Genomic DNA, 72,089 nt, shown 5'->3' on the forward strand with positions numbered 1-72,089 from the left:
GGCCTTAGTCATGCTAACCTTAGCTTGGTAGAGCACGCACTAACAGAAATTTCCATAAGAATTCTTCTATTCTAATAAATTATGTGAAATGTATAAGAAAGGCACATTTATAATTGAATGTATAGATATTAACTATTTTGTCTCTCCCTTCTTATATCAAAAATAAATAACGTGTACATCACATAGACTTTCTAATAAGTAGTATAAATAGTTAAATTATAATATTATACACGACGAATTACTCCGTACATTCATTTCTAAATTTCCTATTCTTTTCTCTTTTGCGTAGTTTAAAAAAAAAAAACTGAATAAAAATTTAAAATTTAGAAATTTAGAACATAGAAGATCGAGCATGCTTAGCTGGAGGAAGACAAGTAGGGAAGTATGGACATGAAAATATTAATTGCTTTCCTATTCTTTTCTCTTTTACGTAGTTGCGCTTCACATGTTATACTTTGAAATTTCTTACCTTTCTCCTCGATGAAAGAGGAGACTTTTATTATTATTATTATTATTATTATTATTATTATTATTATTATTATTATTATTACTATTACTATTATTATTATTATTATTATTATTATTATATTTATTTATTTATTTTTGTTATTTATTTATTTATTTATTTTTTTTTTGTTATTGTTGGAGGAAAATGGTAATTGGTAATCAGTGTGGATTATAGGATTATCTAATACTTCCTCTATTTTTTAGTTGAAACATTTCTATTATATATCATGCTTGTCAACGCATATTTTTAACGATTAATATCTCTAACTATCCACATTATAAAATTATAAAAAGTGGATATTAATAATAAAATATACATTGAAACAATTCAAACAAAATCACACATGAATATGTTTTATTGTATTTATAAACCACAAAAGCAAGTCAAAGCGTCTTGTGTGAATAGGTAAAAGTCAAACAGTGCCAACTAAAAAAAACGGAGAAAGTACTTCATATATTTATCTTAACTGTTGAATTGTTGGGGTGGACTCGAGATATGAGATCGCATCAAATGTTATTTATTTGTTTTTTGTGACTCTTTCATTTAGTAATTATAAGCCATTAACTCAATAATCGAATGTAAAATATCATTTCCTAACAAAAAAATTCTTGAGAAAAAATTTCTCCAAAAAATTGTATGATCAATTGAACAAACCTTATAAAAGTTATGGATTATGAACTAGCTAATCTTAATAATGGTCAAAATGATTTTAGTTTATTTATTTAAACAAATGATTTTTTTTTTTTTTTTTTTTCCTGAAAGAACAAGTGAAGTGGTTGAGTATGTGATATTACTGGTATACTGTGATAAAATGTGCCCTACATTTTCTCTCAAATATGCCCTACATTTTCTCTCAAATATGTCCTACATTTTTTTAATTATTTTTCTTTTTTCATTCCCTAAAAAAAGAACAATTTGGTCCAAAAACAAAATATCTGAAGATTATATTTTTACTTTTCTTACCTCAGTTTATGTGCAGTCTACTTTCTTTTACACAAAAGACGGCAGTAAAATTAAAAATGTACAAAATCAAATTAAATTTCTCATAATTTGCAACCGGAGGACGGAGTATAATTTTTTGTTAAACTCCTATTTTGTTCAATGCTTTTTGAATATGGAAAGATAAAGAAGTTGATGATAAAGTAAATATATTTATTTACCTTCAAAAGCTACATATTTTCCTCATATAAACCTCCATGCATTTTACTAGTAGTTTATGTAAATATAGTTTGTTAAATTGAGAGAAAACATTCTTAATTGTTTGTATACCTTTCTTTTCTTATATGGAAAGATAGAATACAATTTCAATTATAGCTTAGAGATATAGGTACATGGAGCCTTGCTTGTTGTAGTTATACCTCCTACTCAACTAAACTATTTGTCGACATTTGTTAGAGGTATTACTTACTCCATAATTGGTTACACTCAAATCCTATAATCCTATTACCTATTTATATTCGTGACAACCTCGCTCTATTCAAAATTTAAATAAACTACATATTTGATTTAGAGAATACATAGTGCAATATTCCATTAGTATACTTAATTTGATTATCCAAGTATAGTATGTGATTCACACATTTTGAAGTCATTATATAAAATTAATTTATAGCTCATCAAATCCATTTATTTCAATATAATAAACTTTTAAAAGTTTAATCCGGATCCACACCTGACTAGCACGAATCTAAGATCCAATCAAAAGCTTAGCCATAAGCTGATAAGCTTAGTATAATGCATTGATACATACAAGTTTAATAGAGTTTAACATGAATACATGATTTAGATTTCCGATTCAGGAACACATGACATCCTATTGAAATACATTAACGTTCCAATAAAATCTTCCACAATATTCCCAAATTATCTCCTCAATATATACAAGTACAAAAAATGATATGCATGTACTCCATGTATGTTTATAACTGTTATGAACTAGGGATCTGTTCTCTTCAAATTCAGCTTAATTTCAGTTCAACTCAGCTCCGATGAGTTCAGCTCAGTTCCTAATTTACTTCTCTCATAAACAATTTATTTCAGCTCTATTGAGTTCAATTCTGTTCAGCTCAAATTAGTTCAGTTCAGTAAATCAGAACAGACCCTATTTAGGCTAAGCTAGTCTTGTTTCCAAAACGCATATCCTATAATCAATCGCTTTATGGACGATGGTTTATCCAGCCGCAATATTAGTGTATTACACCGTGATGAATAATTTGCGTGTATCATAATCATTGTAAGGTAATTTACCCGTAATACTAGTAGTTAGGTGTCGGACAGGCGCAACAAAAGGAGTAAGCAACAACGCATGTATAATAAATTGGGTCTGAGATGCTAACCCGAATCCGATTGGAGATGAAAGCGGGCAGGAAACTCGACTAGCCTGCTTTCTCCCGACAACTCCAGCTTACTCGGACTACTATTATTCTCATTTTTCCAAACTTTTTTTCTTTTCTATCTTCCACATTTATTTTTTATTTCTAATTCTAATTCTTCCTCTAATTTTGATTAAGTGTATTTTTTAAACCAAGAAAAAACAAGGAGGGCGTTAAGATTTTTTGTAAAGACGTTTTGCATTTAAATTATACACATTAAAAGTAATACTCTTTGTATATATATAGCACAAAATGTTTAGCTTGGTGTAATATGACATTAAACAATGCTAGCTAGCTTAGCTCATTGGCCAAGCAAAAATCCTAAGTTTCTTACTTGACACGATACAATGACATAATGCAATTATGAATCCCCGGCAGTATACCATATTTTGTAATCTTGTCTCGTGTCTAGGTTTAATTATAATAATAATTCGTTATATTGATTATGCACTCCGATTCCTAACCCAGGCCAATACACACAGTGGCCTGGGTGTCAAGTTTTGGATCACGTGTCCATTGCTTTTCCGGTGTCATGCTTTTTTAGGCAGGCCTGACTCGGTCCATGTATTTCTAGGTGTATACAAGCAACAAAGTATTTTTACATCACATGTAAGAGTATCTACAAAAGAACCATTCATCATGATAAAGGACACAAGAAGTACTACTTGATGACTTAGCTTCTAATATACTTGGTATTCGTTTTTCAAGAAGGGAAAAAAAAAATAGTCTTAAGTATCTTCCCATCTTTCACACTAGGAGCTCCGTAGGTAGCATTGTAGTACATGCATAATTAAGTGTTGTACGAATTAGCTTAATATGAACTAATCTTAGCCTTTTGAACAAGAAAGAGGTCGAGTTTAATTTAATTAAGAAAAAGACTAATATATAAGAACTATAAGTATAATACTCCAAAATTAGGACAGTAATTAATTAGTTAAATTCCACTTTAATTAGTTGGATGATCCTTTGTGTGCGCATGTGCATGTTAAAAAGAGAGTAAGAATTTTTTTGTGTATGTTTTGGTGGGCTACTCTTAATATGCATAATAATGATTGCACTCGTGGCTATTCCACCTTTATTAGAGAGAAAAAGAAAAAAGATAGGATCCCTTGTATGTTTAATTTAGGTACAAGAATATTTAATTATTTTTTAATTAAAAGTAAGATTTGATTTTTCATGTTGATTGATTGATTTAATTAAGCAAAGGATTAGAACAAATCAATAAAGTGGACCAATATGTATAATTGATAATTATTTTATTGTACTATATTACTTTAAAAAATTATTATGTAATATAGTTTTCATGCTTCTTCTATTCTTTTCCCCTCTTCCTTCAATTCGTCCCTTCAAATTCACGTTATATATAATGATAACAACTTTCCATAAATTAATTTAAATATATATATATATATATATATATATATATATTTATATGTAAATATATTGTTTAGTATGTTCTTAGACTAAATAATCGTCTTTAGCTTGTTTGAGGAATTGTACGAAGAGACCTCTTTGCTTCCTTTTCTAGTTATTCTTGTTTCATAGCTAATTTTATCAGCATGCTAGTGTTTATAAGATATTTAACAAACTTATTATATATGCCTCTTGAATTTCAATATCCCTATCTATATCTTTTGTAGGTTTAGTGATTACGATACTAATAATCAAACGTCATTTTTGTGTATAGTTTACATTGAGGAGAATTCTATGAACTTAATATATGTATCGGAAATATAAAATTATCAAAATTAACCAAGAATTAGGTTTTCAATTTTAATTGGGTGTTAGAAATTGGTAGATCCGCTCTTGCCTCTTAAATCCATGCACTTGTAAGTAGCTTTGATTGCCTATGAATGATGATTTATAACTGTTTTTAGGACCTAGCTAGTAACATACACAAATTTGGGTCAAAGAAAGTTACATGATGTAGCACTAACATCAACAAAATTAATCATGATTAGACTTTAATTAGCAAAAAAAAAGTTGGCATTCTATAAAGATTTATAAATCTACTATTGCATTTCTAAAGATTAAATAGCTAGTGAAGCTAAAGGTATTTTTAGGTTACTATATATTCTAGTAAGCTACTAGCCTTAGGGCACCAACTAAATCATAGCTAGCTTGGTACCCTTGTTTAAAGCATAATGCATGCTAGGTCATTCATAAATAGTCTAGTACAAGCATGAAGTATTTACATGATCGTTGTTGACATGTGTCCTTATTGTTTTAGAACTTTAATTTGCATGATCATATTATAAAACTATGATTTAGCTTGTAAAATTAAGCTAATTTAAGCATGTAATTAAATTTTAAGATTCCCTTGAGATCGTGATTTTGTGTGGTGACTTGAAAAATGACTAGATTCCATTCAAATCATGGAAATGTAATGGCCACTTTGGAAGGAAACCCACTAAGCTAAGCTAGCGAAAGTAGTCTTTCAAGGTTTTTTTTGCAAATTCAAAAGTTCTTGATTATCAATTCGAAATTGGTTGTCATTAAAAATCTAATTCAAACAAGATATATATCATCATCAAAATTAGGCAAAAGTATAAGTTTGCAGTAGTTTTTAATCTTTTAACTATAATAATTAAAGGCTGTAAATGTAAAATATTTTGATGGTGAACAACTTCGTTGTACATCCAAAACTACGAAATATGTAATTCCTTTATTTCATTTTTGTGTATTATATATATATTAAAAAAAAGAGTTCTAGCTCTAGCATATGTAATTACTTAAATTATTTTTCAACAGAATTTCTTTATTAATTAATCATGTGATTGAGTGTTCCTTAAAGAAGAAAAATGCACCCCGCTCATCATCTCATACCTCCTTATACATACACGTATAAATGTAATACGTACATATTAATTCGGATATCATTTATTAAAGCTCTTGCGTTCACAACTGTACATAATCTTAAACTCACCGATTAAAATTCAAAAGTAGAAATACTAAACATAATTGCACGAAAAAAGCAATCTTTTTTATTAAACTAGATAAGTAGCACGTCCGTTCAAAAAAAAAAAAAAAAAAAAAAAAAAAAAAAAAAAAGAGATAAGTAGCACGTAAAAAGTAAGTCTAACTCGAAAATCACCTAGCTTGATTCATACAAATCAACACGTAAGTTAATTCGTTAATCGATCCATTATTATTATGCAAATGAATGCGTTTCAACTATCTCCTATATATGATGCGACGTAACTACATGCAAGGTACTCATGCATTAAGCTACCTCGCAACCTAAGCTACGATATCATATTAGTGGCTGCCAATTAAGTATGCGTAATAAGGTGCAAATATAAATTCTCTAATTTAATTTGATTGGTTAAATTAAGGATCTAATTTAAATTTGTTACCCACTTGATGTTATACCACACCCACCTAAATAATTAAAGACTTAATGTCCATGTCTTTCATCATTTCTTCCTTAGAATAATGCATGTTCATCATCTTATCAATTATAAGTTTATAACTATATTAATCCTTTTTTAGTTGGAGAATTGAATCTTGGAAGGTGGATTGATTACTCAACCTCTTGTTAATAGTTCTTAGATTTATTGAAATGATTATTAGTTTGTGATCCTTTTTTGATTAATTACTGTGTAATAAATCTATAAGATGGTTGGATTTTTTGTGGTAGTAGGGACTAGGGGCAATATGGGAAATTTGTCATACATAAAATTGATGAATTAAAATGGTTTACTCTTATAACAATTACATTTAGTATTTCCTAAATAAAAACTTCAAATATTTTCTTTGTATATTTAAATGTTGTCAACTACGTAAATGAAAGCGAAATTATGTAATAATAAATTTTATTTACATATCATGTAAAAGTGTATTCTTCACTTTTTTTTTTTTTTCAAATATTTGATAACGAGTATTAAACTTTGAATAGTAGATTTTAATCCCTCGACCTTAATTAAACTCGAAGTAATTAGTGAAACAAATTAAACCTATAACTAAATTTAACACTCCTTATAGTAAGACAAAAAAAAAGGTATGACATTTTATGTAATAATAAACCTTCAAATTAGTGTTATTTTCCTCTAAGTTAACTGTCAATGTCGTTGTTATTCACATGTCAAAAGAGAGATTTCGAAAAGAAAAAAGTAGCTCCCAAAGGTTCACCCACCCGATTCACATGAGCCCAAAAAATAAAGAAGAGCTTAATTAAGAGGTTATTAATGAAAAAAACTCAATAGGGTCACCCACCCACCCGATTTCACTTTCTTAAGATTGGCCCATATTCTCGTGTGGCACGTGAACCACTAATCCTTTTGTTATAACTCACACGTGGAGATGCTCTTGAAGTTGAGCCTTTAAGAGATTTTGACTCGTATACTTGTTCATGTATACCAATATGATCATCCCACAACATCACCTTATTAATTATACACTAATGTCATGAATATGACTTTACATCTTTTGTAGGATTAAGATTGATTTTTGTTTTTTCACTTCTTTGATTATAACTGCATCGATAACAATATCAGCGTCATTTTCTAATACAAAATGATCAGTAAACTTAGTTATTTCGATCTCTTTTTGAGAGCTTGCTAAAGACATGTACAAACAAATCAACTTACACAAGGCCTTTGATTATTTTTATCCATTCTTCGGATTGTAGAAACTTTACCTTCTAATAATTTGTCTAAATCATCACATTTACCTTTATGATTTCGCCTTATATTGTCACTTCAATCATAGAAACACACACATTTGCCTCAACAAATGCATCTCCCACTCTTGCTCTAAAGCATATTTATTATTGTTATAAGAATCAACTTGGAAATAATTTTACAACTCTCATCTAAAAAAAAAATCTTGTTTTAATTTCTACTCTCAAATTTTGTCACATTCATTGTATAAACACAAGAACCCTAAAATGTGTGCAACAATATATTACCTATGGCTATCAAATCTCAGACTCAATAATAGGTAATTATTAAATTTAATATTGATAATTACTATTTCAGAAAATTACTATTCAAAAGAGTATTAATGAAGTTGAATGTGCTTTAGCCAACATAACGACAACAGTGTTCGCATAAGAAACGGACCACACACAATTAAGCAAATGTTAAGGTGGCAACACTGTTCCTTGCCTGTATTTGTTTGCAACAATATCTTTGATTTGTTCCTCTCATTGTCTCTAACCTCTTCATATTATTAATATTAATACATTGCTTCAAATGACAATTTATTGCTCCATATTTAGGAAAATAACAATTCATGATATTATGGTCCATATTTGAAGGTATACCATACTAACCAAGTAACCAGCATCTTTGAATAATTGAATACAGGCATCAGGATTTGTACAATGTACATTCAATTTACAAACGTGCACCATTGGTACAAGAAAATTGAACAGTTGACAAAATAGACACTATTCGTCTATCGCATTAATCTCCCAATCAATAACTTGTAATCCCGAACTAATAACATTAGTTCAAACAATACAAACTCTGCACACGTAGGGTTTTACTTGTACCAACTCAATTGAACATAATACGAGCAAGCACGAGTTTGTCCGTTCGATAGGGGTGAATACAACAATCTCGAAAAACAGTGGTACGAAACATACGACGAAGTACTCTATAGTCTATGGTCCATACGGGTAAAATGTGAATATGAGAGAATAAAGGAATAAAGAGAGTTAAAGCGAAGTACCCTAGTGAAATTGAGGGAACATATAATTTTGGATCAAAAAGCCAAAAAAAAAAAAAAAAAAGCAAAAAAGTTTTAAGTGACAAAAACTGTTCCTCGGGATCAACAAAGAACTGCCGCATCTTTTGCCGGTTATTTACCTCTTTACATCTTCACGGTTTCCCTATGATAAAGCCGAGACAACCCAGCTTTATTCCCCATCAACATTAAAAGACAGCTACAAATTAAAGGACCAGATAAACTGCTTTTTCCTCTCTTAACTATTCACTTTCATATTACACCTCAAAAGATTTCTCTCCTCATTCAAATCAATCTAGTTATACAGGATATACAAGATATCTTCAAGCTGACAGAGCAAAGTTCTGTTAGAGCAATATAATAACAAGCAGTACACTTGGGATGCAAGCCGTAGTAGTCTGAGAACTCTAATCTGTTCAAGAGGTCAGGGGTTTGCAAACAGAAACATAATATAATAAGCGAGAAGATGAAATCGTTAATATGAACTTGTACTATAATGTTGAGCACGCTAAGGATCTAAAAGAAGATCGATGCATAGTGTTCAAAAAGGGCTATGTTAGATTATATTAGGTTTATGAGAGCCAACAGCATTAGAGAGGAGAGGAGAGGACAAGACAGCTGAACACCACATATTCTATTTAATAAAATTGATAAGAGTTGGGGTCATAATAACAAGAAAATTTGGAACCTGTACCTAAATAATCCATCCCTGACATAAACAATCATGGAATGGATTAGCTTCTTAGAAATTTGTTGTCCAGTTGTGATGACTGATTTGAGGCTGCTGATAACCCCCAACCTGTGCACCAGGAGCTGTTGGAGCAACTCCAACCCCAATATTGCCACCGCCCAAATGATGGGCATTGGGCATTGCAGTCGGCTGAGGAGGATACATCCCAGGAAATTGCATTTGAGAAGATTGTGCTACACCTGCTCCATTGAAAGAAGCATGACCTGTGTGGGACTGTAAGTAAGCAGCAGGGTGAGTTGCCTGCCCCTGCATGTTATAATATGGAGTTGATTGCATCCCAGGATGATCCCTGTGATTCTGAATCCAAACTTCAGAAGTTTCAGCCTGAAATGATAAAATAATGAAAGATAAGGTACCAGATTTTTTTACTAACCATCTGTTAGATGACTCTGAGCATAGAATGGTCACAATTTTTGTCCAAGTAATAATGAAAAAGCACACTTAAATGCATCACAATGATAATCCACAGATAGCATACAAGGTAATGTAAGATACTTTGACCTAACCTCCGCACAAGACCCACAACGAGAGCAATATGTCCTTGTGCAGAAGAAATATTCCAAGTTCATACTTCATGTTAGAGGATACAAATCACAATACCTGTGGATTTGGCACGTAAAGGTTGTTATCTTTATATTTCATGCGGGATGAATCATCAAGACCTGTAGGTCCACCAACAACTCCTGGAGCATTGATGGCATATCCAGAGGGGTTAGCCAAATTGCCAAAGCCTGTAGGACTGACTGCAGGAAAAGGTTTGAATTGTTGAACCCCATACTTAAGGCTGTTTGCAGGAATATGGGAACTGCCACCAGGCATCAAGACATAACTGCTTCCGTTTGATAGGTGGGGATAGCCAGGGTTGCCAGAAAACCCAGGAACCATTGGTGGAACATAGAGTGGAGGAAGATACTGCCGATATGGCATGACATTAGCATAATGCGAAAGATGAACTTGCGGATACATCTGAGCCATAGGCGCCTGCTGCTGCATCATTCCAACAGAAGATGACGGAACACTGTTGGCAGTGTGTGATGGTAAAGCCTGTTGATACACAAGCAGATAAAATTAGGTACTGACTGAACAAAATCGAACTCAAAAATACAAATTTCAAGCAGAAAATCTTATAAAAATGACACGTTCTTAGCAGTCGGCGAAACATCAAAAAGAACTGCAAAGATTTAGCAAAGAGAAAGCATTTCCTTTTACTGTTGTTTTAAAGTATTCAATTTCTTCAATATGGCCCTGTTATAGTATTTGATAAATTATTAAATCATGAGGAGAGAATAATGCTTTCTCATCTTCGCAGAGAAAAACAAGAATCCAACTCCTCACCTCAAGAGCCCAATCCATACAGCAGTCAGCCCCCACAACCCAAAAACATAAATCAACCATATGCCAAATATGCCCATGACATTCGTACAAGACAGTTAACAAATCCATTTCACAATAACAAATTAAAAGACAGACTACTACTTTTTTGTAAATGAATTGCAAACAAAAACTACCTCCTGAGGAGAGGGTAGACCAGAACCCCGTACAGCATCATCAATAGAAGGTCTAAAATATGACATGTCATAAACTGGTTGCTGATCATATGCCTGCAGACAAACACACAGCACACTGAGTAAACCCATTAAATGAAAACACATCTTTCCATATGAAACTCAACGCTTGTAAGTCTAACCATGAACATCAAATTTAGACAGATGACTATCAATCATACTCAGGTCCTTAAATTAGAAGTTTATTACAAAATTGAAGGACTATTCTACATGGTTTGTTAATCATCTAGTAAAGCCTCTCACATTGTACTGATCCACATATTGCATCCACTGAAGTTGACTTTTGACAAAGCAACATTCAGCTTAAAAGAGCTCTATTCAAACCCAAAACCTGAGTTTCGTGGTTACCCTAAGTAGATGAGTTATCTAAACTTAAGCCCAAGTGCAGAGCTCAAAACCCAAATAGATCACTTTAACAGACCTTCAAACATTACACTACAGATGAAAATAAATAAAGGGGAGAAAGGAAACAAGTAGCCTTGACTCAGAACAGAGAAACCCATTGATGTACTACACCAGAGAAGATAACACAAGCTCCAACCATCACACAAAAAAAAAAAAAAAAAAAAAAAAAAAAAAACCACATATGTAAAGATACTGAGAATAAGCCACAAATTCTTGGACCTTAATATGGCAAATTTCATGACCAATTGATTGATCTAGGGATTTTTCCTAAAGCCCCAGCTCTGAGAATTATCAATTTTACAGTCATTTATAATTCAGAGTGCATTGTTTAGAGACAATTTTGAGGTATACAACATAAACTCTTTGTCAATGACCTAAGACATGATGACAGATAGCAGAAGTAATCTCTAGAATGAGAATAATAATTTATTACAATTCATCCTTGTAAACTGGTCAGAGGTCTATGTTTTATCTGATATTCTAATTTACACTCTCATTGTCGAGTCATTGATAAGGTATATTATAAATATTCCACCAGCACGGCTACTATAAACTAGCATTTGTCCAAAAGCATGTGAACAAGTTTGTCTTGTTAAAGAAAATCAGATAAAGAAAAATCAAGGTAACAGCCACTTAGTTATAATAGAATAAATAAACTTACGGAAAAATTAGGCAATTCTGTAGATTCCTGGTGTTGGTGGGACTTTGAAGCCGTCAAAGATGAGCTGTTGTGGACCAAACCCATATTACTAAAATCTTCTGCATTGGAAATACCTGATGAATCCTTTTTGTCAGGCGACAGGTTTTCTGATGATGCCCTTGAAGGACTACTAGAACCAGAATTCCGAATTTGACCATCAGTAGAACTTATCTGCTGGTTGCTGCATTGCAGATAAGAAAAGACATGCTACTAAGTTCATATATCACAGGTAAAGTAGAAATGAGCAACAATTCAAAAACAATTTACTTTTACAGGTTATGAGAAGCAGGAACTCAGGAAGTACTGCAAAATTATAGTTCAGGGAGCTCAATACAAAACAGTACCTCAGATTCAGGGTCTAATTTTGAGTGTCAAAGCATAAAAAAATCAACAAACCTAGAAGATCTAAATAAAAAAATAATAATAATAAACAAAATAATTCAACAAACCTAGAAGACGCCTCGGGTGTCTCCTCAACTCCATCGACTGCTTGAGTTGTAGAAACAGAGTTCTCTGCAACATCTGATTCCAGACCAAAAGTTCCAAAAGTCAGCCTGCATCGGTCATTCTCGGGAACCCGAATGTGTTGAGCAATGATGACATTTTGACTCTCCTGAATGTTTACTTGAGACAGCTTATCTTGCAACAGCTCCACTTTGTTCTCAACATTCTTGGAATTATCAGCCAGATGCAAGACAGATTTCACAGGTGATCCAATCACACCCGGACTCGGCACACTAGACTTCTGGGTTGACTTGGGCTTCCATTCTTTACCAGGCAAAGCACCTAAAAAACAATTCAATATCAAATTTCTAAATAACATATATTCAACTCAGTCGGAAACACAGCCCCGTATCTAATAACTTGAAAGGGAAATAATACACTACTAATAAGATAGACTGAAATCATCTAGTGGGACTAGAAACAGTATACAACATAAAACTATATATATGCATAATGTCTCCGTAAACATGACATCTGATTTTTGGGTCTACTTCTCCACAAACCTTTGAGTTGTCTCACCAATTGGCAGTCTTTAACAATTTCATGTACTAGATTCAGGTACAAAAATCCTTAAGTTGAAAGCCAAGTTTGAGTGTTCTAATAATAAGGCAAGTATTGCTTCAGCATTGTAGTGGCTAGAGCTTGAATATTGGCTCAAAAGTAATTTCAAACTTTCTTTGTATAAAAACAAACAGGATAATCCTGTGTTCTTGAATCGACAATAGTCTTTCAGCTTACCTAGCATCCTCTGTCATTTGTCAGTTTGTGAGTTTGTGACAAATAAGGGGCACTTAAGGCTTGACTTCACTAATAATTACTGAATCGAGATTAGGTTCTATTCAAAAACAACTGACACAAAGTTCAATTTCCTCAGATAAATGATATAATTTCCAAATCCTGATTCATTAGATTTGGATGTTGTAATAAAAGCATTACTACGTTATCCTACTCCTCAAGAACTCATTTTCATACTCAGTTGAAAGTATCAACATATATCTCCTATTCTATTAGCCACCAATATCATAATATCCAAAACTCCAATGAAAAGTTAAATATTTGTGCATGCCCAGCACTAATTCCCAGCATCAGGCAGTGACATGGCAAAGCAGAATCGACTATTTTAGCTTCCTAGCAAGAATGCCATATCAAAACGAAATATTAAGCTAAAGAACTCCATAGGAAAATAGGATTCACATTGTTCTAAAGAGCTGAACTGCTGAACACAAGTGAGAGATGCCAAATAGGGTATATCTGTCAGCTCTCCGCTTGTGAATTCTAAGACAGGACGTGCAGCTAGGTTTCACCAGAATAGGCTACATTAGTTTGTCAATGTTCAATGGGATTACTTATTATCCCTCCGTTTTCAAATTCCCTAACAATTACAGCAGTATCAGGTCAACTAGATCATTTTAGGAATTAGTTCTTATGGTGATTATTTAAAATTATGGTTTGCAATGAATGATAAAAAGTACAAGAAAAAGACAACGGGTTGCAAGGAAGATGAGATGATAATTTATCTGTTAGCTAGATAAGGCTTGAGATATCATGCCACAACATTGAAATTTCGAAGCTAAGCACAAAGTGGAAGACCTACCTTTCTGATGAGAAACAGATTGTTGATGCAATCTATTACTAAAGTGACTGTTTGATCTGCTTCCAGTGGAGCTAACAACTGCAGATTCCGCAGCAGTAGCATGAGTTTGGTCATGTCCAGAAACAGCATTGATCGGCTGGAATGGTTCGGCTGTGGATGAACTTCCCAGAACTGAATTAGTATTAGAGATACTTTGCTGAGAAGGCAACTTCGAGCTATTATCTGAAGAATGTCGACGACTTCCAACAACTCCAACTTCACGCCTAATAGCGCCAATAGCCGTAGATGATCTAGAATCGGCTGATGGAACATGCACAGGATCTGAAGCAGAAGCATAAACACCTACAGTATTTGAAGAAACAGTACTACCGGCTTGGGAGTGTGAATCGATTGGCCTCGTCACTGTAACTTGTGACTCAGAATGTTTAACAGCTGATTTCTTCTCAAAAGGCCCAATTCGAGAGTCAGAATTTAAGTCTCGGGCTATTTTAGGCCGAAAATCACGCACCCTGTTGGAAGTCTGAAAAGAGCGCCCACTTGAGTTTCTTTGATAGTTAGGCACTGAGGATGAACTGCCATACCATGAAAAGTGATGCAACTCAGGAAATAGAAAAGCAAAGAAGACGGGATAAAGAGAGGAACATCTTTAAAAAAATTACATAGGCATGCGTTCAACAATCACCTTGTGAATATAATTGAATACTACTTCATCCGTTTCTCAATTGATGCATCCCTATGTATATGGCACACAAACCAATAAAAGGTAGAGAGAGTGGAGTGATGGACAAAAATACCCATGCACTAACCATCAAGGGCTTAAGTACTAAAGGTAGAGTTTGGTCCCCACCTAAAGTTGAGGGCAATATAGTAATTTTGCACATAAAATTTTACTAAAAGGAGAATAGATGCATCTATTGTGAAATATCCCATAAAGGAATAAGACATCTGTTGTGAAATACTTCCTCTGTTTTTTTTAGTTGACACCGTTTGACTTTTACACTATTCATACAACACACTTTGACTCGCTTATGTGGTTTATAGATATGATAAAACATATTCATGTGAAATTTTGTTTGAATCGTTTCAATGTATCTTTTATTAATATCCACTTTTTATAATTTTACAATGTTGATATTAGAGATATTAATTGTTAAAAACATGCGTTAGCAAATGTGATAATAGAAAGGTGTCAACTAAAAAAGGAATAAGATGCATCAATTCAAAGACGGAGGTAGTATAAAAAATTAATGCTGAACATCATCTAACATGTTTCATGACTTCAAAATAACAGCTTATATCTTTTGAAAAACAACATAATGGTGTCATTAATAAACTTCGTATAGATAAAAATTAAATTATATTTATATAGGGAGGCACATAGGTAGATTGTAATTGAAATTCAAACCTAAGTTGTGAAATAATACTCTTAGCCGCTAGAGAATCTATTCATTCATATACATGAAACACCGATGATAGAAAGTCCAACCCATAAGGAAGAGATGTGATTAAGGTCATAAAATTCTAATATAGGTACAGATCATATAGCAATTATAGCATGCACCAGATTTCAATATGTATCTAGCCAAAGTATAGAAAATATTATGATGGCACTGATAATGGGTCTTCAGAGTAAAAATCACACAACAATTGCAATACTGCATAATAATACCACCTAACAGAAGTAGAAAAGCAGAGAAAAATAAGACAGTGAAAGATACCTTTTCTCAGAAACACTGTTACTCCGCTGATTATTAGGCAATGATGAAACTTGAGTTGAAGCCTTGGCATCTCTATCAGAATTCTGATTTACCCTGTTGTCTCTCACAACACGAAACTCCCGACTTACTCCAGCATCTAGAATAGAAAATTTGTCAATAACATTAAATTACAAGAAGGTAACTCTTGCCATAGATATACTCTCCAATCCTAAAGAGAATTGTTCTGTTTAAAATTTTTATAAAATATGAAGTACAGTTAATAAGCAGAATGTAATCAATGGTGTGCCAACATAGTGGAAGCCTGGTAAGATGTTTAGGTGTTTAACAATTTTTCAATGACAAAAAATGGTGGATAAATAGTTTAAACAAAAATTAGTAATTATTGCGGGATGGAGTATTAGGTTCATGTCAGCTTTGTCAAACCAATCAGATGGTTTCAAAAAAAAAAAAAAAAATGTTTCTGCTGCGTAATTAATTTTTAATAATATTCTAATATTTATTACCACTGTCAGGAATCAATCCTAATAACACCAAAAAATCATAAAGCACAATCTATGTAGCAATTAGGGCATAAAATAAATCAAACTCTAAACTTTTCACTTCTTGTAGATTGTGATTACTCATCAAATAACTACCACAATTGTTGGAAAGATGGGCAAATATGTGGGCCACACATCTATTCTCCTGTACTTTCCCGGAAGCACACTAAAACAATTTATAAAAAATAAAAATAAAAAACATAAAACTATTTGGAGGACGACAATCACAATTTTAAAACAATTCCAAATTTTGAATCAAATCAGAGTCATCTTTAACTGAAAAATTCAATCTGCTCGAATCAACATTCATACCTACCAAATAAAAGATGCATAATCAATTCAAGAATAATATTTTACAGCACTGAGATCATTATTACTAGCACCCAAATGTCTATAATGGTTTCCATTAGTACTAAACAGGACAGAGACTGAAAAATATACAATATAAAGCAGAAGAACAAACTGGCTTGCCAAAATTCCAATTACCATTTACAGGATTCCTTCTGTAGCCCCCTCTATGAACAATACGATTAGAACTATAAAATTTCAACCCTTGACCTGTATGTTCAGTCCGCTTCCTGGGCTCAACATGACCATTGTAAACTGCATTCTGGGAAATAATACCACATATTTAGTATCACATTCTAAGTACTACATAGTACTCCGTATGTATTAATTTAAACCCAATAAACAGCACGCAAAGAGACTTTGACGATAAATCCTAGACAATAACATAAATTTATATAATTAAAAATAAAAATAAATACACGAGTATCAGGGCTACAAAGTGGCATTCTAAAAACATTAAGTCAAAATACAATTGAAATTTAATATCATATTGTGTATTATTGACACAAATTGAACAGATAGAGATGTATACATCCCTTTTACTCTAGTGATCAGTATTTCCAGTTAAAAATGACAATCTATAGGCCTATAGCATACATAGCCACATCCACAGGGCAACACATATCAATATATACTTGAATAAGTCACAAGCTCAACCTAAAATACTCAAAACAGCAGAAGCTATAGTCAAAGCCAGGTAAAAGGTGCATAGTCCTGAATTGTTACATGCCCTGCTCGGAGACAAGATAACAGTTTGCATACCAGGAATTTACAAAGAAGCCCCAGCAAAGAGTATACATATATCAAAAAGCAATTTAGGGTAACAACTTGCAGCAGCAATAATTTGAACAAATAATTTATTGGCTCATCCACAAAATAAACAATAATGATAGGTATCACAAAAAAAAATTACCTCTTTCTTCTTCTCTCGTCTCCTTCTCACTTCATGAAAGGGATCTGCCACATGAAAATCAATAGATTAAGACTGAGTAAGAGTGTAAATTTGATCATTATGAACATGTTATATCGGCATTCAGCATACTATCTACTAACACACTAAAGCTTACCTACAACAAAATTAGATGGCTTATACAGTCCAGTTAATCGTTTACCCCAATCAACCTACATTTTGAAGCAAAATCCTCCCAGCTAAATGTTGCATAGACATGCATATTATTAAACCAATACTCTCCTCAAAACTAACACTAGTCTTGCAATAACGAGAAATCGATACAAAAAATCAGAAACACTGTAGTCTAAACCCTCACAAGACTCACAACAATACTTGAATTATTCGAACTAATTCAGGGCATCTTGTGAAATCCAAAGATTATGTCACTAGTCTTGCAATATCTTCACACACAAAGAGTCCCATTTTGAAACTAGAGTGTAACATAATAATGCCTTATATCAACTCAAAAATCTAGCCTTAAGAGTAAGAAAATTACGAAGTCACATTCGACAAAATTTGCCTCAATCCTCATAAATCTCAGTCTACTCCCCTTTGAGTAGAGAAGGGGCATTATTTTTCTACCTTCTCGTTCCAATCTTCGAAAAGCACAGAGTAAAAACAAAAAAAAGACAGACACAATAAGCACACACAGTAAATACAGTACAACAATCATCAAAAACTTAAAAGATTTCATAAAATATAAGCTTAAAACTACAAAAACTTCATGATTACACCCACTAATTAAGCACCTTTTTAACATGCACTTCAAATTAGCAACTAAAACAGTAAAACCCCAGTTTCTAAACCCTTAAATTTCAAAACAATCAACAAAACAAAAACACCAGAAAACCCAGAAATGGGCAACAAAATCAACATCCAAAAACCCAAAAACATCAAAGAAAATATACCTTGGTTCAATAATTTTTGAGCAGTTTCATTAGGGTCCATATTACTTTCTTTGAGAGTGTTGTAAATTTCAGAATCAGAGTGATTACCCACAATTTCTTTGATCGATTGGATGGTTTTCTCCACATTAGCAGAAACAATTGCAGTTCCGCCTTCAGTCTTCAACATAGTAACCATATTTTTTCTGATTAAAACAGAAGAAACAAAAACCAAAAAAAACACGCAGAAAAACAGAAAAATCCCCAAATTTTAAAAATTAAGCCCTAAATTTACGTACAACGAAGAAGAAGAGTGAAAACCCTAAGAAAAGAAAGAGGTAAAAAAGGGTTTTAGGGTTTGCATTAGATGAAAGAGAAGGCGGAAGAAGAAGAAGGGGAATGAAGAGAGAGAAAAAAAGAGGGAGAGGGAAGTTTTTCTGGGGTAGAGTAAGAGGAGAGAGAAACTGTTTTTTAAGGGTTTTGAAATTATTTTTGGCTTTATTTTAGGATGTCATTTTTTTCAAAAACTTTTTTTCTATTTTTTATTTTTTTTAAAAAAAAATTATTAATTTGGATTTTTTTTCCCAAGTTTTTACTTTGGGTTGCTGGGTTGGATTTGGAAGTGTTTGGGGTTTAAAATAAGGTTTTTTTTTATTTATTATTGATTTTTATTTTATGCTATTTTGAGTCAACTATTAATTTTTTTTTTTTTTGGTGTTTAGAGAGCCATAATGACGGGGGTGAGAATCGATCCCAGAATTTCCTGAAACTGGGAGGGAAGCTCGAACCACTTGAGCTATCCTTCACTCTTTGAGTCAACTACTAATTAAATCATAATTTTGTGGGTGGAAGCCTGCTACTATGTTTAGCTGTTTTTTCTTATGGTCATTTCCCACATTAAAAGTATGATTTGAGTATTTTGAGAGGCATTTAAAGTAATAATGAATGGATTGGTTTATGATAAATTGGTGATGCTTTTGGTCATATTATTAATGACTTAATTCGTTTACACATTGCGAATATGGTAATAGTAAGTGGATAATATAGATATAAAGGGGGGTGGGGGGGGGGGGGGGGGGGGGGGGTTAGCAAGAATTTTAATACAAAGTAAATAATATGAAGTACTCCGTATACTACGTATATTTTGATTGTTGACCTTGTAACATTATAAGATACATGGTAAAACAAAAGGGTATGTCAATATGGGGTTAAAGAAACAAGTTCATTATTGGTTGATCATATAACCTAAGCTTGAAGTGAATATGTTGTTTTGGTCAAATGGAAACAAAGTACTTCATGTATAAATTACTATAAAGATGAAACTTGCCCTTTAAGAAATTTGGAGCAAGTGTTTGGTGAAAGCAATGTTAATTGATATGACTATATGAGTTAATCTTGGAATGGTATAAATTGGAGTACTCAATATGAATTGAACTTCTCTTCTTGACAGTCTTAACAAGTATGCTAAACTACTTTTAACAGTTTAACCAAGCAAAACTTGATTTGGTGAAAAGATTTGCAACTTTCAATCATGAGGTTGTAGGATTAAATCCTACCGAAGGCACTTTAGAGTGGAGGTTCTCTTAACATGTTACACCAAATACAAGCCTTAACTATTTAGTTACACAATACCAGTCTTTATGAGTCAACCTAAAATCCAAAGAAAATTATCAAAGTCTTGCTTTGTCACTCATTAAGCATTTGCCAAATTGTGTTTGTTGACAAGTTGTGCTTTTACATAAAGGAGACAGACATTCCTATCAATCAGAGATGTTCATATGTCCCTTACATTTCGTGTAATGGGGGGCGTTCAAAATTTCCACAGTCAATTTCAACGAAGACTTGAACATGGACGACTTATACACATTATGATGAATGTCAACCATTAGATTTTAATAAACGTAAACTATACTCAGATAATATATCGGCAGGAAAAAGAAAATAAAATTAAAAAAAAAATCATACTTATAATTGTCAATAGTCTCTTAATAGCATTATTTAATCCATATAATAGGATGATCAATTGTCATTTTGATCCGAAGTACTTATAATAATTTATTTATATCACACACTTTCTTCAAGTTAAGATGAACATCAAAGCTTGTTTAAAGTTTAGAAACAAGCTAGTAGTTCGGAACGAATTTTTAAGCCGAAACAAGGAGAATAATTACAGGATGATGACTAAGGAACGACGTACACTAAGTATTGGAAGACTATTCAGCCAATTTTTCTTAGTACAAGTAGTAGTAGTTTCTGTGAATCTACTTCAGGTTTTTACAAGTCACTTCATACCAAAATATTTTTTTGTAAGTATCACCGAGCTCAGTTCATGAACATCTTCCTACCTAATGCTCCAACCAAACTTTAACTACATGGAAAATTCTATATTTAGAAATCTATATATAAACTGAAGGTAAAACTGAAAACTTTTGTTGTATGTGTGTTCAATATTCGCCATCATGGTCATTCTGCTTTGTTAGCTAAACCCTTGTACAGCTACTGGAAGATACGGAAAAATAAGTCTCTTACAGGGACTCAGCAAGTTAGGTGTCAGCCGAGATCACAAGTATTGTTCCTGGATCCTGGCCTTGTTCTCTTCCCACCACACTCTGGCATGCATTTCACCAAATCTCTCGCGACTGCATTAGGAATCAAAATGCTTCAAATCAGTGCATCATACAAATGGTATTATGGTGTAGACCCTAAATAAATCCAATGCCAATAGTCATGGAAATTAAGTTAATTAATGGTCAAGATGCAAAGGGAAGGAGGAGGGTTATATCAGTTCTCCTTTACATCAGTAAACCTCTCAAGTAAAAACTTGATTCTTTATTCCAGGCTCTTTGCCCTTGTATAATTTTTTAACTTTAAGAGACCGGGATCCATGAGAATGTTGGTAGGTAGTTTCGTACTTGGTAATGATAAATCAAATATGGTAGTTCAGAATTTTAAATGAGATTCATGGTCCTTGGAATAAAATAAAACTTAAGAAAATTAATACCACTTTACTAATTAAGCTCACCTGAATCTAACACGTCGAAGCTCCCGAGAGCCATTAGGCAATGCTCTGATAGTGATGTAGACACCAGGTTCATCCTGCTCAACCCATTCAGTCTCAACATCACTGGCATTGCTGACAGAAAGTTCACCCGAGTGATCTACCTCTCTTGATAAGCTACTCCTAGCAGAAGCATCAACTGATGATGTCTCTGTTTTTGAAGCACTAATGTTAGATAGTTTAGGAGTTGAAGCAAGTCCATATGACTCATAGTATTGGCGAGCTCCATGCTGATCAAGTGAATCTGTAGAAGAATATGCCAGTCCTGTTGGACGGTGGAAGTTCCGAGGCAAACGTTCTTTGCTCAAAGGTGGTGTTGCCGGACTGCCCTGTGCAGATCCAATCTTGGAGCTCTGCAATAATGTCAAAATATCAAAGAAATCAAAATGATGATCATCATTATGTAGCTCAAACTCAAACAGGATCCTAGCTACGTCATAAAAGACAGCATGAAACCAGTTACATACAGTGAGCCAAAACAAACAAGCCTTTTCTACTGTGTCTCAATCCTTTTTCCGAACAATAAAGTTATCTGTGGCAAAGATACAAGTAACAAGAGCTCACCTCATCTTCAGACCTGGAGGGGGTTGCTGAGGGTACAGCTTGTTGATTGAATTTTTGAACATTATATAGTTCCATCACCTTGTCATAGTTCTCTGCCCACCATCTTTGAGCTTGCCACTTGTTAAAAAGCTCACGGCTGAAAAGGCATTATAAAAAATGGCATGAAGAAAGAAAGACAATGATTTTAACAAGCATAAGACAACAGCACTCTTAGTAAGTGTGTCAAGAAGCAAAAGAAAAAATAGCTTATTGTTGAGTTTTAATTTGTTGAAAAGCTTAAGGCAAAAGGACAAATAGGCAGAGCAGCGAGAATAGAAACATCACATTAAGTACTGTAATCAGGGAGTGTTATGTGGCAACTAATCAAAAGGTCATTGAGTAGTATTTCTCCTCTAACACAACAGGCTCAACCAGTACATTCATAGGGAGCACTCATAAACTCAAGTGGACAACCACATCTGCAAGCAATACATCTTAAACACCTTCCATTGCTGGTTGAACAACCAGTACAGATTTCATCTTAGAAGAAAATACATCTTGTCTATGTTCCAACTCTTCTAAGGGTCCATTGAGCCAAATGATCATGGATATACCATATTCTCAGATATCTGTGTGCACTTTAGTAAATTCTTGTAATTGATAAGATATTATTTGGCTTCTTAACTATAATTCGCCTTCATACTCAGCTGAACAAACAGAACCAGTTCAAAACTTATGTATACTGGAAAATTAGAAAAGCACAGCTTTGCCATCAATTAAAATAGATAATGTACTTCCTTCAAAAGACAAAAGTCAAACAATTTTTCTTTTTAAACTCTTAGTTCCATACAGTACTGTTTAGCTTATGATAACAATTGGTGTATAACTATCTGCCACAAATTTATCAAGCAAAACAAAATGAGGTTAAATTTGTCAATTCCAGGGAAATTATCATCACAAATCATGAAAGACATACAACAACAAACTAATTAGCCAAAAAAAAAAAAAAAAAAAAAAAATTGCTTAAGATACTTAAATGTTTATTTACAACTTTGGGATCTATTTGCTTCACGTATGTTGCTACTTGGATCTGTAGGGAATACTAGTTCCTCACAATCATGTTATATATCTAGTGGCTAACTGGATTCCAAAAAAAAATCAAAAACAAAAAAAAAAAAGAAGCAAGTTTTAAATCTAAACCAACGGGAAATGTTCACCTGCACATTTTGAATCTCTAAAGAATGTTTTCAGAAAAATTGTTAGTAACATATGAGGTACTATACAAAAGCAATATACTATAACAATCTAATCATTTCCAGTAGGGGGGAAAAAAAAAAAAAAAAAAAAAAACAATTCAATTCAATCATCTGATTGACCTAGTGATACTTCTAGTTGGCATGGATGATTAAGCAAAGCATATTGTAACATATAAGCCTCTATAGCACTAGCTGTAGGTCATTATACTCTTTAATATGCTTTGAGCATTAGCAATTCGTTTCACAAGCACATTTTTGCTGGAGACACGCAATGTTTAATCCCTCCAGTCAACAATAATAACATTAAATCTAGGAAATAGTCACATATTGTGATATGCAGAGAAGCTAAAAAATTACCATTGTACAAAGCACTGTAATTACCATTGTACAAAAATCCACAGCTGAAATGAGTAACCGAAATTAAGAGACAAAAAAGATGTGCATAAGAGTGATGAGGGAAACTAAGGGGAAAAAAAGTTTAGAATGAAAAGTGCATGGTCCATAATTAATAAAATGCAATCATTCTAGGTAGCACTTTAACAACATGTTAAAATCCACTTATGGCTTAATAAAAAGGCCCACAAACGCCCTGGTTTTGTGGTTAAAATTAAGCACCATCTCCCACATCCAATAACATAACTATTGCAGCACCCACTGCCTGATGGATATTATTAACCAAAAGAATGCAAACAACATATGATGAGGCCACATGTTTCCTAATCAATATATTAGACACTGGATTCCAGTGTCTCAGCCACTTCTATTGTACCAGTGACATGTAGGAGCAAGGAGCAAAATCTGTTGATCAACCAAGGTCATGAAACCCGATCACAAATTGCACCTATTAAGAAACTCAAGAATCAAATGAAGGGGCAAAAGTTCTGCATCAAAAACAGTAACAACTCTCGAATAATCCACCAAACCCAATTAGTTACATCACTGTCAATGACCTTTAATTGAAACAATCATTATCTTTATCTTGAAGAGTCAATGATTCAACAAGTAGCCAATACTAAACCTGACTATTGGTTCCGAAATTGACTCCCAAATCTAGCAATTCCATGATCCACAAGTGTATTGACAGCTTAAAGTTGGGAAATAAAAGATTTATTGCATAGTCGAAACCCATCATATAACATTATAACCGTCGAAACCCATCTAACTACAAAGTGACAGGTCAAATCACAGTATAACCCACATTCATATGAACTACAGTACTCAATAATAAATTAGACAAAACATAGTTTAGCACATAATGCAAGTTAATATAAAGATAATAGTATAAAACTCCAACTTAAATCACTATCATAAAAACAGACAAAACCCATTTCACTTCAATTATCCAGTTACTAACCCACCAAATAACAAATCAAAATCAAACAAACATCAACGACAACAACAAAGCCTTAGTCCTAAAATGATTTAAAGTCGGCTAACATGAAATCGAAACAACCACAATAACAAGATTAAAACATTTTATACCTAAACCGAATTCGCTTGAGATCATTACCACCTTGAGGCATAGAAACAAAAGTAATAAGAACACCAGGCTCCACTTGAGCAACCCACTCCTTAGGCTCATCCTCCTCCATAAACACCACTGATTCCGACCTCCCACTAATCGAAACCGGCGTCGCCTCGCCACTCGAAAGCCCCATTCCCATCCCTACTCCCTTAACCCTCCCTCCCAATTCCTTCCCCCAATTCTTCACCGTTGATTCCCCCCTTTGATACCCACAATGAAATCTCCCTGAAGAAACAGACCCACCAATTGATTCCTCATAACTCTTCCTATTATTCTCTCTCCTACTTCCTGCACACGGCTTACAGTTCTTGTACGCCCCTGATGCCTTCAATGCCATCCCCTTAATCTGCCATTTTTATCAAATTCAATTTTATCAACATCAAATTAAAACTAACCAATTAAAATTGCTAAATAAATGGGTACATTAAATTGAAAATAAAAAAAAAATGTATTTATGAATTCATCACTTACTTGAGTAGTGAGGGTTTTAATGGGTTGCTTTTTACTGGGTGTTGCGACAACATCATCGTCTTCGTCTTGTTGTTGAGGAGCAAGAGATCCGCCATTTAAATGCTTTGTGCACGCTATACAAGTCAACATCTGGGTAATTTTTTTTAAATGAAACTCACAACAATGGCGGACAGAAAAAATTAATCCAACCCTTTTCGAATTAAAATGCAACTGTACTAAGAAGGAAAGAAAAAAGTTGGATAAGATTTTAAATTTTTTTTTTTTTTTTACAAAGGATTAGTCACATCGAAGTTGTTGGGATTTTGAAGAGACAGAAAAATAAAAAATAAAAAAAAGTTGGGAAAATTTGCAGAAACGTGGTTTACGCTTTCATTCACACCTTCCCGCCGCCATTAATGGCGTGAATCAGATCGGAAGAAACTCCATTAATGGCGTAAATTGAAAATGAATGAGAAATCTGGTAAATTTGTTGTAAAGTGAAAGAGAAGGAGAGTGTGGGAAGGGAGTTGAGTTGAGATTCCCCAGAAAAATAAAATGGACACTTTTTTCTCTCTCTTCCGGGAGAAGAGGAGAGAGAAAGAGGGATGAAATGTGGAGATTTGAGAGGAATTGGTTGTTGCCAAAGTGCTGAGTTGAAGGAGTATGATACTACTACTCCAAGTCTACAACTAGTACTGCTGTAATATCTTGGTCTTTGTGGCACTATTGGTTTGATTGTACAAGTAATTTAGAATTTATGCTTTTTTCACGGGATTTTTAATTAGTTTTACTTGAGATTAGTGGTGATTAGCGGCAACTTGCAATTTTGCAAGCCAGGGAGGGATCGAATTCTATATTTGTTATCTGCCCTTAAGACGGTATATAAGCATTAAATATACTATTTAAAATGAAATTAAGTTAGGAATTTATGACAAAATTACACGTAAATCGGTGTAATTAATGTTAATTTATCCCTAATATTTACTCCATACTTTTTTTAACTTCTTCCGCCCCTAGGGCTATGCTTATCATTTTCTTTTAAAAAAAAATATCTTCGTGTTACTATATGGTAACAAAATCAAGATGAACATTGACAAGAATTAGTACGTGGGTTCTACTTAGCTGATTTGGCTATTTTTCGACTATTTCAAAATCTGAGTATAAACTCCTAAGTCACGAAAACTGAAAATTATATTGACGCCAATGTTATTAAAATCGATATTTGAATCGTATAATCGTACAAATCTACGATCCTAATCCACCCAAATGATGTGAATTGTCGGTACAATCGCTGTGTGGTAGAATCGGTGGAAACGGACTTATTCCATGATTCTATGCCAATCCTAATGATTTCACTCATGCAAAAAGTCTGATTTTCCGAAACCCATAACTTTTTATTGTGAAGTTGTAATTTGGTTTATAATATATCCTTGGAAAGTTCTTCAAGTCTACTTCCCAATAGAATTAGGGCATGTTCTCATTAACTGAACTCAGCTGAACTGAACTGAAATGAATATTTTATAAGAGAAGGAAATTAGGAGCTGAACTGAACTGAATTGAGCTGAATTGAACAGAGCAGAACTGAACTGAACTGAACTGAATTTCAACGTAAGAGAACAGGCCCTTAGTCTCGTACCCGTATCATTTATATCTTCTATGTTATAGCCTAAAGAGTGTAAGGATGTCATAGCTGAGCCTAACTTTAGTTAGTGACTTATATATTATTCAGTATAAATCATAATTAAGTTTATGAAACATCAATTTAAAGAAATTATAAAATTTAATTTAACCATTTAAATTTTTTGGGCAAAAGAATATATACATGAGTCCTACGCACTTAACTTTGGGCATATAATAAACACTTTTATAACATAAAGTTTATTGTAATTGTCATTCTTTAGCTATGTGTTTGAAATGAATTAATTAACTTGACAGTTAGTATTCTATTATCATCAGATCTTTGATTAGGGGAAACAATTTTAGGAGACAACAACACTGTTTTTTTCATATATATAATTTAATAACAATTGTCTCGTACTCTTGTGATTAAGAATATGTACCAATATTCTGACTTTGTAGTGTACTGTTTGAGTTATGCAAAATTACTTCTAAAACTATTTTATGTTTGTATATTCAATATTATATTATCAACTCTCTCTCTCTCTCTCTCTCTCTCTCTCTCTCTCTCTCTCTCTCTATATATATATATATATATATATATATATATATATATATATATATATATATATATATATATATAACTTTGAAAGCATTTACTTCCAAATATTAAACATAGATGCATCCCTACCTTATAAAAAGCATTGTATAAGATTACTCTCATGAATAGTGTGATGCCAATTATACCCTTCAAAATGTGTATTTATATTTATACTCTCATTGATATGTACAAGTTATTTTCAATGAATAGTGTTTGGAGAATAGACCCTCGACAAATTTTATATACTTTATTTCTCTCATTAATGTATATGCCTTTGTCATATTTTATACCTCTAAACAAAGTTATTTGCATATCAACAACTAAATTTGTGATTTACCCCAACCGAAATAATTTCCACATATGATTATGGCGCGCGCATCGCCCTCGTATATATTATAAGTTCTAAATGCACCTTAAAGTAGGCAATGCCACACCTAATCTCACGCAGTCACGCGTGGTGTATCATAGCGTCATTTAGAACATATTCATCAATCCATTCTTTAGAACGCAAATAGCAATCCTTAGATTCTCATATGTAGACTTGTCATGTCTATACATACCCGTAGTTGTCAAGATACTCATGAGGGTCACATGGAAGAGGGGTGCATATGTTGTGAAGCTAATTAATCCTCCTAATTATATTTTGGACCCACAAAAAAAAAAGGACCCAAATTCCTTAAAACCATATAAATAACGGTATATTTGTTAAAAATATATATTTATATAGATAGATAATGGTATATATGTATATTATAGTATATATATAAGTGTATAGGATAAGTGGAAAACCCTAAGATGATGATTGAACATAGAAAAAGTGTTGTGGATCAATATTTGACCCTTTTTAATTTGTGAAGGCCGACAAGTTCGCTTCCTATGTCCAACTATGTACTTGATCTTCTTTTATATTCGATGGTATGCATAAATTTTTGCCTCAATTTCTGGTCTCTTGTAATTCTTCTCTCAACCTAATCAACCACTCGTGTTTGTGGTCCTTAAAAGATTGTTGTAATAGTACATTAATTAATTTTAAACAGTCATAGAGAAAGCTATATGAATAAGTAATTATATGAATTCTTTTAGAGTTTTAGGACAAGCTTTAAAATCAATGTAAATATGTAGATTTATATTAATGTCTTTTATCCTTTATTATATATTACACGTATTATTTAGGTCTAATATATACTTATAAAGTTTTTATTGCTGAATGATACATGGATATTGAACATAATGAAATTTAACATTGAATAATGAATGTTCGAGTTTCTTGTCATGCCGCTATATATACATAGGATTGTTTGCAAAATAGATTTTTCAAAATCAAAAGTATTTATCTTACTAGCTTAGCCTTAAAATATACTTATATTATGGTGGATTAAACATGTTAAAATATGTACAAAAATCGTTTTTTAGTAATTTAATTATAGGAGATTACGTCAAAAAAAATATTATAGGAGATTAGGAGACATACAAAAAATTACTAAATGTTCCAGAAAAGTTGTCACTAACTTACTGTTAAATAGTAAAACAATGGCATATAATTTAAAATATACCGATGAAAGGCCTTTGATGGCAGGTTTTTTTTTTTTTTTTTTTTTTTTTTCCTCCAAAACTTTAATGCTATTATATGCATCTACATACAAAAGTTGGGGGAGCAGAGACAAATTCGAAGGAGATGATGTTAAGTTTAGAGTTAGGACAATTCACAAAAAAAGTGTGATAAATCCATGCTTTATATTAGATGATTCGGGGTCCCCTCTATTCTTTTTAAGTAACTAAGTGAAGTATAAGAAAAAGATGTACCCAAAGTTTTAGCATGCAACTCAACTCGATCTTGCAACTTGCATTTGGGACTTGTCAGCTTTTGATGGAAGATTAGCATGTGCTAATCTCAACTTTTATACGTCTTTATTACCATTATTTTTTAGGGGCAATTAACCGATAGTAATATACGAGGTATTTGAAAGTCATTTAGCTTAGTTCATAATTGAGTTTTTTTTTATTTTTTTATTTTTTTATTTTTTATTTTTTTTTTTTTTTTTTTGTTGTTGTTGTTGTTGTTGTTGTTGGTGGTGGTGGTGGTGTTGTTGTTTAGAGAACCACAAGGATGGATGATGATAAATAATCTCGATATCTCTTCGAATCGGGAGAAAAGTTCTAACCAATTGAGCTATCTCTCACTCTCTAATTGAGTTCATGGTTTTATAGTGTTTCTATACATCAGTTGACTATTTACACTATTTTCCATGTTTGCAACTGAATAAGTAGATAAGTTATATACTTCACAATAGAGAGGTATTTGAGATACATTAATACGTCACACTAATAATTGGTTAAAATGATCCTTCATTCCATTCTTGGTCAAACAATTTTAAAATCAAGATCTGTAGTTTTCTTAGTTCGGGTCCTTTCATTTAAAATTTCATAAATCCCTTTTTAAAATCTATATTAATACTGATAGAGAATATCCATAGAATATTCTCATCCTAAGTTTAGGATATATTTTGTATAAGATTATCTTTGATATCTGTACATATCTTATAGTTACCTAATATGATTAGGTTTCTCATGGTAACCCTGTAAATATTGATCAATGGAAATCACTCTGATCGAGAAGTTTAATATTATCTGACAAATACCATTTCTTTTTATTTGCTACAATATAGATGAGCTAGCATAGAGTCATAGACTCATAAGCAAAACTTGTTTTCAAGTGTTGAATGCAGAGAGAAGAGTACGTAGATATGGATGTCATTAAATGACCTCGTCTTCAAACGAAAAATAACATTTGTTACACCTAATAATATGTATATATATTTTTTTTTTCATTACAAATATTGTAAATAAATAGAAACGAGATTTATTTAAGACCCTAATATTCAAAGTAAAACCGATAGTGTTAATTCACATAATACCAAATATATAATATAAAGTCCGCCAAAAAACATCCAAATCAAAAAGAAAGAAAGTAAGAAAGAAAAAAGAGAAAGTGTAGAAGTTTGGAAGCTTTATAATATTGTTGAATAGAAGAACAAAAGGTAAGAGTTTAGGTTGCACGATGGGCAAATGATTAGTGTTGCAGTTGATAGAAGCATAAGCAGCACTTCCTTGCTTGGATCCCGGTGTAAAAACTAGTCGTATAAAGTTTGCTCCAATTTTTTTTTTTTTGTTTTTGTTTTGGTTCTTCTTTTTTCCGGAGCCCATGGTTAAGGAATTTTGGACCCACTAAAATGGGCCCAACTTATATTATACGAGTACTTTCTTTTGTTTATGCTATCACATTACAAAAACAAAATTCATTTCTTTTTTCTCACTTTATTTATGTCTTTTTCTTACAAATATATTTCTACTTTAGATGATCTTTATTTATTGTATTACAAATGTGGTACCTCGTATAAGGATACTAATAAACTAATACTTTGTAGTTTGTATTATACGAAATATTTGATTTGAACAAACTTAAAGAGCATTATGGAGTAGTCCCTTATTTTTTTTGGGAAATAAGTGTTGCACTTTGATCAACATAGAGTTTTATGCGATTGATTTCAATTTGTTAAATTATTGTATTGGTAGGATTTGTTGGATAATTATAAAAAAGAGTATAATAGCTAAATAATTTATACTTATTACAAAGAGGTACTTAAATATGATTCGAGATTTTAATCGTTGTTTCACCTAATTTTTATTTTACAAAAATCGAATACACTTCAATTACATATATATATATATATATATATATATATATATATATATATATATATATATATATATATATATATATATATATATATATATATATATATATATATTTTAAAAAAAAACCATATTAATTATTATTATTATTATTATTATTAACTCCTATAGATAGCCAAATAAAAGATTCGTTGATTTATACTTGTACTTGTTTTGTCTCCTTAGAAGTTCAGAACAGAATTACGAGTACCAAATTTCACAATAAAAAAAAAAAAATTCACAATTAAAGCAGCTACTTTATTCGGAATGGAAGCATCATTTTGTACTTTCTATTTATAAACTTTAAGCTTTTGCATTGTTTAAAATTATTTTTTTTTGGAGGAGAAGCTTATATGCTCTAAATTTGATCAAATTAATTAAAGTGCAAAATCGTAAAAGTTATCCATGTTTTATGCCATTTGGGGTCCTTAAGGACGAAGGATTAACTGTTTGCTGGTACCATCTTTTAGCTTTTGGATAATCAAAATAAGTAGCTTTTAAAATTTTAATACTTTTATTAAAGTTCTAAATAAGATTGCTTGTTCTTGTTTAATTAGTTAACTTGGAGTTGTTCGTTGGCCAATCATTACTCTTGCCTTATTACGACAGACACGTTGAAATTTGAAATTCGAAGAACACTTTCGACATTTGGTTTAAGTTACTCCCTCCGTGTTTTTTTAAGTGATACATATTGACCGGCACATAGTTTTAGGCAATTTAATTGACTTAAATAAAATAAGAGGTAAGTGGGGTAGTGGAGTATTAAAAAATTGTTAAAGAAAGATAGTGGGGTTAATAGTTTATTGGAAAGTAATGAATGTGAGAGGAAAGATATAATAAAAAAGTAGTAGTAGGTTTGGGTGAGGGTCATGAGAGGAGAGAGATATAATATTTTAATGTATTGTTTTGCCAAAAAAGGAAATGTATCATTTAAAAAAACACGGCCGAAAATGAAAAATGTATCACTTAAAAAAACACGGAGGGAGTATTGTTTAAAATTTTGTTGTACCGCTATGATATTTTAATTTAAAATGTAACTAATGATATTTATACCACTATTTATCAATAATAATATAGAGTGAGGAATAGCTCAAGTGGTTAGAGCTTTCCTCCCGCTTCCAGGAGATCTTAGGATCAACTCTCACCACCGTCCTTGTGGCTCTCTAAACACCAAATTAAAAAAAAAAATAGGATTTATCGTTTTACGGTTCATATAATAACCTGAGGCATCACCTAAATCTAAAAACTAATACTTTATATATAATTTGATTTTAAGAAAGGAATATATAAAGCTCAACGATTAGCTACATATTCTACAGATTATATGATAGCACACTAGCAATTTATGTGATCTCCAATAATAATGTATACATGAGACTGTTAACATATGTAGTATTATATTGTATGATCGATTGCGAATACATATTAATTAACTGAGATGAATAAGATCTCACATTGATTACATGACAAATTTCTTTATTTCATTTTATATACCTCACAAGTATAGTCAAAAGCTGTAGGATCAACATTTTCACATATTTCCCAAAAAGATCGAATTGCCTTGGTTGTTTGATTGTAACTGACTTTTTTTGGGGCTTGTCCTAGTTTATCAAATGATAAAAGACCTGGTATTTTCGTAAATAAACCATTAACCATCAACAATTTTAGGTAGTTAGTTTATATCAAGTAGGTCCTCATTTAATAAAAATGTTGTTAATTTATATAAGAAAATGATAATCTTGTATTTTCTAGACTTTTTGCATGAGTACGAATGTATAATATGATAATAACATTGCCTTGCAATGAAATTAAATAATCAATACCATATTAAGTTGAAGAAAATTCTTTAACAGTTAACATGAAACAGATGATTGGACTTAATTAAGGAATAACTTGGAGTAATTAACCTAATCAAAATTTGTGCTTGTACTTATGTCGCAAAAACAAAGCAATATGATATTCCAAGTGTGAGGAATACAAAACCTAATACGTCTATAAAAATTGATGTTGTCATTTGTTCATACCACAAACGAAAACAAAACAACTTACCAAATTACCAATCTATACCTAATATTTAAAAACACAAACCATCATGCCCATTATGCCACATGTACACTTTATTTTTCACCAATGCAATGCCATATGTCACCTCATTAACATTTTATTTAATTAATCCCCTTTCTCATATTTTTTTTTTTTAAAAAAACTAGCTTTAATTCAATACATGTATGAATGTTGTTTGGTTCACTTTCCCTCAACTTAATATCTTCTACAATTACATTTAATTTTCACCCCTTTAATTTGTCTCCTTTATAAACTATTTATTTTCCAATAAAAATATGTTATAAAATAAAAATTAATATTGTATACATATAAATAACCCGTGCATTGCACAGGATAGAAGGCTAGTTATATTATAAATAACTATTACCTAAGGTTCCATGCAAGTTTCAAATAGCTTGAAGAAATGAGCTAAGCTGTTCAAGCCAAATAGGTTTGCATCTCAACCCCTTTCTTTCATCATAAGTGTTAGTTAATGAGTCTGACATGCGATTGATCTTGCTATAATTGTTATAACGAATGGGTATTTCATAATATGCAAAAGCTAACGCGCGCTTTAGAAAACTAAAATTGGAATATTAAAGTAAAATCAATATTTATTACTCCAATAGACGCATAAGTTTCTCATGCATTTTTAATTTAATATTATTTTGAGCAATATATTAATTAGTCATCTAATGCCCTGAAACGTTCGTTAGCAAGATTTTTCATTATTAAATTTTTAGGAAAATTTTCAACATAAGTACTATATGATTTTTTTTTGTTAGTTATCACTTTTGTGAACAAATACCTTATTTTAAAGTTCGTGAAACCTTTTATTGGTTTTTTGTTTGGCACCATCACTATTTGATGGATTCCATCCAATTTTTAAGATATGATAATTGATAAGCTTAATTTTTTTTTTGAGAGAATAAGCTTAATTAATATACTCAATTTTCATTCGATTAAATTATGTACGTAACCGGCCAATCTTTTATCACTTAATTAAATCATAATTTTATTCTATTTTAATTGCATACTTTGTGTTTTATTCACTAGTGGTTAAATTCTTTTTTCCATTTATCATTTATATAATAATTTGGACAATCATATCTATGTTAATTGCAAACTAATTAAATTTCATCAAAACATATCTTATGGTTGGACAATCATATATGTATGTACAATACTTATATGTTTTCCTCCCTTAATTTTGTTGCTTAGAGGTGATGATTTATATTGATGAAAATTTACTTTAATTTTATTGAAACGAAATTATTTTTGTTGAATTAATTTATTTTACTAAACTTAACTTATTGTATCTTAGCTTAAATTAACTTATTTTTATTAATGGAAATTAATTTACATTATTTGAATGAGATGAATAGAATATAGCCTAAGGTTTTTCGTAGAACGGAATCATGTGAGTCCGATTTATGAGTATGAAAATAATGTAACGTGCTTAAAATCTGTCTACACCAATTCTTGATCTTCGTATTTCCTACAAGATTATCTCTGCTGTAGTCTGTTAGATTTACTGAAGAACAATACTCAGTAATCATGTTGACGACTTTTTGGTCATCGTCAATCCAATAATGGAAGCATTTCGTAATGTTTTCATGGTCTAACGACTTCAGTAGTCTAGCTTCTACACATAATTCCTCAAGATTTTCCAAGACTCTTCTTTTCCTGGTAATACTTTTATCTTACTCCAAGCAATTTTAGTACCTTATATAACAGTTTCAGTTCCTTCTTTGATTTCTTCAGCGAGTGGTGGACGGTACTACAGGTGAGGAGTTGATAGGATGGGTGTTTGGTTTTTTTTACTGACCAATATAATTTAATACCCGACCATTATTATCTAATACCTGACCAATATTATCTAAAATCTGATATTTATAGTCTAATTTCTGACCATTGTAATGTAATATCGGACTATTATTATCTAATTTCTGACCATTATAATCTAATATCTAACTATTATTATCTAATTTATGACCATTATAATCTAATTTCTTACCATTATAATCTACTATCTGAATATTATTATCTAATTTCTGACCATTTAGATTTTTTTCCTCAATTTTTTTTTTTCTTGTTTGTATGACTGGACTCATGTGAGTCTGTTCTACACAAAATTTTTACTACTATTTTTGTTCTCTTTCTTGAATATTTTCGTTAATTTAACTATGATCGACCTTGTTCGCTTCACCTTAAAAGAAGTAATATTTAGTACTTCTTGTCTTGTCACGGGCGGACCAAGGAAGTGTGCTACCCTTGGAAAAGAGAGTAAAAATATATAGTGTTGATCAAAGAGACCTGTTATTATGCATAGGCGGTCTCTTTGATCAGCCAATAGGCCCATAGCATATTCACTAATTCACTGTACTCTGTAGGGCCCATACCACCAATTTCCTTTGCTGTCAGTTTTATAGTAAAAGAGACCAGTTTTTAGTTTCTTAGGTTGTCTTGTATTTGTTTGTTTTTTCCCTTTTTTACAAACTTTTGCTTATGAACTTCTACTTCTAGTTTATGTAAGCATAATTAATTATGTATTCAACCATTTTTTTTTGAAATCTTTCATTTAATTTATGAAAAATTAAGTAATAAAATTTATGATTTTTAAATTATAAATAAATATACTCTTACTTTAATTATTTTTTTAATCACCATATGTATGTAGATGATAACAATCATACAATTATTTTTTTGTAAGTTCATTTGATAAATTCTTCCCATTTTGTTGCTCTTTTATTTCAATGCACATTTTTGGTAATTAAGTAATTTTTTTTTATAATTTAGTTTTAAATGAGTAAAGCAATTAAGAAAAGTTATTGTATATACTAGTATAAATTACCATATATAAAGTAGATTTTAAACTTGTGAATGATGGATACGAAATACATAGAAAGATAATCTATTGAACATATAGAATACTTTTAATTTGATCATTGTATTATATTGATAACTAAAATATAAATTATTCCATATTTGCAAAATGAAAACTTAACTACCAAAATAAATGTTTAAAATTTAAAGGCTAATTAACGATAATATACCGTACGCGTTTTTCTCTCTTATTATTCAATGGCTCAATACTACCTCTAGTTAAAAATCCTGGATCCGCCTCTGCTTCTTGTGTTCTTTTATTTTATCTCCTACTAATGATTTATATAAAATGAATCAATTTTTTTAAAATGTACTTTTTAAGTAGAAAGAAAATTGTTTAGAAACATTGGTATTATTAAATCATCTGGTGAGGTAAATAGTGATAAAAGTGAAAATTTTCTTACCATAAAAGGAAGCAAAAATAGGAAGATAAGAAAAAACAAATCAAACGGAAAATAGAATAATAAATTAACCGAGGGAAAATAATAATCTCAGTCAGTAAAAATAAATTTAGATCAACAAAATCAATTTCAGGTCGGTAAAAATAAGTTGAAATCACTAAAAAAATCAGTTTAATAAAAATAATTTCGTTTCATCAAAAATAAGACAGGTGAAGAGAACATGTTCTAAATTGGGAAAATAGCTCCAATCCCATCATTTTCAACTGTGTAAGTGTCTAACCTTAGGAGTTATTAATCTCCCTCGTTTGCTTATTCATTAGCAGGCATTTTAAAGATCAATGGAGGGATTTGCTACTTCTGTCTTGGATAAGATTAGCAGCGGAGTTGCGCAGGCGATCACAGACTCCACAGTTAAAACTTATGGTTACATCACAAAGTATAATGAGAACATAAAGGAGCTGAAAGATTTTACGAAAAAGTTAGAGGAAAAAAAGATTGATATTGTAGGTAAAGTGGAAGAGGGTGTTAATCAAAAAGGAGAGGAACAAACAAATGAAGCTAGGGATTGGATTAAAGGTGTAAATGAATTGCTTAACGATGTTATGCTCAAGAAAATCGTAGATATGGATGAAGTTAGCCGAAGAATTGAAGATGAATGCTGCTTCGGCGTCTGCCATTGCAATCTGGTTCATCGGTATAAGTGGAGCCAAGCAGCTCAAGAGAAGTTGGATATAATCAAGAAAACCCTTGAAAATGTTCCTAAGGGAGAATATGCACTAACTCAACCTTTATCAGCTAAAAAAGTTTATGACAAGATCAGTGAATATAAGAATCGTGACTTGATTTCTAGACAAAAACTTTTGGATCAAGTTGTGAACAAGTTACTTGATGAACATGTCTTTGTTGTTGGCCTATTTGGTGCAAAGGGTATGGGTAAGTTCTTCATGTTCACCTTTAATTCAATTCTTTTTCTTAATTTTTTTTTGTTTAAATGTGAATATATATATTTTTGTTGAATAGAATGAGTTATTGTGAGTCCGCCTTTATATCATACAATAACTTGCGGAAATGAAAAATAATATGCATTGCATGATGCCATGATTCTTTAAGGTTGTACATGTACTAGCCTCGTATGCACCCATTCATGTGAATATCTGATTTTGACCTATAAGGCTATAACTTTATTACGTAGGATTAGAAAACATCTACTAGTACTGTATCAATTTAAATGTGTAATTTAACAAAATGAAGTTAGTAGAATGGAAGGGGATAATAAATTAAAGAAACAAATAATTCAGAGTATCAGTAATTTTTTTTTTCAAATGGTATCTTATACTGTACTTATGTATTTGGGTGCACCGTACAACTAGGTAAAACGACAATGGTAAAGGAGATAGTGCAAAATGATAGGGTACGAAGTGCATTCGACAGAATATCCACGGTATCGGTTTCGGAAACACCAAATCTGAAAGTGATCCAAGAAAAGATAGCAAAGGACATTGGATGTGATGAGAAATTGATCATTGATAAGGATAAGGTAGATCAAAGGGCAATGATTTTGAATATGCACTTATATTCAGAACAGGAAAAAACATTGATAATCTTGGATAATGTAAGAGGAAAAGTTGATGTGAAAACAATAGGTGTAATTCCTGGAAATGAGTACTGCAAGATTTTGGTGGTAAGCAGGACAGATGATGTGTGCCGACTAATGGGGGTGGATCGAGATGAAAACATTTTGGAAATGAAAAGGTTGTCGAAAGATGAAGCAAGATGTCTCTTCTGGAAAAAGGTTTACGAGATAGAGAAGGAGGTCGACAACATAACGAGTTCCGAATATCTGTCTCTTGCTGACAGAATGTTGGATTACTGTCAAGGCTCACCTCAAGCAGTGGGGTCGTTAGCAAAGGTGCTAAGAGATGAAGATTTATCCAAGTGGAAAGAATTTGCTGAAAAACTCGATAAGAAGTCGAGTTCTGATGATGTGATCCGGACTATTTGGGATGAGAGTTTAAAGATTTCTGATAGTAATTCCGAAGAGAAGAAGAGGTTTTACTTGATTGCTTGCGCGTTCCCCCCCGAAACAAGCATACCGGTCCGTGAAGTGATGAGAATTGGCATTGGGTTAGATTTGTTCAATTCTGTCAAGAACCTTTCTGAAGCCATCTCCCTAGCCCACACTTGGGCTCATGAAATGAGCGCCTCGTCGTGGCTTGAAGCTCAAGAAGATGATCAAGGCGTCTCTCTTAGACTCACTGATGATGCTCGTACCCATACACTTTCCTTGCTCCAAAAAGACAGTATGTACTCACTATTAAAACTCATCACTCATTAATATTCATGTGTACATATATACACTAGCTACTCATCTATGTCAATAATTATTCTCATCATATGCATTAGTATATGATAATAACAAGCATTCATTGTTATCACATCAAAATTAAACTTTAAAATAAAATAGATACAAAGTCACATCAGCATATTTACACATACTTTCAACGGAAAAAATAAACTAATTTTAATGGTTAAGGCACTTGTTAAAATGTTTAAATCTCCATTTTAATAGGCAATTTTTTTTTTTAAAAAAATAAATTATTATTACAACTAATTAATCACAATAAAATTTAACTATCCTAGATGTAACAATCAATGTTCTCCATTTCTCCTTAATTTCCTTTTCAGAAAAGGAGATGTTCATGTTGGAAGACATTCCTCGATGGCGTTACAGGGAAGGGACTTACCAACAAATGTGCACAACTATATCATTGGCAGCTGGCTCTGATCATTCTCGTCTTAATGGTCTCAAATTTGAGAAACTTGAAGTATTGATTCTGGATAACACCGAACCTCATAACGAGTTTACCGATGATTTTTTCAAAGGGATGAGCAATCTCAAGGTTTTAGCACTGAAACAAATGGGGAGTGAATCATCTAAGCTGCAGTTACCAGAATCAACAGGAAAATTATTGTCCAAACTCAAAGTGTTACACTTGGAGAACTGTGAGTTAGGTGATCTTAGATGGATTGGTGATCTAATAGGCCTTGTTGTTATTAGTTTTCGCAACTCGAAAATGGAGGAGTTACCTGCTGATGGAATGAAGAACATCCACCATCTTCGCCTTTTGGATTTGAGCAACTGTAAAATTCAGCACAAGGTTGGAATCCCTGCTAATCTTTTGAAATCGCTCTCTGATTTGGAAGGACTTTATGCATACAATAGCTTCGAAGATTGGGCAGAAGAGAGTGATGAGGAGAATGAATCTGCGAGAATTGATGAGTTGAACTTCATTAACTTCTTGAACGTAGTTGAAATCAAAGTACGGAATCTTGAACAATTTCCAGTGAATAGCAAGTTTATCATAAACTTGGATCATTTTTATGTATCTGTTGGTTTGAATTCACCAGAAGAGTCATCACAATCATCTGTGAATTTGGTATCAAAATCGCCGTCTGCAAACAGCAGGCGGTTGTCTCGTACTTTACGAGTTGGGTCCATAGAGAAGATTGATGATAAAAACAACATGAAAATGGCAGAACTGCTCAAGAAAACAGAACAGTTAAGGCTAGAGAAAATGGCAGGGTGGCAACATTTCGTCAAAGATTTCGACAAGAAAACTAATAAAATGGAGATCTCTTTGCCCGGAAATAGAAGTCATGATCCTGAGTTTCCTTGTTTGCAAATCTTGGAAATTTTCGATTGCGATGATATGCTGTCTTTTTCAGAAATACCTCTCAAGGCGCCCAACTTAACTCATTTAAGAGTGAAAGGGTGTAACAAATTAATCTTCCTTTTTGTCAAAGGTGTTTCACAAGGAGATTTCACTGAGTTTCCTCGTTTAACAGATATAGTGTTAGAGGATCTCGAAAATTTGGCTTCTATGTCACGTGAAATGACCGAAATGGACAGCTATGATTCAAAGCTCTTCTCAACTCTCTTCCATGGGAAGGTATCCTTTAATCTCGTAATATTACTTTGTTTAAATTGTTACATCTTTTAACATATATAATAGGCCAATCGACTTGTTGGGATGACTTGAATTTGTATCGCATTGATCAATTTTTGACATTGCAGATGACATTTATATCATTGGAGAAATTGACTTTGCGAAATTGCAATCAAATTGTAAAACTCTGGGATATCGAACAAGAGATGAATACGTATGACAAACTCCAGTACATATGTATTTACAAATGTAACAAGCTGCAAAGTCTTGGCTCGTTTGCCACATCTAATGCTCTTAAGCAGATTAAAACAATCGAAATCGATTCGTGCTCAAAAATAAAGGAAGTCATCTCATGGGAGGGTGATGATCGTCTCGAAATATCAATCTTTCCGACACTCGAAAAATTGTTCCTTAGCCACTGTCCCAATATACAGAGGTTTTTCTCAGGAAAGCAGAAACAAGTTGTGCATCTGAAAGCTTTAAAAATCCTACACATTAAGTATTGCCCGCGGATGCAGTCTTTCACTTCTGGAGATGTTAGAGCACCATTAAGTGAGGTTAAATTTGAACCTTACCATCTTAAAAGGCAGCAAACTGAGGACATTAATAACTTCTTACTGACTCATTCCCTGCAGCAAAACCCGAGGTACGGTTTTGTATTGTTTATACACTATGTTATTACCTGACACGGGTATGTATTCAAGTATCCAATTCAGCAAAACTGTGAATTTTTTTAGCAATAGTCCATTATGAAGTGGAGTGTCAACACTCTACACCTATGTCGAGAATTTGACATGGGTATATATGTATATGTGGTATTCCATAAAATAAAGAGTCCAAGTAATATACTACCCCCGTTACATATTATTTGCAACGATTTGACATAAAGTAGAGAGGGAAAATGTCTAATCATTGCAAATAATATGTAACGAAGGTAGTATGTAATATGTATGCTAGTATATGACAGTCTAGTATATGACAGTACTTGTCCTAGAATTCATAATTTCGATAAGCATGGATCAAAGCACAAGTATTAATCTAATCAGCTGACTTTTTTCCCCTTAATCAGTACTTCTGGTGATGAATCCGGCAATCAGGGCGGTGGTTCCCCTGGGAGCTCGGCCCGGAACGCTAAGCGCAACATCTTCAAGAGTATATGCTTTTGCAGGAAGTCAAGCGAACTCAACAAAACAAGCAAAAGGACAGGATCGAACATAGAAGGTAACAAACTAAAGGCTCAGATGAGTGAGATCAAAACTGAAACTCATCAGGAATAAATTAAAGGCCAGGAGGATTTGGTCAACCTAAGGATATCTTGTGAGCATAATAATAAGGTAACAATGAATTACAAATTTTTATTATACACCCGAGTATATGTTTAATTTATCAACTTAAATCGTAAACACCAGTGTTTAGTTTTTTATTTTGGACTTGAATAGAAACTCGTGTAATAGCTACATTTTAAACTATATAAGTATAAAACTCCCTGACGTTTTTAAATAAATTATAATACGGAGTACTTCTTTTTAAACGCCAAAGTTAACAAAATTTGATCACAACTGGTTGTAGTTGTTGCAGTGGATGAAGGACCAAAGAAGGAGTTAAGTGGAAGAGCGCCAAGTTACAGCAAGTTTCAAGAATATTGATCACTTTACATTATCGTTGAATGGTTCACATATTCCAATTTTTGTATCGACGGCCCCAACTAGTCAATGGATGAGCTCAAGAATGAAGTTAATATAAGTTTTTAAAGTTAAACTGAAAACTACACAGTTATGTACCCTCAATTTATAAGATTCAAACACCAATAATATAACCCTTGATAAACATAAATAAATTTGTATTTTCTCGTCAATACCACGTGTCATTAGTGTATTAAAAAGTAAATAAAGATGGGAAGTGTTTTTTTTCTTTTTTTTTTCTTTTTTTAAAAAAAATTAATTTGTAAAGTTTAATGATCATTATTATTATTATAATAAATAAACATGTACTCTGTATGTAATAATGTAAATGGACGGTTTATGGTATTAATAAAATAAACATGTGTGTAAATGGATTGCTTATGATATTTAATAAATAAATATGAAATTTCTTTATTATTGGGAAAGATTAATTAAAAATTCTCTACCGAGTATAATTCATTTCTTTTTCCTCACTTTATATGTCATTTTCTTAACGTATTTGAGCTTTTCTGATCTGTAATGAAAATGTTAATACTAAGGTTAGACTTAAGTTGCTTCTCGAAATTATAAATATAACGATACAGCCGTATAACTACTACTCATATTAGTCATATAGTGTAGTTCAATTCTAAGCTGTACTAGAATCAAATAGAAATGAGTGATACATATTGTGACACATAAAAATAAATTAAACTTGAAATTCAAATCACCTGAAAAAAGCAAAGATGTCTCAACCAAAAAAAGGAAGAAAAAAAAAGTTACTCCCTAAAACAATCCACTCCTATTAATGTATAACCAAATTTCACAGTTAAATTAAGCAACTTCTTTTATCCAGCATGGAAGCATCGCTTTGTACTTTCCAAATTATAAACTTTTAGCTTTTGCAAGTTCAAATAAATACAAGTGCAAAAATGTGAAAGTTGTCTAGTTTTGAGCCATTTGGTTCTTAATAAAGAAGGATAAACTGTTTATTGGTACTATCTTTTGACTTTTTAGCTTTACATTACTTAGCAAAGTTCTAAGTTTTGTTCTTGTTTAATTATTTGGTTAACTTATTGTCTTATTGGAGTAATGGCCAATCACTAGTTGAGAAAAATAATACGAGTAGAAGACTGACAGACTGTATAAGGCTTGCTTTATTTAGGTTTTTATTTTTATTATTATTATTTTTTTTAATTTTAAATATGCTAATTTCAAACGTTTTGCACGTAAAAAATTAAGAAGCACAGACTTAATATTTCACTTCTACTTTTATATCTTTCGAGACTTCAATTTTCTTCTCTAGTCTTTATTCCTTTGTACTTTTGAATTGAACTGAAATTAAGTAAATGTGAACATGCTCTTAGTCTCCATATTATTTGATTTTAGGCTTAATTTTCAACAGATGCATGTTGAGCACGGTGTATATGACTCCACTGCACCATGATATTTAAAGTCTTTTAATGAGTCTTTGTGTAGTTTGTACAAGCTTTAGTAATTTAAAAACCATCTTATGATTTGAATTTGTTGTAAAATTGACTTGAAAACGTATTTTGCATTTGGATAATTATATGAGGAGCGAAGGAGAAAAGATCATATGCCGGCAACTGAAATAATTGATGGCTTGGGTGATGATTAGCTTGCTTCTTTATATAATTACATTTTCCAATTTTCTTGCTACGAGTCAATACCATATTCCCAATTGGTAGGCTTTTATTGCAATTTCTTGACATAAAATCAATTCAATATTCCAATTTCATAGAGATGCTTGCAATTTCTTGACATAAAATCAATTCTATATTCCATTTTCAAAAAGATGACTGCAATTTCTTGACATAAAATCAATTCTATATTCTAACCTCAGGGATTGGAGATGATTGCAATTTCTTGACATATAATCAATACCATATTCCTAATTTGTAGGACATAATTGCAATTTCTTGACCAAAAACCCAATGAAACTATCACCATATTCCAATTTCAATTCTTGACATTATAATAATATTATCATTAGTATTATCTTAAGGTGAAAGAAAGGTATGTAATTTTTTGCACCACAAAAGTGATAAAGCATAATAATTTTGTGAAGGAGGATAAAGCATAGTAATCTAATTGTGAACGAAGCAAATATTACATTCCAAATGTGAAAACTAAGGATCACACTCTAGATTTTGTCTATAAATTAATTGATGCTGCCGTTATATTGTTGTACAAATTTTAAAAAAATTCACATCACAAACAAAGAACAACTATTAGATTTATTAAATAACAACCTGTCAACCCGCTTGTCCACCCAACCTAATCCAACTCAACGCAACCTAAAAGGTATGTATATTAGTCCATAATTTTATTTCTAGTACTTTATTTGGGTGATATGATCTAATATGCATGGTTTTAGCTCGCTCTTTTATGAGCTTGTTACATAATTCAAACGAATTGCTTTGCTTTTCATTAGAAGGAGAAAAAACGTTCATTTAATTAGTTAATAGAGCATACCGTCATTAAGCTATAAACTTAATTTATGGATATGATCATGTGATGCTGCTTTTGACATGCATAGAACAAACATAAACAAAACATAATAGTCTGATAGTCCTTATATATATATACGAGCCAAGGGGGGCTAGGGTAGGCCACGGCCACCCCCTTGATTCTGTTATAATATTAAATTCTTACATAAAATAATAATGTTTTACCGTTAGCCTAGTTGGTTTAGTTGAAATAGGAGTTGTCTCTTTATTAGTGGTCGCAAGTTTGAATCTTGCTAGCTACACTTTTTTTTAGTTCATGCTTTTTTTGTTTGCTCCATTTAAGTATTTTATGTTCTTAACAAAAATTAATCCCAAACTAGCAACTACATTTTAGTATATTACTTATATGCTACACAAAAAAGGAAAAAAAAAAAAAAAAAAACAAGTCTTAATTGGGATTTATATATATTACATACCGTCTAATAGAATTTTAAATTACAATCAAGATTAAAAAAAAAAAAAACCTAATCTATCTTGGCCCCCTAATATAAATTTTCTGGTTACGCCACTGATATTACGAGCTTATTAAATATAATCTTCAATTGTAAGAAACATATTGTATTACCAGTAATTGATCGTGTTATTGAAGATAATCGAATTTTGACCCTTATTTTTATGAAATTTTTTTAAAACTTTGTTACTTTTTTTTTTTTTTTGAAAGGCGTTAAAACTTTGTTACTTAAGTTGTCTCATGTTAGTCTCAACTTTCGTTTGACATTTATTAAGGCACATAATTTTAGGTGATAAATTGTTACCTGGTTATTATTTGTGGTTTTATTGGAAAATTAAATGTTAAAAAAAAAAATAGTGATGGATTTGCAATGTAGTGAACTAGAGGTGGAAGTTATTATTATTTTTTTTTTTAATTTTTTTATTGAGATGTGTGATTAACGGGTTTAATTTGAACTAGTGTTATTTTTTAATATTCTATTCAATTCTGGTTAATTATGTTCTTTGAATTCTGAATCACATTTTTTTTTTCAGTTGTACGCTATATGGGTTTAATTTGAACTTTATTTGTAACAAGTACATGCAACTAGCGTGCGATTCACGCGCCATAACTACAATATCCGAAATATCTTTCGGTTTGCCTTACATCACAAATTTTGTTATTGACAACATAATGATAGAAAATGTATAAAGAAATATAACGTCCGTACATTATTCTTAAGAGTTAAAATAAAGTGGTAATTATCATTAACAAAGGCAAATAAAACAAGTAAATATTTTAGATGGTATAATTGTCCAAACACTATTCACTTATAAAACTTGTATTTATTAATGAGGGTGTATATGTAAGTACACATTTTGAAAGGTAAAATTGGCATAGCACTATTCATAAGAGTAATTTTGTACTTTTTATAAGGTAGGGATATAATTTGATATTTTATGATCCTGTATTTGCCTCTGACTAATTAATTTTTCTTGTCATATATATATGTATCCAGCTTGAGAATGGATAGTGCAATTGCGGATCCAGCCAAAGAGTTAGCAAAGTCTTTGATCATCGATACCCTCAAAGAATGGTATTCTTACATAAAGAACTACCATGATAACATGAAAGAACTTCAAAACAAGTACCATCACTTAGTCGATCTCAAAGACACATTTACGATCATAGTAGAGCAGCGAAAACGGGAAAATCTGCACAAGAGTACAAAGCTCACTGATAGTTGGCTTGCCAAGGTGCAGAACCTCCTCGTCGAGACTTCGCAGCATCTAATTGACGAGAAGACTAGAAAAGACAAGGATCAGTGCTGCTTTGGCCGTGTTCACTGCAATTTGCAACAACGCTATAAGATGAGCAAAACAGCTCAACTTAAGGTCAATGAAATCGCGTCCCTAATCAAAGAACCACCAGATGAGTCAATGAGCACGGAGCCTCGATTAGATTTGATACCCACCCCTAATGAATTCATGATGAGCTTGAGTACAAGAGTTGAGCTTATGAAGAAAATACTCGAAAAGTTACGTGATGATCACGTTAATGTCGTTGGCATATTTGGCATGGGAGCTATAGGTAATCATTTTCATTTTCATTTTCATACAACTTTAACTTTCACCCTTCATTTTCCCATGCATATATATCACAATTTATGTAGTACTACACATTTTTTGCAATTTCAACGTTCTCTTTGTTTCTTAATAGATTCATCCGTTTGACTTTTTACATTAAATATAAACTTACTTTAATTTTTTTTTGAGAGAAACATAAACTTACTTTAATTTGTATAGCTTTATATTTAAATTATATAAATAAAATTAGAAAATTTTAAAAACCTTTTCTAAATTTATTCATATAATTAAAAAATTAGAAAAGTCTAATAATATGATAATATACAATGACGTATGTTGACCCAATAATTATTAGAATGACAACATTTATCATGGTATACAGCAAATAAAAGTGGTAAAAGTTGAAATACAATTATAAAATTAGTGTAAAAGCGGCTTTTATTAAGACTAGGGTGGCTAACATTTGGGAAGTTGTTTTGGTTTGGCCCTACATTACTAATTTAGTTGCTAGTAGCATTAAGGAGGGAATACATGTAACAAATATTAAGTAAATTAAATAAATATTTTAAAGGGTATAATTGTCCGAGCACTGTTCATAAGAGTTATCTCATACTTTTTAAAAGGTAGAGATTAATTTTCTTTGGATTAAAAATATATCATGGTCAAACAAATGAAAGGATAAGATTTCCTCCTTAAAAACGAAAGGTTTAGATCAAAAACTAAAATAGTGAGTAGAAATCTGAAATTTTATATAGCCATTGAATATTCTTCCTAAAATTGAGTCCCCCTCCCCCCTCCCCCCTCCCCCACACACTCCCCTCCCCTCCCCCCCCCCCCCCCCAAAATAAATTACCCACTTGGCCCATTATTAAAATTTATTAAATGTATTTTGATCTCATGAAATACTATATTTTTTTAATCCACCATTGCCTACAACTAATGAGGGGCAAATGTCACATTCACGTAAGCTTTATTTGAAATGAAATGGAGCAAGTATTTAAAAACGGCCGGAAAAAAAAAGTTAAACAAGTATTTAAAAACGGAGGGAGTATCAATAAAATCATAAAAACTTACTTTTGTAATACTTAGTATATACAAGTAATATGAAGTATCTAACAAAAACTCACATGCATATGTTTTTATTTGTACATGATTTGTATAATTTGTGAAAGAACTTTTAAAAGAGAAGATGCCAAATAATGTAAAAGTTTAATTGGGTCAACTAAGAAAACAAAGGGTATGTTTATGTGACAGGTAAGACAACGTTGGCAAAAGAAATTGCCAACAAAGGAGCAAAAGATATGTTTGAAAAAATTGTGATGGTTGAGATTTCGGAATCTCCCAATGTGGAACGCATCCAAGATCAAATTGCAGAGCAAGTTAACTTAAACTTAGGTGGTTTGCATAGTATAGAAATGAGGGCGGAGTTTTTGTACAACACTCTGAAGGGATATACTAAGGTACTCGTTATATTGGATAACCTTTGGAAGAAATTTGGTTTGGGAGAAGTGGGGATTCCTCAACCGTATGAGAACACGCAACAAAATTGCTGCAAACTGTTGGTGACAAGCAGAATGAAGGATGTGTGTGCAGACGTAGGAGCATCAGTGGATAGCATATTCGAGGTACACCCATTGGAAGAAAATGAAGCGAGGCTACTTTTCAGAGCACGCGTTGGAGCTAAAGCCGATGGTCAAGAAGAGGTGGTGAAGAAAATGTTGAACAAGTGTGGAGGACTGCCTCTTTCTATTGTCGCATTAGCCGACGTGCTTAAGAATCAAGAGTTGTCAGATTGGGACCAATTTGCAACTGAACTGGCAAAACCTGTGTCAATTAGTCAAGCCAAAATTAGTGGTGTACATCGTCAAACATACTCAATTTTGGAAACAAGTTACAAGTTCCTGGAAAGTGAGGAGAAAAGGAGGTTCTTCTTGCTTGCTTGTTTGTTCCCCTTGGGGGCAAGAATACCTGTTGAAGAAATGATGAGATATGACATCGGATTGGGATTGTTTCAACATGTGAACAATCTAATTGAAGCCATGGAACTGGCAAAAACATGGGTTGATGAACTCATATCATCAGCATTGTTATTAGAAGATGGTAAAGGTTTTGCAAAAGTACATGATGTGGTTCGGGCATCTACAATATCTCTGGCAGAAAAAGGTATGTCACCCCTTTCATTATTAATTGTATTTCATAAAAATAGTTTAAGCGGCTTAAGCCTTATACAATGCACAACTTTTAAAAATTTTTAATGACAATAAATTTATATGAAAAAATTATAAATTAAATGAATCAACTCACTAAGTATTAAAAAGTTAAAACAATAAAAAGTTAAAAACATACAAAAGAAAATAATTAACTTAGATTAATAGCTGTAATAGGGAATTTAATAATTTAGGAAGTTTACTTTTTATTTTATATAAAGTGAATGTCATATTTTAGACACATGCATGTCTTCATTTTATGTAACGGTGATGTTTTCTAAGCAATGCAAGTAATTTTCGAGGGAATTTTTTTTAAAATAATACATACGTTGTCAAATGTCTTAATTAGTTTTGCCTTTAGCACTTTAATAGTATGTAATAGATAGATAGGTTTAGCATTACGATGATGTTTTCTAAGCAATGCAAGTAATTTTTGAGGGATTTTTTTTTTATATAATACATACGTGGTTAAATGTCTCAATTAGTTTTGCCTTTAGCACTTTAATAGCATGTAATAGATAGATAGATTTAGCATATTGTCTGTTAAAATAATATGGATGGAGTTGTACTCATCATGTAGGGGAAAGTCTACTTACAAGAATACAAGCAAAAGGGTTTTTGACTTCTATCCCAACATTTTAAGGCAATAATAAAAGGGGTAGAAGCTATGATCTTAATTATAGAGTCAAACATGCAATTTAAGAAACTGTTGAATGGTGTGAGTGGGTATAAGATACAGACATACAGTAACTGAGAGCATGTAAAAAAGTAGGTGCACAATATGTGTTTTAATATTTTATCTAGGCAGCCACTTTCCTCCATTGTGTCCCTTTAACTTTGCCCCATTCTACTTTTGGTTTTAGGGAGCAAGTAATTACTCTCACAAGCACTCCAATTAGGATTTAGGACTTTTGGAGTCGTCTGCGTATGATGTGCAACTCATAATCCTATTAAGTTGTCTCATACATATTAGGCAACATGTTAGTTGCTCTATTGTCTTTTACTCTACATTTGACAAACTTGACTATCACATAATGAGTTGCCAAATTAATACGTATGACGTGACTCGATAGGTTTAGAGTTATTATTTATTGTAATTAATTACAATCTCATATGTAAAAAGTAACTTTGGCTAATTAAAAAGGACGAACTTCAATGTTTTAGGCAAAAGAACCAAATATCAAGCATGGTAAGTAGCATAAAAATTGACATTATATGAATTATATACAAATAGTGGAAAAAACAGAGTAGTGTGGAAATTTTAGATTAACCTATGGAGTCGCTTCTTCTAGTACAACGTACACACGACCGGATAAATTAACATATGGAGTTGGATGACAACTAATTAGCTAGTAGGTGATTTATTAAAAAAGCTATCTAGTTGCCGTCGTGAGATCATTTATTTACGGACGACACAATAGAATTTATTTTATTTTATTTTTATTTTTTGAAAATTTGTAGTAATGCATAGACAATTTTGTATTTTATTCATTTTTCTTTTTTCCTTTTTCCTAATATAAAAAATTTGTACCCAATCCCCTATTATACAACACTAAAACAAGTGAGGATATATATCTCAACTAGTCAACAAGTCGCACAAACAAGTGTTGCGTGCCTATACATAAAAAAGTAGTATTGAGTATATGAAAATTAAAGTGGAACAATAATGCATGCATGCAGGTGGCAATATGGTACTGGTAGAAGCTTTTCCTCGATGGTTGTTATCCGAGACTTGCCAAAAGTACTATGCCATATCACTGGTGTCAGGTGCCGATCATTCTCGATTGGATGGACTCAACTCCGACAAACTTCAAATCCTGATATTAGATAGGAGCCAACCTCGTGATGGCTTTTCAGATGGTTTCTTTCAAAGGGATGACAAATCTAAAGGTTTTAGAGTTGGTAAGAATGAAGTTTGCGGGAGGGTTGCCGAATTCCATTAGAAAATTGAAGAGGAGTCTTAGAACGCTGATCATGGAGTATTGTGAGTTGGGAGATATAACAGGAATTGGTGAGTTGACCAACCTTGTTGTTCTTAGTTTAAGGAGATCATCTATGGTGGAAATACCAGAGGCAATAGGGAATCTTTGCAATCTTCGTTTGTTTGATTTGAGTTACTGCGATATTGAGAGAAATGGAATAGCTGCTAATGTCCTTTCTAAGCTCTCTCTCTTGGAAGGACTTTACGCTCTTAATTATGATTCATGTTTTCCGCCATTAACATCAAATAATACTACATATTTAGATACAAGTAGGTTAGAACTGGGATTTGATTCTAAAAAGGTTCAAAATCCATATTATGCCCGCCTTGCTGAGTTGAATAATTTGAGTTTCCTCAAAGTATGTGAGATAGGAGTGGCATACAGTGATGGGGCAATTGATGATGATCAACTCCAATTTCTCAATAATTTGGATCACTTTGTTATATCTTTTGGAAATAGTTTGATTTTTCCATCAACAGGATACTCTCGTGCTTTAATCTTCACTTACAATGATTCTTGGTCATCAATTGTAAAAAATAATGGTGTAAGGGTATTACTCGAGAAGACTCAATATTTACGGGTATGCTATATGTGGGAGCTCCAACATATTAATGATGAGATCCAACAACTAGAAGGAGACGAAACCAAAATTCAGTTGAGTAATATTCACTTTCCACATTTGCAACACCTGGATATTTCGCAATGCGATAAGATGCAGTCTCTCTCATCTACACCTTTCAAGGCACCCAACTTGAATCATTTACAAATAGAGTATTGCAAAAGTATGAAATACATATTTATGGAGCATGATGATCAACTGAATAATGCACATGGAGATCCACATATTACTGCTGTTACATTTCCTTGTTTGAAGGTAATGTGGCTGGATTTCCTTCCAGAATTGAAAAGCGTAACAGGTATAATCAAACGGGGTTCTGGCACCACTAATGATGATGATGATGATGAGCAACCTGGACATCATATTCTATTCAATCATAAGGTACCTAATAGGTTTCTTTATTCTACTCCTAGCCTTAAAAACTAGTTTTAATTTCTGATATAATTTTATACTCTTAATTACTCTAAACTAACCATTCTCTTGAGCTATTAATTTATTATATCTTCCAAATTCTTTTAACGTGGATTACATGCTCTTTATCAACTACTTGCAGACAACATTCCCATCGCTGGAAGACTTGATATTGAGATTCTCTGATAAAATAGTACAATTGTGGGAAGTGAATTGTAAGGAGATGACTTACTATTCCAGCTTTAACAATTTGCACCACTTAGACATTGAAAGTTGTGAGAAACTTGAAAGTTTGGGATCCCTCTCGATAGCAACTGCACTTGTACAACTGAAAACATTATCCATAGGGGGATGTCCACTGCTAAGGGAAGTCATAAGTTCCAATAAAGAGGAGGAAAGAAAGGCTCCTATATCTGCTGATGAAATCTTTCCATCCCTTGAAAGTGTTAAGTTAATAGACTGCACCGAATTGAAGACGTTCTTATCAATACCAGGAGAAGATGTTAGGCATCAAGTTCTTAAGTTGTCATCTTTGCAACACCTGGAAATTTACAAATGTCGGTCATTCTCATCGTTTGGACCCATTTTAAAGGCACCCAATTTAAAACAAATCACATATGGTGGAAACAATTATTCAGTGAATGAGACTACAGACATTAATTCTTTTCTCCAAAACCGCCATCAACCCAAGGTATCGCACTCCACGTACAATGCATGATTTTATATGATTTACTTGTATATATGTCTAAACTTTTTACTTTCTTTTAATAAATTAAATAACATACTTTCTAAAGTACCATTCATATTATAAAAAAAAATAATAATAATAAAAGCTCACCTTGTATGGAGTGATATTTTTGGGGTCTTAAATATATATATATAAGGAGTTTTATAATTTTTGTGTTTGTAGATTTTTTGCCTTTTAATAGCAAATCAAACTTAATCTTTATTATTCTGTACTCTGTACATCATAAAATATATAATCAACCAACAAGTCTAGAAGAAAAGTGCGTGCATTCCTATGATTTAGAACCATTGTGAGGTTTGATTGAAAAATTAAGTTCATTGAATTCCATTTTACTTGGCATTACTAATATAATAAAATTTCATATAATAATTGATCTAGATGACTTTTGAGCCCAAAAAAAATATACGAACTTGTTAAAATTATGGGGAAACTACACATTCCTATCTCAATAGAACTAGTTAATTACATAGTATATTGGTTTATAGCATATTCATAATTATTAAAGACGTACTCAACTCAAAATCATGCAATTGGAGATCAGAGATATTAGTATTATGTTGACATATACATGTTGGATTTGAAATGTTACATTGTTCATGCAGTGTGAAGGCGTTGTCGAAGAATAAAGTAGAGGATGGAGTAGCAGTTATACAAGCAGAAAGTGACTAAATGAGAACCAAGAGATTACTCCCATACAAGTTTCAAATGTCATTGATAGTAAAAAACTTTCGCTTGATATGGTTGCCAAGAACCAAATTCTTCCTCCTTTGTATAATGAACATACAATAATCTGTTCTAGACTTCTAGTTAGGGGATTGTAATGTTGCATGCATGTATATATAATTTGATAGTTTGTTATGTTTTATACTTGGTATATATTATGTAAATATTAAATCTGTATGTATTAAGAAAACGAATTGTTGCTTGGACATATTTAGAATAAGGCTAGACAATTATCAGTGTTATCTTAAAATCCTATGTCAATTATAAATCTATTGAGCCATCAACATTGTGTTACATGAATCTATGATCTTACTTTATCTTGAAATGTATGCACACTTAGCTTGGAACCAATTTTACTTTACATATGTCTTTAACTCTTTGTTCATAACATCAATGCTTCTGTTCTAGCTAGGACTGGACTCAATTACTTTTTATGTTTTTTTAAAACCACTGAATGCATTTTCTATCGAACCACCAAATGCATTTTATGCCAAACTCAATTACTTTACTTATAATTAAAAGGATCTTTTATCAAAATGGCTAATTTTATAAAAGTATTTACCAAAATGGCTAATTATAATTTTTAATTCCCAAACTAGCTAATTTAATTATTAACTTGGAAGGTTGGAATTTATCTATTTCTTATATTCCTTTGAACCGGTTTAGTTCATCACTTTATGTTTTTTTTTTTTTAAAAAAAAAAAAATTCTGGTTTTATTTAAGAAAAATAGTTTTTTTTTTTTTTTAAAAAAAAAAAAATTTGGTTTTTGTTTTTCTTTGGGAAAATCTAATGCCATAATTTAAAATATCCCATTATTTTGAACAATAAAATTCAACATAGTATATTTGCAACCATTCTCAATTTATATGAAAGTTACACAAAATAAACAATCACTCACAAAATTGATCCCAACTTCCAGTCAAAAAAAAAAAAAAAAAAAAAAAACCAAAAAAAAACAAAAAAAACAAACAAAAAAAACAAATTAAAAAAAAAACTTTTTCTTAACACATAAAGATAGAAATATATTAAGGTCTAAAGGCCAAAATTTCTAATACACTTTCAAGGAGAAAAAGGTGTATTAGAATAAGATATAAGCCTAAAATTTAGAAAGCAAGTAGGAACAATCAAGTCTTACATATAAATAACTAGATTCATACAACTATTAAACATAGAATCATTTTATTTGCTTCGGATCGGAAACAGCGAACATCAAAGCTTCTTCTAAAAGATTGCAGATAAGGCACCCAAATCAAGCTGCAAATTCAAGCTAATAGTGTATATATAATTATGCATATACCTCTAAAATATGTAGTAATAAGGCAAATAAGCTAAATGTATAGCTAATAATTTTTTTGTTTTGTTTTATTAATTTTTTTTTTAAGAAAATTAAAATAAAACAAAAAAACAAATTTAAAAAAATTAATAAAGTGAACTAAACCGGTTCAAAGAAAAATAATAAATAGCTAGATAAATTAATTCCTTCCAAGTTAATAATTTAGCTAGTTTGGGAATTAAAATTTTCAATTAGCCGTTTTGATAAATAGTTTTGTAAAATTAGCCATTTTGGTAAAAGATCCTAATTAAAACCACCGAATGCTTTTTCTATCAAACTCAATTAATCAATTCAAACAACTAGATTCTCATTTCCAATAAATGTATTTTTTTTTTTTTTAAATAAAAAAGAATCCCTACATAAACAGGTCAGTGAGTTTGGTTATATGGTCCAAGCTAAGTCACAAAAGTTTGTTTAAAACCTTTAAAATTGGGCTAGATCAAAAATTGACAGATCCGAGTACATCACAAGCCCAAAATACTTTACTGAATTCTAAAAAAAAAAAAACAAAAATCCATCAGGCTAAGTCATGCGACGACGTTTTAGTATGTGCAGCGACGCTGAGAATCGACGAAGAAAAGATGCCGGCAACTGAAATAATAGTGGTTTGCATGGGTGATGATTTGCTTGTCTTGCATGTTTCCGTATATTTTTAGGTGACTGACATATGCATGCTCTACTTTTCTTGTTATGAAATCAATGTTACATCCAATTTGTAGGATCATATTGCAATTTCTTAACATAAAATCAATTCTATATTCCAATTTTAAAGAGATGTTTGCAATTTCTTGACATAAAATCAATTCTATATTCCAATTTCAAAGCGAATATTGCAATTTCTTGACATAAAATCAATTCTAAATTCCAATTCCAAGGAGATGATTGTAATTTCTTGACATAAAATCAATACCATATTCCTAATTTTGTAGGACATAATTGCAATTTCTTATGGTTGGGGAAAGGTATATCCAAAAATTTTGGAGTGCAAAAGTGATAAAGCATAATAATTTAATTGTGAACAAAGCAAATATTTTATTCCAACAATGAGGACTAAGGATCACAATTTGCACTCTATATCTTGTCTATAAATTGATTGATGGTGCCATTATATTATTACTATGTACAAGTATTAATTAATTCATATCACAAACAAAAAAACAATTACAGGTTTTGGAGATTTAAAGCAATCAGCTTGTCAACCCAACCCAAAAGGTTCGCCTATTAATTATATTTCCAGTACTTGTGTGTATAATTTTATTTGTAGTTTCACCTATTATGTTTCCCCTTTAAACGAAATGCTTTACATTACATTAGAAGTGAAAATTCGTTAATTTAATTGTTTTTCAAATACATTCAATTCATATGTAATGTTTCAGGTAGTGTATCATATATACATACGTAAATTTAAGTACGTAACACGAGTAAAGATAATTAAGCTTAAGAGAACTTATATCATATCTTCCATGCATTATTTATTCCTTTGTGGTTATTAATAAATTGATAATTAGATTATTTGGTAGTAGATTTCAACTTTTCCATATAGTATACTTCGTATATTCTAGCACAGAGTATAAAAATGTGATATGACATACTTTTTTATGTGCATCTCGTGAGAGTTAATTGTGTAAATATCCGCCTACATAGTAATCTTTATAAGAATCGTTTGCATTATTAAATCTTAGATTACGAGATTGTTGAGAGCTTAATCTAGCTACATCAATTTGGGAAATTGGGAATTAAATTCAAGTGTATGATTTAGTTCTAGGATTGTTGATTAACAAAACTTATATAACGGACTTCAAATCAGATCTTGCATTTTCTTTAATCATAAGCACATTACTAACATTAGACATATGTCATAACATAATTTATAATTATAAAATAATTATTTTAATAATTCCTCTACATCTTTTTTTTTTTTTTTTTTTCCCATACCTGCATAATATAGATTTATTTTTTTATGATCATATGTTTATATTATGACGATCCTTTGCATAAAATCCTTATTTTGCACATTCATTATGCTTTCTTTTTACATGCCTTTATTCTTTTTCATATATTTTCACAACATACAAATCATACATTCATTATCTTTAAATTATACGAAGCACTACAAAGTACAATAATGTTAATAATATTAGTCAAATAAATGTTCGTTACTCATATTATAAGTTTATATTCATATTACTACCTCGGTTTCTTATTAGTTGCAACTTTGGGGTATTATTTATGAGATATAAAATATTCCAAAGTTGCAACTAATACGAAACGGTGGTAGTAACAAACTTGTATCATGTGAGTAAATTGGGTGTCCTCTATATGTATTCTACAAATAATGCACTTGTTAAATTCTTAATATGGTAGATGATTTTATTGTAACAGGGAAAAAAAATGTCGTTAGACATTGTCGGTAAATGTGCAACGACTCTAAGTGATCCAGTGTTAGTTAAAATAAAAGAGGTTTACAATGACATAAAACAATATGAAGAGAATGTGAACAAACTTCAAGATGAAGTAGATGGACTAACTAGGCACTGGAATGACATCAATGAGAAAGTGAAGCAGGGGAAACTCAAGGGAGAAGTATTGAACGAAGTAGCTGATAATTGGCTTCAGAAGGTGGATAAATTGGTGAACAAAGATAAGAAGCTAAAGAAGCTTATGAATGAAGAATACAGGAAACAAAAAGATCAATGCTGCTTTGGAACTTGCCATATTAATCCGTTTTACCGGTACAAGTGCAGCAAAGAAGCTAAAGTTAAGGGTGAATCAATTCAAGATCGAATTAATGATGTTCCGAAAGAGGCAGTGACTCGACCTCAGTCTCCTGCAGAGGTCAAATCTATCATTGATGGGTATAAGAAATGTGGTAGTGACTTGGAATCTAGAAAGAAGGTTATGGATGATGTGCTGCAGAAGTTACAAGATGATCAAGTTAAACTTGTTGGTTTATACGGCGAGGAGGCTGTAGGTAAGTTCAATTACCTAGTACGTAATTTATTTGTTTATCTTAAAAGAAAGCAGTACTATACGAGATATGAATTGTGAATACTTTTCATTATAGAGAAACATGTCAAATTAATCACAAAGTCTTAATTCTTCTCATTCATCAGTCAATCAACATTTATACATCACACATAGAAACCTAACTAACGTATGATCCTAATATATCTAACTTAGGAAAAGATAATACAAAATATATTCCCTAAAGATACTTTCTTGTCTTAACAAAACATCATGTATATACAGCTATACAAAGTAACCTAGGGGCATGCATTAACAAGCTGCTGTTACTAGTCCTTATAGCCTAGAGGAAACTAACTAATATTGAGTTGACTAATTTCTAAAATATAGCTACTCACTAGAAACAAGTCTAAATACAAAATAATATTATAATTAATTGTAATACAATTCCTTTATAACTACCTCACTGGTGAATAGCCTTGACGTTGTCCCAGGTTGCCAAAATTGATATTGTAATCGTCAAACCAAAATTGAGTTATTCTTTGAGTACTTTTTTTTTTTAAAAAAAAAGATACCTTGTGATTTGCATTTATATAAAATTAATTAAATGTTAATAACATAGTTGATGATTGACTTAGATAGTTAAATAGTTATTTTTCTTATCAGAGGTTGAGGAAGGTGGTGTAGCGCAATAACAAAAAATTAAAGAATATGTGGCACATTGACATTTTTGGCTTTTAACTGATAAGTATAGATGGTATACACCTATTTCTTGTAATTTCAACAATTTAACTTTGACAATATTTATATACTAGTAGATATTCTTAGATAGTAGATACAAAGTAGAGTACATGAATTTGTTACATTAATACATTTGTTTAGGAAGCACTCTTACTTCGTAATATTTTCAATTACTCTATTTTATTTTAATAATAATAAGGAAATTTAGACTTTTATCACTTCAAAAAAAAATAAAATTATTGGCTTTTACCGCCTACATAATTTAAAGTTTTATTTTACTAGGCCACCTCATAATAAAATAAAGTTGCTGGCTTTTCCTACCAAAACCCAACTCTGGTAGTGACAAAAAACTGATGTGCCCATAGATGATGGAGGTTAGTTGGTGGTGAAATCCAATTCTTGGAAATTTTGTTGGTGCTAAAATAAAACCTTTTTTTTTTATGTAGATGGTAAAATTCAATAATAAGTGGTTTTTTTCAATTAAGGTGGTAAAAGTCAAAAATTCGTACAAAAATACATTTCATACTTTCTAATAAGTGTTGTGTCGAGTCCTTATTTTTTCTATGCCGATTTATAAATTTTGTTGTATTATAATTACTCCGTATTAAACAACTTGCACGGTATTTAACCTAGTTCTAATTAAAAGAGAAAAGCCAAAACGCACATTGATGACATATAATGACATTAATGATGTATCATTTAGTTTTTTTTTTTTTTAAAAAAAAAAATTTTAAAGTAAGAGCTAAGATTAAACAAAAATATACTCGACGGTTCAGATTTAAAATATTACTGTAGTCGACCATACAAATTAAAAAAACAGTGGATAATAGCCAGCGACTACGGTAGAAGGTTTAATTGAATTAATTTTTTTTTATAACTAGGTGTGAAGCCCGTGCGATGCACGGGTTATGTTTCAATAACTTTTGTATACAGCCGGTGTACAATTATTTACTATACATCGGGGTCACTTTTTGCCAAATTTAGTGTAACTTTTACAAATTTTTGTGTAACTTTTATCAATGAAGTATAACTAACTCTTAATTATGTCAGAATAACTTTTATTCATTCTAAGGTAACTTTTGCACATGTTAGTGTCACTTTAATTATAACGAATGTATAATATTTTATTGTACATTTGTTTTATTTAAAAGGTTTGTGTTTTGTGCGTGTTTAATGTTATTTTATTATTAATTACATATTATTATAAAACACCATTTTTTTCAAACTTTATAATATGAAAAAATTATAATGTATTAAAATTACTAAGATAATAATAATTTTTACAAAAATATCTTATTTTGCTCCATAGATGATAGATATAATCTATTATAGTTTTGATAGATAACACCAGCAACTAATCATTATCTTTTTTAGGAAGAAGAGTGCTGATCATAAATATCGATGTGAAAGTACGTTTTTGTTTGTTTATTATTTTAATGGTAAAAAGATATAAAAAATTTATTTTAATCGTTATTTGGACAGATATAATATGGAAAACACAATTTTTCAGAGGGATAAAATTTTCATACTTTTTGTTTCATATTGATTAAAACAATAGATAAATAACGATGTCAGATAATAAACTTATAAGTTCCTATGCTATCACAATATGAAATCTCAAAATGAAATATAATTAAATAAGATTATTAAAAAAAGTTGATCTATTTCTTTATAGTTGATAGACATAATTGCAGTTGATAGACATAAAAGAATTTGCATCATCTGCTTTGGTGCTAAGTATATGCATCATTGTTGACTTATCGTGAAAGTTGTAATCCCTTCACAAATAAAGAAATAAAAGTCATAATCTTACAATTTGCACTTGGCAGTTGTTACTATAGCACACATGAAATTTAAGAGCTAAAAAGTGATGAAAGATGCAGCTAATAAAAATGATGAAAGATGCTGCTAATGATAGTTAAGGCTTCCTAATGTTAAAACACATAATAATTATTTCTTTATAATTCATTCATAATTCCTTGTTTCTCTATAATACATGTTAGATCATGCTTGTTGGTTCATCATTCAGTCAACAACGTAGGATTAAGTTTTTTTCTACAAAATTTGTTTTTAAAACTTTAAAGAAATAAGCACACATAATCTAAAAATTTGGCTTTAAATGACACTTATACTCTTAGAAAAAAGGTGATGTGTACAATGTGATAATGCAAAATAAAAATAGTAGTTGACAACTTTGAAAGGTAATGTTTGATGGTAATATAAAATTAATAATGCTCATTGGCTCTTTGCCTTGGCTAATCATGCATATACGGATATACCACCTCCTTGATTAAGGTTAGGGAAATTTAGCTTGATATAACACAAATAAAGTACCAATATTATTGTACTGCTATATTGTTTGCATAAGTATGATGTGGCGGGTGATGTAACGATCAGAGCAAAAAGGTCATTAGAAGAAACGAATAAATTATTTGCTTAATAACTGTAAAGTCTAAAATATTAAACCATACAAAAAAAAAAAAAAAAATCCTAATGAATTATATATTGGGATAAGTCTAAAATTTTCAATGACTATCTAATAAATACTAATTTGAAGTTTAAATATCTTTTCACTCCATGAAGCTTGTTTGTCTGTTTGATCTTTGTATAAGAAATCTTCTCCGTAAAATTAAGTCTGCAATATATATTAGATATGTTAGTAATCAAATTCAATAGGATTTTATATAAAAAGTGAAATATCTAGCAACAAATTTTTGAAAGAATTAGATATATACCTTCACTTTCTTCAATGGGTTATTGGCAGAATCTTTGTCTTCTTCATTATTATAATCAGATTCATCATGAGAATGTTTTCCATTTTCGTTAATTATATATCTAAACTGATTAAACTATCTTGTTGTTGGAAGTTTAGTACGTCAAATAAGCGAGAAATTCGTACTTTGATTCTCCAATCATTTTTGCTGGAATTTAATTCTCTAATTAAGTTAACCCTGTAGGAAAAAATATCAAATAAAATATAAGCAATTAATCATTGAACATTACAAATTAAACATGATGTAAGTAACAATATAAATATGAATGTTTCCCTCACAAAAAAAAAAAAAATATAAATATGAATGTTAAATATGAGTTAAACCATGAATTACTCGGCCATTAATAACTTAAGATTGATAGAAAATTGCTAATACGTTTGCGTGACGTGGTGTTGTATTGATGTGAAAGTTTGTTGGTTTCATATGATACATCTATTTATAATGGTATGGTATTAGAAATTTAAATAGAATGAAAATTGTGATATATTTTAATTCAGTATGAGCTTTATCATTAAACTTATAATATAACATATTTATCTTAATTACTAATTTTATTGGTCAAAATAATATTTTAATTAACCATCAATTTATAAGATAATATTTTATTTTTACCTATTTGTTTGCTAACATACGTTTTTTTTTATATCCAATTCATCAATTATAATACAAAAAAGATAAATTCGATCTTTTTCCTTTGTGTAAAATTGATTTTATTTAATTCAAAAATAAAATAGATTTCTAACTTTTGCTTGGTCGAAATAATATTTTTTTGATTGTGACGCGTCCAATGCTTCTGAAAAATGCCTACTTTATAAATATATACTAGATGTAAGCCCGTGCGATGCACGGTTTTTTTTATATATAAATCTCAAGAAAATATATTTTCGAATATATTCTAATGTTTTTTGATGCACGGTTTTTTTTATATATAAATCTCAAGAAAATATATTTTCGAATAGATTCTAATGTTTTTTTTAATTATATGATTGATTTTACTATCTAATAATTTCAGACAAAAAACACATAATATTTTAATTAAAGTGTTATTGCCTATTACAAAAAGTTTTTTTTTTTTTTTTAATGTAATTTATAATTCGACTTTTTTTTTTATTTTTTTATTGTTGTTTTGTATTTTATTGTGGTTGTTAATTATATGACTACTGAATTTAAAAATATGAATAATTGCAAATATGATATCTTTCAAATTTTTTTTTGTAAATGTGATATTTTATCAATTACATATTGGGATAAAATCTTTAATATGAAAAGATATTTTTTTATTTTTAAATGCTAAAAATCCTAAATCATTATTCGTTGTTTTTTAAAAGATAAAAATATTAAAAAATAATAAAATCATGTATACTATTTATCTTCTATTTAGATAAAATCACCACCTTCGTTCACACCCATATCGCTTCCATATAATCAAAATGGATAAATAAAATTCATATAAAATTAATCTTTATAGTCTTATAAAATAAATCAATATATATATCTACCGGGAAGTGAAAAATTGTTGTGAAATTGATCTAAAAATTTTAATTGTACAAAATCAAATCTAGATCTATACATTGAATTTTATCATCATCCTCAATCGCCCGAACAATAATATTTTAAAAAATTAAATCATTATTTTGTTGTTGTGCGATATTGCTTCTTATTTGTAACGATTGAAAAATATCTAATGGCCTGAACTTTTCTTTCAATTTATTTTGGACGAAATTGTATAAAGTTGGCTTTAATTGAGGCATGAACGTAATGTAATTAAAAATAAAAATTAAGTTAATTTGAAGGCTTGATTATGCTACCAAAATCACAAAAAATTGTTTTAATCATAAAATTAATTAATAAAAACTAAAAAGGTCTATAAAAAATTTAAAAAATGTAAACGATTTATAAAGATATAATACCTCTTCGCACTTTGATTTTCCAATCATTTTTGATTGAATTTAATTCTCTGATTTAATTAGATCTACATGAAAACATAAACATATAATCATTAAGTTTTCCAAATAAACACAATGTAAGCAATAATCACAATATATACATTTAACACATGGAATTTAAAAAATTAAACTAATTAAGAATTACGCAACCATTGATGACCTAAAACGAACACAAAATTCGCTTGATTTGGTTTTGTATTGATATGAGATTTTATGTGTGTCGTAGAATGCGTCAATTTATAGTGGTAGGGATCACAAATTTTAATTTAATTACAATTAAATAATAATTTTTATTTCTTATCATAAACACTATAAAGATTATCTTAAGATGATTTTTTTAAGAGATAAATTTTAGTTTTTTAAATAAATTAAATCCTCATAAATCATTATTCGTTGTTTTTACCTAAGTGGCAAATTTCTTAAATCTCATTCGTCGCTTTTATTTAGGTGGCAAGTGAATTTTTTAATTCTAAAATAAAATAGAATTCTAATTTTTAATTGGTCAAAAATATACCTTTGCTTATGTGGCGCGCCGAATGCTCTCCAAAAATGCCTACTTTATTTATATATATTAGATATTAGATTGGAAATCAATTATTGTTAGGTGAATTTTCCTTAAAAAAAAAAAAAAAAAAAAACGGAAATTCCACCAAATGCCCCTAAGTAATTTTTTTATTCACCATATACCCATCAAAACTTTCAAATTCACATTACGCCCCTGAGTTTAACAGAAATGTCACCAAATACCCTTAATGACTAACGGACGTTAACTCCGTTAGCCATTAAGGCTAAATAAGTGTGCATGTCACGGGTCATTAATTAGTAATACATCTATTTGTATACGTGACACAGGCAAGACTAGGTTGGTAAGCGATATTGTTAACACTTTCATCAGTAGTCGTCGTAAAGTATTTATGGTTGAGGTAAAAAGAGCGGACAGTACTAAAGACATTCAAGATCTGATCAAACGTGTGTTGCATAATGATAACTTTCTCATATGTTTGGATAGCATCTGGGAGAAATTCGATCTTGATAAAGTGGGGATACCAAAACATTCAAGATACAAGGTTTTGATGGTAAGTAGGAAGAAGAGCGTGTGTACAGAGATAGGTGTGGATGATAGTAATATGTTTGAATTGAGGCGGCTGACGAATGAAGAAGCTAGGAATTTGTTCTGGGCTAAGGTTTCTTTAAAAGAAAACGTCATAATCAGTGGGGAGTATCTAAGCGTTGCTGAGAAATTGGTGAGTAAGTGTGGAGGCTTACCTCTTGCAGTGGTAACACTAGCGGGGGTGCTCAGTGGTAATACTCTGCTATACTGGGAACGTTTTGCTGCTGAACTTGAAAAACCACCACCTAGTATCGGTAGCAGTCAGCAACAACTAGTTGGTGGTTGGCGTGATGATGATCATGAATACTGCTCAATTTTGGAAACAAGCTATTTACTTTTGAGTACCGAAGAAAGAATGATGTTTTTGCTTTGCTGTCTCTTTCCCCCGGGTGCACCAGTACAAAAATTGATAAGATGTGCCATTGGGTTAGGTTTGATTGAATGGGTCGACACGTTTATTGAAGCTGAGGTGATCGTTAGTAACTGGATTAACAGACTCATTTCCTCAACTTTGGTCGAAGATGTTACCGATCATCATGAACCTGACATCCGGCAGCATGTCAAGATTCCTGATCTCGTTCGAAAATATGGAATTTCAATACTAGCCAAAGGTAACAACCTTATTTCATATCAAGTATGTTACAAAAGCTTACTTGTACATTATACTAATTAATCCGTTTTATATTAGCTACTGTAATATATATTACTCCGTAATATGTATTTTTTCTTTTAATCAAGTTTGATGATTATGTTATTTATGCTAGTAACTATCAATTATCTAAATTATTAGCAGATAACAAGCACATGGTTATGGTGGAAAGATTTCCTCGTTGGATGTCGTTGGAGTCTTGCTCAAAGTATTATGCCATCTCTTTGATGTCCGGCTCTAATCATTCTCGTCTAAATAAACTCAATTCCGACAAGCTTCGAATTTTGATATTAGATGATACTCGAGGGGAATTTGAGGATACTTTCTTTCAGGGGATGAAGTATTTGATGGTTTTGGTTCTACGCAGGATGGAACTTAAGCCAAAGTTACAAAGCTCCATGCTTAATTTAAAGAGCAGTCTTACAACGCTGATCATGGAGCATTGTAAATTGGGAGATATAACAGGAATTGGTGAGTTGACCAACCTTGTTGTTCTTAGTTTAAGAAACTCAAGAATGGAGGAAATACCAGTGGCAATAGGGAATCTTTGCAATCTTCGTTTGTTGGATTTGACCCGGTGCAGTATTGAGAGAAATGGAATAGCTGCTAATGTCCTATCTAAGCTCTCTTTGTTGGAAGGACTTCACGCTCTTAATTCTGGTTTGAAATCATGGAGATTTAATAATAATAATGATGATTCTAAAAAGGGTGAATATTCATATTATGCCCGCATTGCTGAGTTGAATTATTTGAGCTTCCTCAAACTGCTTCAGTTACATGTGGCATTCAATGATTGGCCAATTGATGATCATCAACTCCAATTTCTCAATAATCTCGATCACTTTCGTATATCTTTTGGAGGTTATTGGGAATTTCCATCAGAAGTATACTCTCGTGTTTTATGGTTCTATGGCAACGATTCTTGGTCATCAATTGTAAAAAATAATGGTGTAATAAGGGTATTACTCGAGAAGACTCAAATTTTAGACATAAATCATATGAATAAGCTCCAACATATTAATGATGAGATCCAACAACTAGAAGGAGACGAAACCAAAATTCAGTTGAGTAATATTCACTTTCCACATTTGCAACACCTGGATATTTCGCAATGCGATAAGATGCAGTCTCTCTCATCTACACCTTTCAAGGCACCCAACTTGAATCATTTACAAATAGAGTATTGCAAAAGTATGAAATACATATTTATGGAGCATGATGATCAACTGAATAATGCACATGGAGATCCACATATTACTGCTGTTACATTTCCTTGTTTGAAGGTAATGTGGCTGGATTTCCTTCCAGAATTGAAAAGCGTAACAGGTATAATCAAACGGGGTTCTGGCACCACTAATGATGATGATGATGATGAGCAACCTGGACATCATATTCTATTCAATCATAAGGTACCTAATAGGTTTCTTTATTCTACTCCTAGCCTTAAAAACTAGTTTTAATTTCTGATATAATTTTATACTCTTAATTACTCTAAACTAACCATTCTCTTGAGCTATTAATTTATTATATCTTCCAAATTCTTTTAACGTGGATTACATGCTCTTTATCAACTACTTGCAGACAACATTCCCATCGCTGGAAGACTTGATATTGAGATTCTCTGATAAAATAGTACAATTGTGGGAAGTGAATTGTAAGGAGATGACTTACTATTCCAGCTTTAACAATTTGCACCACTTAGACATTGAAAGTTGTGAGAAACTTGAAAGTTTGGGATCCCTCTCGATAGCAACTGCACTTGTACAACTGAAAACATTATCCATAGGGGGATGTCCACTGCTAAGGGAAGTCATAAGTTCCAATAAAGAGGAGGAAAGAAAGGCTCCTATATCTGCTGATGAAATCTTTCCATCCCTTGAAAGTGTTAAGCTAGAATACTGCCTTAAATTGAAGACTTTTATATCAATACCAGGAGAAGATGTTAAGGATCAAGTTGTTAAGTTGTCATCTTTGCAACACCTGGAAATTTACAAATGTCCAGAGATGCGGTCGTTCTCATCGTTTGGACCCATTTTAAAGGCACCCAATTTAAAACAAATCACATATGGTGGAAACTATTATTCAGTGGATGAGACTACAGACATTAATTCTTTTCTCCAAAACAGGCATCAACCCAAGGTATCGCACTCCACGTACAATGCATGATTTTATATGATTTACTTGTGTATATTTCTAAACTTTATTCTTTCTTTTAATAAATTAAATAACATACTTTCTAAAGTACCATTTATATTAGTACTTGGCATACTAATATAATAAAATTTCATATAATAATCGATCTAGATGACTTTTGAGCCCAAAAAATTAAAGATATACGAACTTGTTAAAATTATAGGGAAATTATACATTCCTATCTCAATAGAACTAGTTGATTACATAGTATATTGGTTTATAGCACATTCATAATTATTAAAGACGTACTCAACTCAAAATCATGCAATTGGAGATCAGAGATATTAGTATTATGTTGACATATACATGTTGGATTTGAAATGTTACATTGTTCATGCAGTGTGAAGGCGTTGTCGAAGAATAAAGTAGAGGATGGAGTAGCAGTTATACAAGCAGAAAGTGACTAAATGAGAACCAAGAGATTTCTCCCATACAAGTTTCAAATGCCATTGATCGTAGAAAGCTTTTGCTTGATATGGTTGCCAAAGAACCAAATTCTTCCTCCTTTGTACAATGAACATACAATAATCTGTTCTAGACTTCTAGCTAGCTAGTAGCTAGGGGATTGTAATGTTGCATGCATGTATATATTATTTGATAGTTTGTTATGTTTTATACTAGGTATATATTGTGTAAATATTAAATCTGTATGTAATAAGAAAATGAATTGATTGCTGCTTAGACATATTAAGAAAAGGAATTTAATAGTTTTATTGTTCATTTGATCATCAGATCAGCATGCTCCAAGAAAAGAAATTATAATTTATCACAACCTGAGCATTTGTCAAAAACAACTGAACCCTACTCAGTTGTAGCATTTAGCCTTTCTTTCCCGTCCCCTCCCTCAAAAGTCTTAGCTTAAATGACAAAAATAAAATAAAATAAAATTAAATTAAATTAAAAAAATAAATAAATAATAGGTTGGTAAATACATAGTTGAAGAGACTGACGTTCAAATGTACTAGCTCAATTCTTTAATGTTTTACTCCACACTTAATGTAGATAACAAATTTAAGAGATTGTTAAAAAAATATAAGTGTAAGGTAAAGAAAGAGTATGAAAAAACGTGGGTTTCTGTAAGAAAAATGTGAATAAAATAGGAGATATAGTATGAAAAGATGTAATTATTGTGAGATTAGAGGGATAAGATTGTAAAAGAATATGCAATAAATTACTCCGTATAATAAAGGCAAATGTGACAATTAAAAAAAAAAAAGGAAGTGTATGTAAATAAATAATTAGGGGATTATATGGATAGGCTCGGGGAAAATGGGGAAAGATGAATTAAACGTCACGTGACCGACACATGACTAGGTCAACGCCGGAAAAATTAAGTCAACTCTCACTTTCCGACCAAGGGGTAGTATCTTACAACATTTAGCTTTTATAAGGTAGTTTATTACAACATATTTTTTATAAGGTAGTTTCTCGCAAAAAAATTGCTTTAAAAGGTATTTTCTCACAAAATGTTCTAAAAAGTATCCAGTGAAGAAGTTGGAGTCCAGAAACGAAAATCTTGTACAAGTGGTGACCATGTTAAAAGAAGTTCAAGTGATGCTATTGGCATGTATGGCGTTGATGGTTTGGGTAAGTATTCTTACTAATTAATGTATTCATTATCAATTTTTTTTTTAAAAAAAAAAAAAATTAATTGAACCATATATTTTTAGTATTTTAATATAGAAAAAAAAAAAGGAACAATGGAAATGATTGTTAGAAGTTTAGAACTAAAATTAAATGGAGTGATTAAATTGCTAATAAAATGTTATATACTGAAATTTTTTTCTATGGAGGCGGATGCACGATGCTCCGTGCATCCGTTTTCTCTTTAAAAACGCGGAATGAACATTCCATTGTTCAATAAAGAGCATACATTTGTTTTGTAAAGAACATATAGCTATTTCATAAAGAACATCACATATAGCTGTATTGTAATGAACATATAGTTGTTTTATAAAGAACATATACCTATTTTGTAAAAAAAAACATCCAACTTCATGTTCTTTATATATATCTAAAGAACATCCGTAATATTAATTAAAAACATGATAATTAGAGGTGATCAACTTTGGCACGACCCGACCCGACCCGACCCGACCCAATCCAACCCGAAAATAAGGCAGGTTTAGACAAGCCTAAAAATGCATTTTTAGTTAAAAAAATCCAAACTCGGCCCGAAAAAAACCCGAAAAGCCCACTACATTTTCCCGGTTTTTTGGACACGAGATATTATGTTAAGGCCTAGCCCGACCCGAATTTTTTATCACCTCTAATGATAATATAATGTAATGAACATTATTTTTATTCAACCACGACCATAATCTAAAGACAAAATTCAAAGAATATTTCAAAATAAACAATTAACATATGTCATAAATAAAAGTACATTATTCTGACAATCAAAGAACATGAAGATAAAGAACATTATTTAAGTGCACATTATGTTCTTTACAATTTTATAACATGTTCTTTGCACTTTAACTGAATGTTCTTTACATTTCTATACAATGTTTTTTACAATTCTATAATTGTAGACACCCATTTGTGTCTCCCCAAAACCAAACCCAGTGATGAGTGCCTTTCACATCGAATCATAATCGAATGAAACGAAAGTGTGGAAAGGTCTAGTGTTGCGGAAAGTTTTATTTTCTTTTCTCCCTGTTTTTGAAAACTTTACTTTAAGAAAACAGCCGATCCAGTTTGGTTGGTCCATGATATGGGTCCAATAATGGTGTAGTTGGATGGGGCTTGCAAAGACCTTTCCAACGATATATTATAAGCCCAATTCCGATGAATATTGAGGAATTTATGGCCATTTTACTAAGCTGGGCCCGGTTTGAGTTTTAAGAACGGCCCAATGATCTAGGGGAGGGCCAAATATAATTTATCATTCCTAATGTAATTAGGAATGGTTTTTTGTCTTCTAGAACATTCTAGAAGGTTTTATCATTCTTAATTCAATTAGGACTCTTCAGAGTTTTAATCAGATCAAATAGCGTTTTTGATTGAAATTATATTATTTTATCTTCCAGTACGGTAAATTTATCAAATTTTCGAAAACGCGTTAAAATCCGGTTTGGCGTCCAAACCCAGGCCTTGGCGCCTGGAATTAGGATTAGCGCCAGACGCCAGTATTGGCGCCTGGCGCTAGCCACAGATCCTGGCGCCAATGAGCCAGGGCTGGCGCCAAGGTGTTTCTTTGGTCTTCAGACTCTGTTTTGATAAATTATCTTTTTTGGATGATTTTCTCTATAAGTATCGTATTAAAAACTCCGTTTTCATGGATCTACTTTTATCAAGAATCATCAACTCTTTCAATCAATTCTCTTCAAGAATCATCTACTCTCTCAATCATTCACAATTCACTAACAATCACGATTTACAATATTTCTCATTCATCTCTCTTTTCTAAATTCTCTTTCAAAATTTCGCATTCACAAGATCTTGATACACCTAGCCATATTCGAAGTTGTCTTCGCCCTAGACGTGAAAGGTTTTAATTTCTGAGGGTTTGGTCCCAAATCTCTACTTAAATTATTTAATTTAATTGTTTTGATTATTATTTTCCTTGAAGTTACTAACGTGTGTATTTTGTAATTAGAAATAGGTACGAGGCATCCACGTAAGTAATTTAATTGATTTATTGATATTATGATGTAGAAATCATGTTTAGGTTGTTATTATGATTCCTAATGTTATGTTAGGGCATTTTGATCTTCCTAGTATCATGTCTAGGGTATTCTTAATATTAAATATGATTGCTATGATGCCTTTTATTCTCTTCCTAATATTTATGATTGTTAGTATCATGTTAGGATTAAAGGTTTGATTTTTATCGCTTAGTGACATGCTAGGGTTTGTTATTAATCTTGTTAGTATCATGCCTAGGATCTTGCTTTGCTTTAACATGATTGTGATTATGATTATTATTGATTATGATTGATATTAATATTATTAATGATGTTGTTATTATGTTGCTTGTTATACATATTGTTGTTATTGCTTGATCACACCTTTTTATTGCATGTTTAAAGGGAATTGGTATTTGCAATCACGCTTAATAAGATAATTAATAATCTTGTTAGGTTAATGTGATTATGATTCAAGTGATCGCCAATAATAGATTTATTTGTGCATTAAATTCAACCAACATAGATTAAACAGGTTTAGGGTTAATCCTATTGATTGTATGTTAGTCAGAAAGCGCACATGAATACGAACAGAATAAAGTAGAGGCCTATTATTAGGGCAGGTTCAATCTCTTTTAGGTTGGATTTGTACCTTCATCCCCGGACCCTTATTTGGTTCATGACCTTATGGAGTTGACGATCTCTTGGATTGTTAAGGGGTGTAACCTTCACCTCGTGAACGGTTTACAAGTTCCTTATAAACTTGTTGGCGACTCTTTTGCTCTAGCTTCTTCCCTTTTGGACGCCACCGTACTTTAGTGTATGATCACAGTGGGGTTCAAGCTAGTGGGATTTTAAAGGCTTGAAATTATTCCCTACAGTTTTTGGCGACTCCACTGGGGAGGATTTCTATTTTAATTCCTGAATTTGTTTCGGCAATGATTTAGAATGAGTGGATGAGACTCGAAAAGTTCTAAGTATTTCATGTGCGTAATTTTGATTAACATTGTGGCATATGCATAAAAAGGTTCTCATTGGAAAGACCATCCGTAATGAGTCAAAAACATAGGATTTTACACGTAGGAAATTTGAGAAATGTCTTTCACAACTAGGACTGAAATAACACCGCGCAAAACTGGATGATTTTATTGAGCACAGAAAGCTGCTGAGGCATGTGGGAAGTAGCGTCAGGGGCCAGAGCTTGGCGCCAAACTTTTAGCCGTAGCGCCAGACGCCAGTATTGGCGCCAGTCTCTGTTTG

At 31.4% G+C, this 72,089-nt stretch overlaps 8 protein-coding genes across 8 annotated transcripts; 6 read left to right on the top strand and 2 right to left on the bottom strand.

Moving 5' to 3' along the window:
• Positions 1-9,183: 9,183 nt before the first annotated feature.
• On the bottom strand, positions 9,184-18,985 carry LOC145624404 (uncharacterized). The gene is made up of 10 exons (XM_081677433.1): positions 18,556-18,985; positions 17,609-17,652; positions 16,834-16,957; positions 15,809-15,944; positions 14,091-14,662; positions 12,442-12,778; positions 11,954-12,173; positions 10,831-10,923; positions 9,923-10,366; positions 9,184-9,646 (listed from the first exon to the last, which is right to left on the bottom strand). Exons 1-10 carry the CDS (start codon positions 18,728-18,730, stop codon positions 9,314-9,316), a joined length of 2,478 nt encoding a protein of 825 aa, XP_081533559.1. The 5' UTR covers positions 18,731-18,985; the 3' UTR covers positions 9,184-9,313.
• A 1,856-nt stretch (positions 18,986-20,841) lies between these two features.
• LOC145618887 (protein Brevis radix-like 2) lies at positions 20,842-26,064 on the bottom strand. The gene is made up of 5 exons (XM_081673498.1): positions 25,385-26,064; positions 24,871-25,259; positions 22,154-22,289; positions 21,554-21,942; positions 20,842-21,170 (listed from the first exon to the last, which is right to left on the bottom strand). The coding sequence occupies exons 1-5, from the start codon at positions 25,511-25,513 to the stop codon at positions 21,092-21,094; spliced, it is 1,122 nt and encodes a 373-aa protein (XP_081529624.1). The 5' UTR covers positions 25,514-26,064; the 3' UTR covers positions 20,842-21,091.
• A 10,917-nt stretch (positions 26,065-36,981) lies between these two features.
• Positions 36,982-37,855, top strand: LOC145625480 (uncharacterized). The gene is made up of 2 exons (XM_081678507.1): positions 36,982-37,576; positions 37,836-37,855. The coding sequence occupies exons 1-2, from the start codon at positions 36,982-36,984 to the stop codon at positions 37,853-37,855; spliced, it is 615 nt and encodes a 204-aa protein (XP_081534633.1).
• Positions 37,856-38,024: 169 nt separating this feature from the next.
• Positions 38,025-41,867, top strand: LOC145625481 (uncharacterized). Its single transcript, XM_081678508.1, has 4 exons — positions 38,025-38,943; positions 39,329-40,593; positions 40,719-41,236; positions 41,660-41,867. Exons 1-4 carry the CDS (start codon positions 38,025-38,027, stop codon positions 41,865-41,867), a joined length of 2,910 nt encoding a protein of 969 aa, XP_081534634.1.
• A 3,955-nt stretch (positions 41,868-45,822) lies between these two features.
• Positions 45,823-50,836, top strand: LOC145625483 (putative disease resistance protein At5g63020). The gene is made up of 4 exons (XM_081678509.1): positions 45,823-46,802; positions 48,053-48,961; positions 49,869-49,875; positions 50,686-50,836. The coding sequence occupies exons 1-4, from the start codon at positions 46,238-46,240 to the stop codon at positions 50,834-50,836; spliced, it is 1,632 nt and encodes a 543-aa protein (XP_081534635.1). The 5' UTR covers positions 45,823-46,237.
• Positions 50,735-53,624, top strand: LOC145618900 (uncharacterized). The gene is made up of 3 exons (XM_081673508.1): positions 50,735-51,987; positions 52,160-52,708; positions 53,368-53,624. The coding sequence occupies exons 1-3, from the start codon at positions 50,851-50,853 to the stop codon at positions 53,389-53,391; spliced, it is 1,710 nt and encodes a 569-aa protein (XP_081529634.1). The 5' UTR covers positions 50,735-50,850; the 3' UTR covers positions 53,392-53,624.
• Positions 53,625-55,953: 2,329 nt separating this feature from the next.
• Positions 55,954-58,481, top strand: LOC145625484 (uncharacterized). The gene is made up of 3 exons (XM_081678510.1): positions 55,954-56,034; positions 57,205-57,793; positions 58,453-58,481. The coding sequence occupies exons 2-3, from the start codon at positions 57,214-57,216 to the stop codon at positions 58,479-58,481; spliced, it is 609 nt and encodes a 202-aa protein (XP_081534636.1). The 5' UTR covers positions 55,954-56,034; positions 57,205-57,213.
• A 5,593-nt stretch (positions 58,482-64,074) lies between these two features.
• Positions 64,075-67,871, top strand: LOC145625485 (disease resistance protein At4g27190-like). The gene is made up of 4 exons (XM_081678511.1): positions 64,075-64,969; positions 65,152-66,416; positions 66,589-67,146; positions 67,541-67,871. The coding sequence occupies exons 1-4, from the start codon at positions 64,162-64,164 to the stop codon at positions 67,562-67,564; spliced, it is 2,655 nt and encodes an 884-aa protein (XP_081534637.1). The 5' UTR covers positions 64,075-64,161; the 3' UTR covers positions 67,565-67,871.
• Positions 67,872-72,089: the final 4,218 nt, after the last annotated feature.

The sequence above is a fragment of the Chenopodium album genome, chromosome 3, assembly GCF_948465745.1.
Source record: "Chenopodium album chromosome 3, dcCheAlbu1.1, whole genome shotgun sequence".
NCBI lineage: Eukaryota > Viridiplantae > Streptophyta > Magnoliopsida > Caryophyllales > Amaranthaceae > Chenopodium > Chenopodium album.

Coding starts and splice junctions, on each gene's coding strand:
- LOC145625480 (XM_081678507.1), top strand. CDS start 36,982: ATGGAGGGATTTGCTACTTCTGTCTTGGATAAGATTAGCAGCGGAGTT. Junction 37,577..37,835: donor ATTTGGTGCAAAGGGTATGG/GTAAGTTCTTCA, acceptor TTTATTACGTAG/GATTAGAAAACATCTACTAG.
- LOC145624404 (XM_081677433.1), bottom strand. CDS start 18,730: ATGGTTACTATGTTGAAGACTGAAGGCGGAACTGCAATTGTTTCTGCT. Junction 10,924..11,953: donor CAGAATTGCCTAATTTTTCC/GTAAGTTTATTT, acceptor GTTTGTCTGCAG/GCATATGATCAGCAACCAGT. Junction 9,647..9,922: donor TTTACGTGCCAAATCCACAG/GTATTGTGATTT, acceptor TTATCATTTCAG/GCTGAAACTTCTGAAGTTTG.
- LOC145618900 (XM_081673508.1), top strand. CDS start 50,851: ATGGCTTTTCAGATGGTTTCTTTCAAAGGGATGACAAATCTAAAGGTT. Junction 51,988..52,159: donor ATATTCTATTCAATCATAAG/GTACCTAATAGG, acceptor AACTACTTGCAG/ACAACATTCCCATCGCTGGA. Junction 52,709..53,367: donor AAAACCGCCATCAACCCAAG/GTATCGCACTCC, acceptor TTGTTCATGCAG/TGTGAAGGCGTTGTCGAAGA.
- LOC145625485 (XM_081678511.1), top strand. CDS start 64,162: ATGGTTGAGGTAAAAAGAGCGGACAGTACTAAAGACATTCAAGATCTG. Junction 64,970..65,151: donor AATTTCAATACTAGCCAAAG/GTAACAACCTTA, acceptor AATTATTAGCAG/ATAACAAGCACATGGTTATG. Junction 67,147..67,540: donor AAAACAGGCATCAACCCAAG/GTATCGCACTCC, acceptor TTGTTCATGCAG/TGTGAAGGCGTTGTCGAAGA.
- LOC145625484 (XM_081678510.1), top strand. CDS start 57,214: ATGTCGTTAGACATTGTCGGTAAATGTGCAACGACTCTAAGTGATCCA. Junction 57,794..58,452: donor ATACGGCGAGGAGGCTGTAG/GTAAGTTCAATT, acceptor TTTTCTTATCAG/AGGTTGAGGAAGGTGGTGTA.
- LOC145625483 (XM_081678509.1), top strand. CDS start 46,238: ATGGATAGTGCAATTGCGGATCCAGCCAAAGAGTTAGCAAAGTCTTTG. Junction 46,803..48,052: donor ATTTGGCATGGGAGCTATAG/GTAATCATTTTC, acceptor TTTATGTGACAG/GTAAGACAACGTTGGCAAAA.
- LOC145625481 (XM_081678508.1), top strand. CDS start 38,025: ATGGTAAAGGAGATAGTGCAAAATGATAGGGTACGAAGTGCATTCGAC. Junction 40,594..40,718: donor CAACTCTCTTCCATGGGAAG/GTATCCTTTAAT, acceptor TTGACATTGCAG/ATGACATTTATATCATTGGA. Junction 41,237..41,659: donor TCCCTGCAGCAAAACCCGAG/GTACGGTTTTGT, acceptor CCCCTTAATCAG/TACTTCTGGTGATGAATCCG.
- LOC145618887 (XM_081673498.1), bottom strand. CDS start 25,513: ATGTTGACTTGTATAGCGTGCACAAAGCATTTAAATGGCGGATCTCTT. Junction 22,290..24,870: donor CTCAAGCGAATTCGGTTTAG/GTATAAAATGTT, acceptor ATGCCTTTTCAG/CCGTGAGCTTTTTAACAAGT. Junction 21,943..22,153: donor CCTCCAGGTCTGAAGATGAG/GTGAGCTCTTGT, acceptor ACATTATTGCAG/AGCTCCAAGATTGGATCTGC.